At 37.5% G+C, this 72,089-nt stretch overlaps 3 pseudogenes; 2 read left to right on the top strand and 1 right to left on the bottom strand.

Moving 5' to 3' along the window:
- Positions 1-20,508: 20,508 nt before the first annotated feature.
- LOC119046985 (high mobility group protein HMG-I/HMG-Y-like) lies at positions 20,509-20,816 on the bottom strand (annotated as a pseudogene).
- A 16,428-nt stretch (positions 20,817-37,244) lies between these two features.
- LOC128627748 (mitochondrial nicotinamide adenine dinucleotide transporter SLC25A51-like) lies at positions 37,245-52,415 on the top strand (annotated as a pseudogene).
- A 14,566-nt stretch (positions 52,416-66,981) lies between these two features.
- On the top strand, positions 66,982-68,076 carry LOC128627747 (glyceraldehyde-3-phosphate dehydrogenase-like; annotated as a pseudogene).
- The last annotated feature ends 4,013 nt before the right edge of the window (positions 68,077-72,089 follow it).

Here is a 72,089-nt window from a genome sequence, read left to right as displayed (position 1 = left end):
AACATCAATGTGCGGTTGCCTCCCGTGAGTCCCCTGCTGGGAATTGGCCTGCAACCCAGGCATGTGCCCTGACTGGGAATTGAACCTTGATACTCTGGTTCGCAGGCCCACGCTCAATCCACTGAGCTACGCCAGCCAGGGCTCCTTTCACTTTTTTGTGTCCTCCCCAATTATTTACTAATGTCTTATAGTTTTCAGGGTATGGGTCTTTCACATCCTTTGTAAGATTATTTCTAGGTATTTTATTTTCATTTAATTGAAAAATACCTTTGTATTTCTTCTTATTTCTTTGTTTTCAGTAAATAGGCTTTTGAAAACAAATGGTTTTTTAAAAGCTTGGAGCAAGTTTTAATTTAAAATGAAGAACCATTTTCACAGTTCTGTATTTATTCTGCTTAACCTCAACTCCACTGACCAACCCTCAACCCTAGGTTATTTCAGCCAACATAAAAATTCAGCTACTTCCCCCTTGTGAGCTATTGTAGTGCAAATAAAAGAAAATCTTTCACTTTGATTAACTGTGTATATAGAGTTAAGAGCTTTGAAGATATATCCTTATTTTTGTAGTAAGTTAGAATATTGACATACTGAAAGTAATGTGTTAAAACTGGCAGGGTCAGGTAAGATGTACGCTTACTAATCTATTCTTTTGTTATAATTTTAGTAAGAATTTAGTGACTTGTTACTATATGCTTAAGGTCCTGTGGATAAAGCAGTGGAGAGCAAGCAAAATAAATAAATAAACAAACAAACAAGTGGACATAAGTTTTATAGAGAAAAAGGAAAGATAGTAAGGTATGATGTGGTATGATAGAGACTACTGGTGCTTCTAATTTCTAATTTATTCCAGAGGATCAGAGACAGTCTGGCTGATTAGGTGACATGTGAGTAAAGTTCACAGACATACAGGTGGGTGGAATGTGCCAATCTGGGAGATGAGCACTCAGAGTAAAGGGGGCATTAAACACAAGTACATCAGACACGTTCAGATTGTTTGAGAGCAGTAAGAAGGCTGGTGTCTGTGGTTGAGTATCCAAAAGGGAGACTGGTAGGATATTGGTCAGAGAGTCGAAACTGAACTAAGACATGTAAGGTCTCCGGACCTGTGGCTATTTCCTTGCCAATGTGAACTGCTACTAAGACTGTGCATAAAGACTACATTTTTTAGGATTTTTTGTCATTATATATAGCCATGTAACTGACACACTCAAAAGAATGTGAGGTGAGGTGATAAATTCCATTTCCTAGCCTATAAAATTCTGCTAGGTTTGTTCATCATGCTCTCTCCCTATTTGCCATCACAGATAAGACAAGCAAACACAGTGATCGTGGAGGCCACATTCTCAACAAGGCGAGGACCTCAGTTTGATTTTGTGGCCTTGAACTACTATGGAGAAGAGAAATACGTTTTAATCAGAGATATATGTTTGGGACTCATGAAACTGAAAAATAAACATCTGTCACATACTAACCATTCTACACTTCTAGCTCTGTTTCACGCAGCAGCTGGCATTACCTTCATATTGGGCCGTTGAAAGGAAGTTGCCTTTTACTGTGAGACAGACAGGAAAATTTTTGGAATAGGTAATGAGGAAGAGTGACATGATTAGATTTATAGTTTAAAATGATGACTCTGCTCATGGTACAGAGAACTGATTACAACTGAAAAAGGATAGAAGGGAGGAGGTTATCTAGAGGTCTATGGTGATGATTAACTAGATTGTTAGCAGTTAATGTGGTAAATGGTAGTTAGATTCTTGAAAAAAATTGTTCCTATAACTAACAATTCCACTGATAGCCTAGAAGTAAAGTGTATGAGAAAGAAATAAAAATGTGTAATCATTTTGTGCTGAAGCAACAAACAAAATGCTGGCTTTTATTGGGTTTACTTTAAATAAAAGTAGCAGAAATAAAGAATGATCAGGAATTCAACTAAAGAAGCCTTTTGACACTAACTATTGATATTAAATAGACATATTAAATATGAGCTGAACATTTCGGTTCAAGACAGCCCTGCAGGGAGATTCTGATCTCAGCTCCTTCTGTAGACGTAGTGAGCCTATAGCTACATTTTCCTCTTTTAAAAACCTACAGTCAGGTGAATGATACCTATACATTAGGCACATGAGGAGAAAACCACATTAAAGCCATAGGTCCCACCCTCAAAGTGATGACCCACAAACAGGAGCCAGCTCAGAAGCAAGAGTGTCTTCCTGAGGAGTTAAGAGTTCAAACTCCACATGGAATACCCTAACTTTTAAAACCTATAGCTGAAAGACAAGCCCCCATAACATCTAACTGAAAAAGAACAGGGCCCAAGCCCAAGACCCACAAGATCGGGCTTTGGGAACTGCTCTTAATAGACCCATGCACCTGTACTTACCTGTCCCAGGGCCCAGTTCAGAGGCAGCCAATAGTGCCAAGGCTTATCATGTGAACCTGCAAGCTTTTGTTAAAGTATTGGTTGAGGGGTGGGTAACTAATTCAACACACACATCTAGGATCTCGCTGTAATGCTCTCTGGGGACAGAGATTGGTGGGCACAACCTTTCTACAGTCCCTTTGCTGTGCTCCAACCAGTATCTTCCAGATGGGCATTTCATACTTATCTGGCATTCCAATCTTTGCAGCTTCTGTCCCAGTGATGCCTCTCAACTGCCGGAGTCAGGAAAGCTTGTGTTCCTGGACCCATGGAACTGTAATAATAGATGTAACCCAGGAAGGAGCTCATACCCATGTTTGGTGCCCCACTTTTTGAGTCTGTTGCTAGGAGACACCTCTACATTGCCTAGCTCTGGCAGCCAGGGAGACTTACATTTTTGGATCCGACAAAACTATAATCTATGAAGAAAAATTCTTTTTTTAAATTTACTGATTTTTACAGAGAGGAAGGAAGAGAGAGATATATACAAAGGAAGAGAAAGAGAAACATCAACTTCTTATTCCACTTACTTATACCTTCATTGGTTGATTTTTGTGCGTACCCTGACTGGAGATCAAACCTGCAACCTCGGCATACTGGGATGGCACTGTAACCAGTGGAGCTACCTAACGAGGACTGGAGAAAGCTTACTTAAGCAGCAAGCCTCCCCAGAGCATAACAGGAGATAACAGACCCAGAAGCTCAGTCTTAGCTAATGATCATGGATGTGGCATGAGCAGCAGGCTTTTAATCAAAAACTGTGTATGGGCCAACTGTACTCCCTTTAAGAGCATTTGTAGGGTGGACACTATTTTCATTCTCTTACTCTGTCATGCTACAGTGTCTGCTATCTCCATGATGAAAGCTTTATGTGCAGCTGGTGCTCAGGATTTTATCTCTGGTGCCCTGAATCTTGTAGTTTATGCCAGAGTATGTTCTTTGGTCACCTAGCTCTGGTGGCCAGGAGGTCTTGCATTGCTGGTTCCCATGGGACTGTGGCAATTGGAGAGGTGACTATGGGCAGACCACCACCACCAGGGCACTGCACACACAGCAGACTAAAGCAGGGTTTAGATTCAGCACATAGCTAGTGGACTACACAGCTGCTCTCTATCACACAGACAAGGGCAACAGTGTGGTGATATGATAGCCAGAGTAGGTAGGGTGTGCAAAGGGGGAGGGGGTAAATGGGTACTATCAGAGACTTTACCTGGGACATCGGTCACACGATGAAGTGTCAAGATGATGAATGAATGTTGCCCCAATAAATTCAATGAAACAAACAAATCACCTATATAGATATTGGATATATAAATAATTATGGCAGAGATTGTGTTAGAGAGATAGAAACTGAGGCCGATTGATCTTCAAAAAATGAGGAGGTAACCAAAGGGATCTGTTGATGACTGCAACAAATATAGGCTGTGTGAGCTCCAAAGTTGGGCCTGATAAAATAGAACCAGTGCAGTTACTTAAAAATATATATTTACTTTCATCATTATGCATTCTCATTTACATCAAGTTTGACCACTATAAGCTAAGTCCACAAAATGGTTTAAGTACCACTCCTGGAAAAAATATTTTTCAAAACCAGTTAAAATAAATGACTAGTGAATATTTTTAGAGAATAAGTGACCATTAATATCCCAAAATTGGCTCTGGTCTCAGAAATTAATCTTGAGAGCGTATATAAATCAGTATAATTATGTGCTTTTTATCCACCTAGCACTGTGTTGATAAAATCTGAACAAAAACTTTTCATTATCCATAAACTCAATTTACATTGCACGTCATCCTCTCTATCTGCATTCGTACTGCCTTACTTCAGACTCTGATCAATTCTCACATTCTGATGCAACAACTTTTCTTAACTCACCTCCTTCTCTCTCTCTTCTCCCAACTGCTATTTGTCTTTCACTGTAATTGTTTAGATTCAAAAGTGACTTTGATGATAAATACACTCATCTTCCTTCTGCTTAAAAAGAAGAAAAGAAAAATTAACTTTATAATGCTTAGTAAAGAAACCCAAGTGACTTTTGAGGCCATTTGCATTAAAAGATTGGCTGATTTTCAGAGGCCTGAGTTAACGTCAGCTGTAGAATCGTGACTACTCAGGTGAGACTGTTACTGACCAGTTGGTATAGCAGTCCATTCACTGGAAGGAATCCACATTTGATTGGCTGATTTAAATAAACAAACAGATAAATAAATACATAAAATGAGGTGTTGTGACTGACTGATTCATTCCCATAGGATTGCCCACTGAGAAAAAGTTTGTTATTGGTTAAATAGAAATTCACAGTGGATTTTAGTAGTTCTATAACTATGAAAATATAATGTATTAATGAAATGGGCATCTAATTAAGATCTACTTATTATATAAGCTAAAGAACAATTAGTTTTCCCCAGGATATAGGAATTACTTTTTAATCTCACTTCTTCCTTTTTTTTGTTTCTTCATCCAAAACTGCCAGAGAGAACATTAAAAATTAACTAGATTTTAATCATTTTGTCAATTCTCTGTGAACATGATGTTTTGTTTTATTGTTTTTGAAACAAGATTGATTTTATGCTTCAGTTTTGATTACTTTAATTTCATTCAGTTTTTGTCTTTTAATTATTTGTTAAACTCTTTGAACAGTAGATATATAGATATATTTAAGATTTCATATACAGACATTGAGGAACTTTGAAACAAGAAAACTGAAAGTACTATAAGAAGGTATTGAATTCCTCTATATAAACATGATGTAAGATTACCCAGGTATGACCAAGGAAACAAGACCCAATAACTTCTTCAGTCTATTTTAAACAACCAGGTTATTTTTCTTCTAACTTGGATATAGATTATATAATTTTACCTTTAGTGTTGAGGAAGATACAATGTAAAATGTCACCAATTGTGCAGATTTCCCATGGTTGACCAAAAGAAAAAGCAAAGGCTATTTTTGTGTTCATATAAGAAATTGAAATTTGATTTTGGGACCAGAAATTTTAACTTGAAATATTAACTATGTTAGACAAAATGATAGACAGATTGTTTTAAAGGAATGGAGAGAGAAAGAAACATCAATGTGAGAGAGAAACAAAGATGGGTTGCCTCCCATACACAGACCGGGGATTGAATCCGCAACCTAGTCATGTGCCCTGACCGAAATTGAACACACAATCTTTTGCACTCCAACCAACTGAGCCACACTGGCCAGGGCTAGACAACTCTTTGATGACCATCTCAGGCTTTCTAAATGCTATGGATAATAGCACTGTCCTCCAAGGTCTTCTCAGTATTACTTCATTCCCCAGGAAGAGTTTTATCTCTATGGTCTTTTTAAAAAAACACTTAGTAAATTGAGGGTGGTAAAAATTCATCTACTTGGAATAACCTGTTAGTCTCACAGAATATATTTAAAATCTTCAGTGTTGGGAAATTACACACACAAACATGCATGCACATTAAATAGAAATACACTTTATGTGGCCAAAATAATAAAGTTGAATGTAATTCAAGTAGTAATTTCAGGCGTCCCTTTGGCTCTACATGAAAACTGTCTACTTAGGGAAGGCATCAACTTGTTTCTGAGAATGTTCAGTCAATAGCCAACTTCCATCAGTTTTTCTTTTCTGGATGTTCTCTCTAAAATCACTGTTAAAATTAGCAAATTTTACCACTGGCTGGCGTAGCTCAGGGGATTGAGCACAGGCCTGCGAACCAGAGGATCTCGGTTCAATTCCTAGTCAGAGCACATGTCTGGGTTGCAGGTCGGTTCCCTGCAGGCCAGTTCCCAGCAGGGGACGCACTAGAGGCAACCATACATTGATGTTTCTCTCCCTCTCCCCTTCCCCTCTAAAAATAAATAAATAAAATCTTTTTAAAAAATTAGCAAATGTTGCCTTTTGTTTTTATAAGTTTATTTCCATTTTTCCAGAGTTTGAAAATAAGAAGTCAAGTTTGTGAGCAAGAGGACAAGCTTGCATAGTTCATAACAAGCATCCCAGGAATATATGTTCCCCTGTTGCTGGGTAGGTATGTGGAATGTCTTTGATAAGACACCTGGAATCTATCATTGTTTTATTCTACAGAAGTGCTGTGGTTTTGACATTAAAATGTTTCAAGTGATCCAAAATATATATACTATTAATAGACTATTTTAATAAACCATAAAGAAAAGCAATATTATAAACTCCATTTACAGAGGCTCAAAGTATCCTTTAGGATATGGTTCCATTCTATGCACCATCATTACAGTTTTTACATAATTAAAGTTGTAGCACACTATGACTATATTCTCCATTGCTTAAAAAATTCATTATTACTACTTAATATTATGATCAATTTGTGTCAGTTGTGACAGATAGTCTCATGGAGAATTTTTCATCAAATCTGGTGCTACTAGGCAGCCATTCTGGCTTTGCCAGATCTTATTTTATGAACCTGCCAACTCATTCATTTTTAAATGTTTATGCAATTGAGACTACATCTTTGTGTATATAATGAGATCCGTAGATTTCTATATGCATTTATGTTTTTACACTGACATAACTTTAGTTATAGATGCCTGTTTAGTATGATTATGTACTAAAGTAATTTTTCTAGATTCCATGGTATCTCTTTTACTATGATTATCTACCTTTATTGGAACAATTTCTTTGGTAGCCTTAATGCATCAAGCAATAATCATTCAATAATACACTGCATGTAGATCAGTGTATATAGGTACACTTTTATTTTTGTATTTTTAGTAATTTGGCATGCTCTTAAAAAGGCCATAATTGTTGCTGTTGGAGTTGATTAACTTCTGATGAAAAACAGAATTTGTAAAAGGTTAGTTATTGCATCTCCAGTCTGGCATTGTCACTTTTAATTTTTTAAATAAGACAACAAAACAAAAAATATGAATTCATAATTCGTATGCAGTGTCAAAAATATCAGGCTCTGTACATGGACATTTCTGAATCCTCAGAAAGAAAATTAATTATCAAGTACTTCTTTTGTTAAGGATAATAGATATAATGGATTGACAGTGTTGTACCTGTGGATGATATTAGAAATAAGAAAAAGCAACAATTTTTCATAATCAGTTAGTCAGTTGCCTTAAACATATTGACTGTTTTCAGTTAGCAATAGGAATTAAACAACATATGGTACCACAAGATTTAATGGCAACCTAGTAGGAGTGCTTATATTCTGTAGTTAATTTTACTAAGACTAAAATTTTTCTGAGGCAGGGAGATTAAGTCGTGGTTACCACATCAGGAGAGAGGCTACGATATGGAGCAGGTCACTTATATGTGACACACTAGCAATGATTTTAGATCACAGCCTGAATGTTTGTGTACATATGGAAAGATTTTAATTACCTTGGAAAAATCAATCTGCATTCTTATATATACTACTCCACATACTTTGTATCCACAAGTCTTTTTACCTTATAGATTCTAGAACCATAGATGTTTCTTCAGTTTTTCATTCGTTTGTTTTTGAACCACATATAGTGTATGTGTATTAATGTCAAGATCTGCAGTAATCTGATCATGTTTTATAAAACTTTTTAAAAAGTTTGTCATCTTTCTATTGGAAAAATTGATTTTAAAAGTAAATTCTACCTATTACATTTGGCTGTTACATCACAAGATGAAAGACGCCTCTTTTCAGTCATGTCCACTGAAGCAGTTGCAGGTCAGACCTGGGAAAGGATTTAAGAAAGTTGGAGGTGTGATCCACGTGAACATTCTGGCAAACCAAGACGACAATTCATTCATTACCTGTCAAGGCCTCTGCAACTTACTATCGGCATTCGAGTTTATCTTTTATTCTGTTACTTCATATTCTGGCACAACCAGACATGTTTTTTTTAAGAAAATTTCTTTTTCTTTCTTTGTAGTAGTAGTTAATTTGGCTTCCTACTCTCCATTAAAATCACTTCACGATTTATTCTGAAGATATGATGGTCTGTGGCAGTAGCGTCCTGTCAGTAAGAATGCTGAATTATTGTCTACCTGTATTTAAAAATAATATTTGTTGGAAATTTAGAGAAAATACAGAAACTTTGAGTGCTAATGTTGCCTTCAGAGTATACTTGGACAGACTCTGTAGAGAGGTCCTTTTTGTTTCTTATGCAGCAACGGTTGCTGCTTCTTCCAATGGCGTTTTGTTTGCAGTTTCCGCAGGGTCCACATTCATAGGCACACAACTTTTAAGAATGGAGTAGTTTTTGTGTTTACTGTGGAAACCAGTTGTTTTATCTAGCTTGTTTATTTCTAGGACTTTTTAAGAAATGTCTGGCTATGTTTCTGTGTTTTTTAATTGACAATTTTGTCTTTTTATTTTACTTTTTTATTTTCTCATTTCTGAGACAGTCAAGAGCTTTCTTTAATTCAGCTATTACATTCACAGCAGAATACCCCATAACACTATTTCCTGGAGTCAATTTTTATTTGAATTTCCTAACTTTGTGGAATATGCCCTTAAGTCAAGAGCTTTTGAAATGAAATTAGATAGTATGTTCCTTCTCAATCCGTTTTTTAAAAATAGCTGGCTATTTATCATCTTTATCCTACTCCAAAATTTTTAACTTTATTTTTATTTTTTTCAATTATAGTTAATGTTCAATATTATTTTGTATTAGTTTCAGGTGTACAGCATATGGGTTAGATAATCACACACTTCACTAAGTGATCCCCTCAATATTTTCAGTACCTACCTGGCACCATGCATAATTATTACAATATTATTGACTATATCCCCTATGCTGTATTTTACATCCCCATAACTGTTTTGTGACTAACAATCTGTACTTCTCCATTCTTTCACTTATTTCACCCAATCTCCCCTCAACCTCTTCACATTTCTCTCACTCTTTCTCTTTCCTCTCTCTATGACTCTCTTCCTTCCTCCCCACCTCTCTCCTTTCTTCTCTCTAAATTAAATGGCTATTTATTAAATGACCTAATGGGTTAAGATCTAGGACACTAGGCATCTAATAATCCTGAATTTTTCAATAACTTTTTGTGTCTGAATTTTAAGAATGTCCTTAATTAAAAAAGCACTTCACTCAGGTCTAGAGCTGGGTTTGAATTCAATTTATAGATTTACCTTAGAGTGTAATGATTTTACAGCAGATCATTATTTTCCTGGAGAGACTCTAAAGAAAAAAATCAATCTATTTTGAGGTCAGAAGAAGAAGCATAGACAAAAGAAGGAGCATGGGTGGAGCGCAGTGTTAAAATTGAGGGAGAAATCAATGCAGGAAGGGTAGGATTCAGAATATTAAAAAGAGAATGATTTGAGACTATTATGGAGTTATATTTCTCATGATTTGATTTAAAAAGCTGACTATTGTGCATTTTATTTCCTAATTTTCCTAGACTTCCTTCTTTAATGTATTAGTTTGTTGATTTTCACATGTCAAAAATTTTCTATAACATCCACTGTTATTTTTTTAAATGTACCTTTTACCAAGTTCAAAAGTTTCATTATACTATGAGTTCATGAAAATAACCAGAATTTCTTCCAGATATTTAGGATATTGACAAATTTATGATTAGAAAGTGACCACCACAGTTGGTAAAAATGTATGCTTATGATCGATTTTTAGCTTACTCAACTAGACAGAGGCTAGGAAAGCGTCCTATAATCAACAATTTGATCTTTGATCCCAATATAAGAACTAAATTACATGACTCTTCTTTCACAGGTCCCTAAAGTTTTAGGGGACCCAAGTCAAAGTTAGACCAATGGCCAATGTGTTCCTGTTGAAACCTTAATATTGGAGTTCTGAATTCCAGGACCGTGATGTAATAAATTCCTGTTGTTTCAAACAGCTACCTTTGTAATAATTTATCACAGAAGCTACAGGAAAATAATATAATGACTTTAATTCAAATACCTATTTGGTTACACAACCTAGGATTATAGAATGTATTAAAAAAAAAAAAACAAGTACTCAGTAAAAACAGTCAGAGGTTGTCCTGGCCAGTGTGGCTGAGTTGGTTAGAGCATCATCCCATAACCGAAATGTTTTGGGTTTGATCCTTGGTCTGGATGCTTATAGGAGGAAACTGGTGTTTTCTCACACTGATGTTTCTCTCTCACCCTGCCTCTCTCGCTAAAAGCAATTAAAAAAATGTCCTCAGGTGAGGATTAGTTCTATATGTTCCTCAGTTCTTTGTATTCTAATTGAAAATTTACTATTGTCAAAAATCCAGAAATTGCGAAAATAAAATCACCAAATTAATAAATAGCATTTAATAAGAGTTCATTGTGCATATAAAAACAGTTTGAGAACTGTGACCTTACATGGGGATGACAGACACGAAGCTCAGGTGCATGAAGTTACAGGATAGCTTATAACACAAAAATGAGGAAATTAGCCTTTACAATGGCTGATCATTAAGGAGGGCTTCCAGACAGCAGGGGATGGTTAAAAGTAATTATTTCATACCACATTTTGGAAGATGACGTAAGTTAATTTTATAATTGTCAAAAGCATTCACAAGAAATAACCTTAGTTAATTTTTGTTTGTGGTCATGAAACACAATAGATTTAGTTTTGTGTATGTGGCTTAAATGGTGTTGTCTGCTCGGGGGCTTCTCAAGTCTGGTCTCCATTTTGCATTAAGTTTTAACATCATGACTGTGAAGGCAGACTTAATAAAGTTATTCTTTAAAATTTGCATTTTCAAAAGGGGAGACTTAGATATTAATAGATACATGCTTCATTGGTCATATTTTTAGCCATAATATATTCAATAATTTAAAGATTACATTCCCTAGCCCTGGCTGGTGTAGCTCAGTGGATTGAGCACAGGCCTGCGAACCAGAGGATCGCAGTTCAATTCCTAGTCAGGGCACATGCCTGGGTTGCAAGCGAGTTCCCTGCAGGCCAGTCCCCAGCAGGGGATGCACGAAAGGCAACCATACATTGATGTTTCTCTCCCTCTCTCCTTCCCCTCTAAACATAAATAAATAAATGAATATTTTGAAAAAAAGATTACATTTCCAATTACTTTACTCTTATTTTTTTCTAAAGTAAAAGCTGTTCTCCCTGAAGAGTTACAACCCAAATTCAGAAATTAGAAATACTAACAAAACTTAATCAAATCTTGTCATGTATTTTAAAACATACTCTTTTTTTCCCCTGGTTAGCATACCCCTATAAATGCATTAAAAGTCTTTTTTTAATAAAAATAATTAGAAAATATATATATATGGTATAATATTAATATGTTAATTACTTGCACTTTTCTCTGGTTATATCTTTAGTTTCAGCTTAAGACTGAAGTAGCATTGATACTGCAAGATAATCAATTGTTGATTTCCACTCTCTTTTAAAATTTAGAGCACACTGGTTCCCTATTTAAAGATTTTTTTCTTATTTTAAGAGAGGGAAGGGAGGGAGAAATAGAGGGAAAGAAACAATGATGTGAGAGCATCAGTGGGTTTCCATTTGTATGTGCCCTAACCCAGCACTGAACCCGTAACCTAGATATGTGTCCCGACTGGGAATGATATTGGCAACCCTTTGCTTTGAGGGACCGCTCCCAGCCAATGGAGCCACACCAGCCAGGGCCCTATTTAAGGACTTTTATTGCCTATTGAGTTAACTCAAAACAGTTTAGCACCGGATCTGAGGACCTTCCAAACATGATTCCACATGCCATTTCAGTCTACTCGCCAACCACCCATGCATAGAGCCTGCATTTTACCCAAACAGAAATTCTTGCTCTGTTCTAAGTATGATCCCTCAACTCCAGAGTTTGTGCCTTTGCTTTTACTGCTTCTTTGCTCATGAAATTTCATACCTTTCCAGCTGGTTTAATTTAACCCATTCTTCGAAGTCTAGTCAGTGCGAAGACAGTCATTTCTGGGAAGACTCAGGATTCCTTAGAAGAATATAATCTTTTCCTTTTTAATGTTCCATAGAATTGTATTCTGCATTTTGTTATGGCAGCTGTTACTTGTGTTATTACTTTTGTGTATCTATCATTCCTTCACTACTGAACTGTAAATTCACTGCTTCTTCTCTTCATATTTTCTGAAAATTTTCCTTCAGTCATAGCTCCAAGAAACATTGTATATGTTTTGATTTGTAAGCTTTAAATTCATTTCAAACACTTTTGTCATGCATTATTTAAACTTATATTTGTGCCTACAGAAGTTATTCAGATTTTAGCCAATTATTTTGAAATATTGTTATTTTTTTCCAAAAGTCACTTGGCAGATTATCTTTGTTTCTCTTGTGCTGTTGTTATTGCTTTGCTGTGGGTAAATTTACAGAACCAAATATTACATTAAAGGACAGTACTTTCTAGGTTACCCTTAACCATTTTATCCCCCAATGATAGTTTTTTTATCTTTTGTTTAGAAAATCTATGGTGTGAATAATAATTATTGAATAAGTCAATGAGCCGTTGTAGTTCTAAATAGACGTGAATTTGCATGATGTCATATTTTTCACATTTTTATCATTTTGTATTTCTAATGCAAAGAATAACTGCAGTTAGAGTAAATTAGTGTTTACTGGTTTTATATTAGCTGCCATAAGGAATTTATATTTCTGTCTTTACATGTCAAGCAAATAAATGTACTACTTCCATACCTAAGTTGTGGAATAGCAGTTGAACTTTCCATTGGTGATCAGGATCAATCACTCTAGCCACTACACTGGTCCCCTTCTTCGTCTCCGAATTAAAGGCATGAAGAACCCAAGTTGGTCTGGTAGCAGTTTAACTTCTAACTCAATGGAATAATTGTGTCTCCTGATGGACGCATTCATTGCTTTGGAAATAATTTATAACTGAAATCACAAACTATGACCAGCTTAATATAAATGGATTTTATTCAATGCATATTATGTTATAAATTCATTATACATTAAATTACTACAATAATGCCTGTATAACTTATTGAAGTGGTGTTTATACATGACACAGTATATTTAGATGTCAAAAGGTATCTGAAAAAGAAAAATATATTTTAAAGTGTTCATCTTATTATCAGGAATTATATTTCAGTATAAGCAAAAATCATGTGAAGAAGTCTGCAATGCTGAAGGAATGTGACATTTACAAGCAAATGGATCTCCGCTTTGATAGAGAATATATTGAATGTGTTGGTTTAACAACCAAAGTGTCAAGAAACCAAATATTTCACTACAAAACATCTCCCAGTAACAAAGATGTCAGCAACAAGCATTAACACAACACACATGAGACAGTTTATTGTAGCTTCAAGCTAAACATGAGTAAAACAGTCTATTATATTTCACACTTCTCAAATTTTCATAATTTCCATAGTAATTCATAGTATAATTCACTGCAGCAGGGACCTGCAACCCACCTACATATCTTATTTTAATTCTCTACACTCAGTGTGTGATTGTCTTGTGAATTTCTGATATTCACCTCTATATACTCTTTTCAACTGTTGGGGACCTACCCAAGTGTTCATACCCCAAACCAGCCTAAATTCACAAGGAATTAGTGACATTAGTTTATAGCTGACACTTTTCTATACTCTTATAAATCATATATGCAATAGCAGCCATAACACTTATTGAACAATAATGAGTTTGTTATTCTAAAAGAATAAGGGAGGACAATTAAAATCTGTTTGGAATCCAAACTGATTGAACAGAGGTAAGGAAACCCATTCCCACACACACACACAAAAATGTGTATAATATAGAATTATTTTTGCAGCCTCCAAGGGCTACTTTCAAAGCTTTTACACACATCTTTGATATCTCTGGTCCTCACCAAAGTTACCAGAATTGCATCACCTCAACTTTGTATACACAATTCACTCTCTGCACCCCCAGGTAACCACACATATAAACCCTTCTTTTAAAAATAAATCTCTTCATTTTTCTAATTTATCCACTATCTCAGTAAAAAACAATAGTTTATAAAAAATATCATTTACATATGATAAAAGTTTAATATATTAGTCTCTTCATAGCAACAGAATAAGACTATATTTGTCCAAGAAATAATACAGTGCTAGGCTCCTTTCTAGAATGACAGTTGGGTCAAGGCAATATTTGTGTACATAGGGACTTCCATCATGTGAGACAGTAGCTCATGTTATATCATTGTGACAGGAGAAAGTATTTTTTCACCATTTTCTCCAACTTTCAATTAATTTTTATTAATGTAGTCATAACCTGGGTTAATTATAATCATAACCTAGTCTTCCAAGTTATGTGTGCAAGACTATCCATTGAAACATGAGGAAAATACATTAATTTATTGTTCCAGCTATCAAATACATTACATACCACCTCAAACTTAGTGCTGTGAAACAACTATTTAACTCATGAATGTGCAACTTGGACTGAGCTAAGTGGGGATAATTTGTCTCTACTTTACATGGCATAGTGAAGGATGCTCAAAGGATGACAGTTAATGCTGTGTGTCAGCTGGGACTTTGGCTGCTGCTGCCAGAAAGATGTCCACAGGGCCTTCCAGCACAAGGCATGGGATTAAAAGGAAGCATCTCTTGGAGAGTGAAAAGGAAGCTAGATTGGCTTGGGAGTCACTTTCTGAGTACTGTGAGTGAAGGCAGTCAAAAACCCTGTGCAACTGTGCAGAAGAAAATATGGACTACAGCTTTTGATGGGAGAATGGCAAGGTTCTGAGAGAGTATGTGAAATGGGAAATACTCTTATGGCCATTTTTCAAACATCAAATTGACCTTTTATAATCTTTTACCATAAAATTGTTTTTATATTTTATATGAAATAATATGGTGCCTCCTCTTAGTTCAAACCTTATGTTTGAGTGACATGTTTATTATCAGTGAATTATCATGAAGTGTGAAAGTTCCAGAACACAGAGATGTTGAGAGTGACACCCTTGCCTTTTCCTTATTTCTAGCTAACTATGATGGCCTAGCAGCCTATGCTCCTGATTAAGTAGGTTTTCGTATGTTATTATCTGGTTTTAAGTAAATTATTCCTTTAAAAAACTGTTTTTCAATGAAACTGCAGACCAAGATTAACACTAATGACATGAACACATGTGAGGAAAAATGTAGTTAGCACTTTCTCTTATTTCCAAATAGGTTGTAGGTTGACCATTAGACAATATAAATATAATAATGATCTACTCATACAAGAACAGAAGTTGCTTTAAACTTTTGCTTTAAACTATCAAGAGGACCATTTGACACATTGAGGAAGAACTTTAATTTATATTGCACATTGAGGTGTTAAGAAATTCATCACTACTTGCAGACATTTGAAAAATAAGCAACTAGACTTTGAAAACAAACCTTTAAGGTCATACAATATGTATACCACAATTTATTTACTGTCACTAAATTCAAGTGTAAATATTTAGAACCAATGCCACAGTTTTTAATAAAGTAGTGATACCAACAGCTTGGTGAAATTGCTGTAAGCAGGTGGAGGGACAGGAAAAAGAGAGGCTGCTGGAGGAGATGCTAACCACCAGAAGCAGTGAGCAGGTACAAGGTCTGGGTAACCAAGCCCAGGCCTTGCAAATGCTCAGCCCCACATGCAGAGTGTCCTGCTCCTCCTGGTGGCAGATCCCCCACTCCTGGGCAAGATGGAGGCAGGAGGAAGTATTGCATTGAGCATGCACAAGTTGACAAGATAATTGGATAGGGGAAAAAGCCCTCCTTCTCTCCTGCCAGTACCTGATTGGGAGTGGGGCCCTGGGAAGGCACAAGCACTGTAGAGGTCATAGTGGCCACAGTGGGAGGTGATGGATGGGAGAAGCCCAGAATGCTATCAGTCTAGTCTGTGGAAAAGAAGGTATTGGTCAAGGGGTGGACCCTCCTGGAGTGTGAAGAAGTTTGGGAGGTTAATTGGGGATTCTGAAAAAGTATCTGGTCAGTTAAATACCTAATTCTAATATAAACACGGGGAAACAAAGAAATCTCTCAAGCTCAAGGCTGCTGCTTGGGACCTGCACTCAGTGTACTTGCTTTCTTCTCCATGGATCACATGACTCTGGCCACCAGGAGGGATCCTCTCTCTCTTGTCAACCTAGTGGAACATTCCCCTGTGCCTTTGCCAGATCCGATACCCAGGAGTACAGGACCTTGCTGCTTGAAGCTGCATGGCCAATGGCAAGCACTAGTATCACACATAGCCTCCAGGATGGAGTCTGAAGCCAGACAGAAACCTTCTTAGCCATCTTGGCTCCAAAGGACAGTACTTCAAAATGGAGTGGGAATTCTGGGCACAGCCTTTGGTTTTGGTCTTGCTGGGGATGGTTGAGTTTTTCCTGTGTTTTGGGGAAGAGATGACCCTGATGAGCCTGGAGATAGAGAGTTCCCAGTCCTCCCATATCGTTAAGCATTTGAATAAAAACCCTTTTCATTTCTCACTACTCTCTGCCTCTAGAATTTACCTTTTAATGATGGTGAGCAGCCAAACCCCACTCCAGTTCAGTAACAGCAGTACAATATGGATGTGTGGAGAGAGATGTGCATAAGCTTAAATATAAGTTAATATGTACAGTTATATGTATAAATATGTACATGATGGGTATGTTAAGACATGTACACCTATATTACATCTGTGTAAATCTGTGTAAAACTCTAATATATATTAAAATATATGTGTTAAATAAATGTTTTTTCAACACTCTTTTTCAAACTTTGCCTGTATAAAAAAGCCCAGTTGCATGTAAGTTCAACAAGCATGAAAGACCTCTGCTGCATGCAGCTACAGAAGCCACATGAAGAGATTTGTGAAGGCACCAGTCATGTGCATGTACCCCCCTGGACCTTCCAGCATAGCCCAGCTACCAGCGGATCAGAGAAGAGTAAATGACCCTTGGCAAAGCCACAGAAAACAGAGGCTCTGCCCAGGACAGCACTATCTGTATTTCTGACTCATGAGTTTTGACCAATAAATAATTACTTAGATTTAATCTCTGGTCATGGATGTTAATAGTTTTCAATGACCTAGAAAGACAATCAAGACAACCAATGGTAGTATAATAAGTGTTGCAATTAAAATAGTTATATATATGATATCATTAGATGAGGGACAACCTATTCAATGTTTTATGGAAGGATTTTGGATTGGAAACTGTCAGCAGATGACATCATGAGGAAAAGTTTTACTTCAGCAGAGTCATAAAAGATGAGAAGTACTTGGCAAGGCAAAATATTGTAAAAGAGAAATTTTAAAAATTTAAGGTACAAATGAAATTTATATGGATATAAAATAAGGAAGACAAACAACTGATAAAATCAAGAAAGATACATGTCCAAGATTGAGACAAAATATTTTAATATGTAATATAAGAATTACCTTCATTTAAAAAGACATAGAAACACTGAAATTTTTCATTTCTCAAAAGACCTGATTAGATATTTGTGTTATAAAGATTTTTGTAGAGTCAATTTCACTATTATAATCAGTCTATCCAGATTCTATTATTCTTTCTGAGTCTTATTTTGAAGATTGTATGTTTCTAGCAATTTATCTATTTTTTCCAGATTGTCCAATTTTTTGGCATATAGTTGTTCATAATATTTTCTTACAATCTTTCATATTTTTTGTTGTCATTTGTTACTTCTCTTCTTTTATTTCTAACTGCATTTATTTGAATCCTCTCTCTTCTTTTCTTTAATGAGTCTGGTTAAAGATTTGTAAATTTTATTTATCTTTTCAAATAAAAACTATTTGCTTTCATTTTTATTTTGTGTCTTTTAGACTCTATTTCATGTATTTCTGCCCTGATCTTTATTATTTTCTTCCTTCTACTCACTTGTGGGTTTGTTGTTGTTCTTTTTTCTTTTACAGTTCCTTTGAGTATAAAGTTAGCTTCTTTATTTGATATTTTTGTTTCCTGATGTAAGCCTGTATTTCTATGAATTTCCCTCTAAAGACTGCTTTTGCTGGTCCCATATATTTTATGTTGTAGTGTCTTCATTTTCATTTGTTCTGAGGTATCTTTTGATTTCTTTCTTGATATCATTGTTAACCCATTCATTTTTTTATTATCATGTTATTTAGTCTCCTTGATTTTGTGTGTTTTTCAGTTTTCTACTTGTGATTAATTTCTAGTTTCTTAACATTGTGGTCAGAGAAGATGCTTGACATGATTTCAATCTTCTTAAAGTTATTGAGACTTGTTTTGTGTTCCAACATGTATTTTATCCTAGAAAATATTCCATGTGCACTTGGAAAGAATGTATATTCTTCTGCTTTGATGTGAAATGCTCTGAAGATATCAATTAAATCTATCTGATTAGTGTGTCATTTAAGGCTACCATTCCCTTATTGATTTTCTACCTGGAAGATTAATTCATTGAGGTCAACAGAGTGATAATATTTCCTACTATGACTACTACTTTCAATATCTCCCTTTGATGTTCATCAAAATTTTTTAATGTATTTAGTTGTTCTTATTTTGGTTGTATAAATGTCTACATGAGTTATATTATGTTGGGTTTTTCCCTTTTATCATTATGTAATGTCCTTCTTTGTCACTCACTTTAGCCTTTATTTTAAAGTGTATTTTATCAGACATAATTGTTAACCCAGCTTTTTCTTAATTTCCATTTGTACGGAAATTACAATTTCCATTTTACAACCTTTATGTTTAATCCATGTGTGCTTTTAATTATGATGTGGGTCTCTTATAGACATCATATATGTAGGTAATGTTTTCTTATTTATTTACCTACCCCATGTCTTTTGATTGCAGCGTTTAAATCACTTATGTTTAAAGTGATTATTGATAGGTACCTATTTATTGCCAATTTAATTGTTTCCTTCTTTTTCTACTAAAGTAGGCCCTTTAGCATTTCTTATAATATTGGTTTGGTGGCAACAAACTTTGCTTGTTTTTTTGTCTGGGAAGCTCTTTATTTCTTCTTCAATTTTAATGTTACTTTTCCTGGGTAAGATTCTTGGTTGTAAGTCATTGTTTTACACCACTTTGTATGTTCTTTTTAAAAATATTTTTGTTTATGTAACTGAAAATTGTAAATCAGAGGGATGAGATTCAGGCTGGGCCAAATAATGGCCACATCCTCCCCAAAAGAACAGAGAGAGAAGGTGGCCCTACACTCTTGGCCCCTGCTCACGCTGCTGCAGGATTCTAGGAGCAGAGCTCCACCTTCTTTGTGACTGGATGGTTATTTCACAGCCTGCTTTGCCCATGGCTTCTTCTCAAGAATATCTCATAGGTGAGTGTATACAGAATAGGAGGCAGTGAAGATGAGCATTTGGTGCTGGTAACAGTAGCAATGACAGATTTCCAAGAATGAAATGTTGAAAACACACACACACACAACTGATCAGAGGTAGTTTGTAAGAAAACAAAACAAAGAACCAGAAACTTGGGGTGTGTGGAGGAGCTGGGTGTGAGAGTGGGCAAGGCTAGCTCTTTGTCAGTACCCCATGTAGGCAAAGGAGAAATGCAAGGCCTAGAGTGGAAGCAGATGGGTGGGGGCTTGCACCACTCCTGCTCTACTTTCTGTTCCTTTGGGAGGACTTTCCAAACTAGTGCACCAACTAGGCAAGGCAGGGAACGAGGGAAATTGGATATGAGCTGCACCTGGAGACACACAGTTGATCAAGGCCTCTTGGGGTCAAAAAGCCCTATCCATGGCCACACATGCCAGTACTGTGGAGTGGGAGCCTCAGAGTGAGATAGGGCTTGGGCCGCTTTAAGGACAGCGTAGCCCTGCCCCAGGCCCATAATAGGAAGCCAAAGGTAAGAGTTGAAATGGGATCCTCAAACTAGGAGCCCAGTCAGCAATGTCCCCACCACCAAGGGAGCATGGACACAGCACATGCAGGGCAGGGCTAAGTGGGAAGTCAGCTTTGTCCAGGAGGGCAAGTGAAATGACATGGGTCAGTGAGGAGTTGCTGGGAACTGATACCAAATGAAAGTCGTTACCTTCTTGACCCACTGGGGCCCTGAAGTGGCTGTTGTGCTGTGTAGTGTGACAGTGTAAGTGGGTGCAGATAGATAGGCACAAATGGGTGGCAGTGACTGGGGCCTGGGTGGAGGGGTTGGGAGCAGTGGGAATGAGGTTGTCCTGTCTCAGAAGGAACCTGCTCCTTGGTAAGGAAGTGGATGTCACAGCATGGTCACTGCTTATCCCCTGTGGACTCCTATAAGATTCCTTCTTTTTTCTCCTTCTATAGCTTTTTTGGGGGGTCTGCCCCCTTGGTTTTCTCTGTAGAGTCATGATGGTGTTCTGGGTCTTGACAGCAACTTTGTTTTTACTTTTTTTTTGGTCCTCCCCAAGGTCTCAGGTGTTAGCACTTTGCTGGGCTTCTTCTGACTCCCTACTAGGGCTGTCCCAGGACTCACCCCAGGCTGCTCACTTCTCAGTGCCATCCGTTCCCTGCTTGGAAGCCAAGGGCTGGCTGGACTTTAAGTTTGACTCACTCATATTCCCTTCTCTATGAAGCAAGTGGGGGAGTGATGGCTGGGATATGCACGCTTTGCCACTAGCCTGTGGTGCAAGCTCCAGTCTGCTTGGAGTGATGGTTCTGGCCACTGGTAGAAAATATAGACACCTTCTTGAAGCTGTACCAGCACCAGAAATAGCCCAGGCTTAGAGTCCTGGTTAGAGGACCACTTTGTATATTTCATGCCAATCCCTTCTGGCCTAAAATGTTTTTGCTGAGAAATCATCTGACAGACTTATGGAAGCTCCTTTGTAGATAATTAACTGCTTTCCTCTTGTTGCTTTTAGGATTTTCTTTTTGGTGTTAACCTTTGCCATTTTAATTTTTGTGTGTCTTAGTGTGGGGTCTCTTTGGGTTTTTCTTGTTTGGGACTCTCTGTGCTTCATGGACTTATGTGTCTTTTTCCTTCACCAGGTTAGAAAAGTTTTGGTCATTTCTTCAAATAGGTTCTTGATTCCTTGTTCTCTTTCTCTTCTCTTTCTGGTACCCATGATGCAGATGTTATCACACATCATGTTGTCCAAAGATCCTTTAAATTATCTTCATATTTTTTTAATTCTTTTTTCTTTTTGCTGTTTTAATTGGGTGTTTTTTTTTTCTACCTTGTCTTTCAAATTTGATCCGTTGCTTCATCCAACCTACATTCTATTTCTTCTAGTGTCTTCTTTGATGTCAGGTATGGTATTCTTCATTTTCAGCTGGTTCTTTTTTGTGGTTTTCATGCTGTTGTAGTTCTCAGTAAGTTCCTTGAACATTCTTGTAACCATTATTTTGAATTCTACATCCGATAAATTGCATATCTCCATTTTATTTAGCTCTTTTTCTAAAGATTCTTTCTCTTCTTTCATTTGATACCTGTTTACTTGTCTTCCTATTTGGCTGCCTCCTTGAGTTAGTTTCTGTGTATCAGGTAGATCTACTGTGATACACAGTCATCATGGGGCAGTTTTATGTAGTTGGAGTCCTGTGGGACCCAGTGGTGCAGTGTACTTTTTCTTCTTAGCTGTATACTCTAGGAATGTCCCTTATGTGTGTTATGTGCACTCCCCTGTTGTAATTGAATCTTAATTGCTTTTGGACCATTCATGTATGGAATTGAACCTCAGGCTGGCTGGCTGGCTATGAGACTCGGCCCTGACCATAGTGTGCAAACTGCTGTGCAGCTGCAGACCAAATAATAATAATAATGATGATAATAGTAATAATAATGATGATGATAATAATAAATTAAAAGCAAATAAATAAAATAAAAAACAAAAATTAAAAAATAATAAAATATATAAAAATAAAGTAAAATAAAAATAAGAAAAACACAAAGAAACAAGAAAAAGACAAAAAGAAATAGAAATGAAAATAAACAGAATTCCTCAAAGCAGGCTTTAGGGGTTTAGTGCCTTCTACACTCTCCCTTTGGCTATGCTGTTTGTGAAGTTTATTCAGTCTTGCTTCAGTGTTTTCTGAAGCTGGCCACTTGGTGTTTTGATTCTGGCCTCTTGGGAGGGACTCTAGTGCAAACCAATATCAGATGCTGTCTATGCTTTGTCCTCAGCAACATGTTCAAAGCTAATAGAGATCCACAGATAGTGGCTGATTCTGCTGGGCTTGGCTGCACACAAGAAGGATCAAGTTGTCCTCTCAGGCTGGCTTTTTCCAACAGTGGTACTGAAGGCAGTCAGTCAATGTCCCAAGGGACCCCAGGATCTGCTTCTACCTGCCTCCTCCTGTTTATCTATCTACTACTTGTTAGGGTCAGTCACTGAAAGACCCTCTGGCAAAATCAGGAGATTGGAGCTAGAAATCCATCATAGATCTCCTATGATGGAGAGGTACCATTCAGGCTTCAAGGAAGGTAGAGGGTGTGGTCCCATCCCAGGGACAAATGACTGAGTCTGTCCTGGATTTTGCCCTGACCATGGCAGGGTAGAGTCCTGGTGGTCCGGGAGGTGAGGCCTCTGGAGTCCAAGAAGTTGGGTCTCTCAGAAGTTAGGAATGTGTTTCTATAGGATTTCCCATGAGGGGGAAACATTAGCCATGTTCTTGGGAAAGTTGTGGGAATGGCCCTGCCCCAAAGGCAGTCACTGACCTCACCTGAGTCTGCCCAAATTTCTATACCCTGGCCTATGCAAGTGACTTTCTGGCAGGACTTAAGATCCATAGGGTGGGGCAAGAAGATTTCAGAGAATGCAGTAATTGTTTTCCCCAAGGCTGATGCCACTGAGACAAGATTGTTCTGCCCTAGAAAGATGGTGACTACACCACTGGAGTACAAGTCAACACAGAAAAATCAGTGACGATCCCTGTATCCTCACCCACATAGTCCACCGACCCCAGAATCTACCCAGATGACTCCAGTGGATGAGAATGAATTTTGTGCATTTTTCTTTAAGAAGGCTCCTATGCCTCCATTGGATTTTATCTCCCTACGGTGAACAGAAACCCTTCTGCTTTTTACAGTCAGATGTTATGTGAGCACCTCTTTCCAGCTCCGGTGTTCCTGGCTGGGGAGCTCCACCAGGATTTTAGGCCCAACACTTTTCAGTGGGGAACCCCCCCCATAGCTGAGGTATCCCTCCAGAACTCTCAGCTCCACCTTTCCAAGTGGGTTCAACCTTTTTCATGTTTCCACCCTTCCTAACAATTTTGTTGTGGCTTCTCCTGTACATCTTTTATTATAAGACTCTTCTTTTGTTAGCCTTTAGTTGGTTATTCAGGGTTAGTGTTCTTTCATTTAGTTGTATTTCCATTTTGGTACAGGAAGGAGGTGAGTGTAAGATCCACGTACTCTGCTGCCATCTTGGAAGATCTCCAAGTTAATACATTTTTAATAAGAAGTTCATTGTGTTCAGATTGCTGCAAAGAATTGAAACTCCTTCTAATAACATTATGTCATAGTAGTGATAGAATCTTTTAAAAATATTTGCACACTAAGATAATGGAAAAGAAGATTGGAAAGATATCAGTGCAATTTTAGAATACAAGAAGAAGCTCTATTTGAAATGACTGGGAATTGAGTGCTTATAGATGCTGTGAAAATCTGGCCAATATATTCTGCACCATGCTGAAAGGGCTGAAGAGTTGAGGATCAGGACTCCATGGAAGGTGGCATGAAGCAGGGGTTGGAAACTGGATAGTTTAAAGGTCTGAATAAGAAGCAACAAGACCCTCAGTCCTCTCCCAGGTTCATCATGGCCTTGACCACTCTCGCCTCATCCAGCAGGAGACTATAGGTTTAATTTATAGAAAAATGGAAGCATAGAGGTCCCTGTTCAGGGACCCAAATTTTGTAAGAACAGCAAAGGCATTACTGGAAATGGTGTCAAACTCTGTTGAAAAATTCCAACCAGAAGGTAGAAAACAGCAGATCCCTGGAGATGAAATCTATATAAATCAGTCCACAATGATCAGCTAGGGACACGAAGCCAGGGAAGGACAGAGTGAATGCACAGAAATAAATGGAGAACACTCTTCACAGAAAATAATAAAAGATGAAAATGTGTGTGAAGAATAACAAGCATAGGCTCTCAAAACTCCATTCAATTGGATATATACAAATTAAAATGCATATTGTATATTTATGTATGTTTACATTATATGCACACAAATTTTTTAGAAAGTCTGGGTGTTTGAAAACATTTAGGAAATTTCAATGACATTAGAGTAAAGAAGATAAGTTCTACAAAGTAGTAGAGAATAGTTTTAAAATTAGAGAAATTGTCCCGGAAGTTCCATAGTCGGTATTAAGAGATACACAAAAAGAAAAGACAAAATTTACTGTGGGGAAAATATTTTTAAAATCTATCAGAAGTGAAAAAAGTTAATCTATAAATTGAGAGTGCCCATATGTGCTAAAAAGGATTAATATTAAAGACCATCCCTTACCTAAAAGATTAAAGACAAAATTTCTGAACCTCTGTGATAAGGAATAAATTATAAAAATTTCCAGTCACCAAAAACCAGTTGTGTACAATGGAATGTGATTCACAGTGGCCTTTGACTTCTCGGTGACCACACTGGTCACGAGAGGACCAAGGGAAAAATCTAGAATTGTGGGGGGAAATGAGATTCAGCCTACATTTCTAAAATCATTCTGTCTATAATTCAAATTTTGATGTGAAAAGATAGATAATTTTGAGAAGTTTTAAAAATCACAAATTTTAACTCAGGAAAGATATTTTTTAAATCAGTGTCCCAGAAACCACACTCATCTGTTTGTCTCCAGCTTTGGGTTATTCTTTCCTTCTCTTTCTTTCCAGATTAATCTGTCTTTATATGAAATTAATACATGCTATCTGTGCATGTTAATTTTTATTTTTTAAGATAACTAGTACTCAAAATATGCATATATTAATATAGGTATGCATGTGAATATGTATAAAAATGGACATATGCTCTTATTCATATCTAACAGAAAAATCTTAAGTTCAGGTTTTTAATTTGAACCCATTCAGAAATTAAGATGATAGACTTTTTAAAAAACAGGTTTATTTTCATATCAATTTTACCACATTAAGTAATGACATATCCTTTCCTCTCAAACTCATATATCACAAATTGGAAAGAGCAGACATCAATGGATTCTCATCACAAAACTATTCTTTTTCAAGCTATTAACTTTTAAAAAGGTTAGCAATACTCTTATAGAATCAGTTTAATATTTGATATTTGAATAATGGCAAATCCTCTTTAATATTTGAATATAATAACAATGAAACCTATTTCATGGGTTGGCTGGGAAGTCTAAATGCAATTAAACAAGGTAAAATGACTAGATACAATAGATGCTCTTAAAACATTTCATTGTTCTTTCCCTTCAGTTTGCCCTATTTCTTCCCTCAGTCTGAGCAGAAACAGAAAGGCAGGATTTGCCCTAAGAAATAATTCAAGTTTACCTGGGACTTGGGGTATAAGTGGAATCATTTTATTAGCTGCCATGTGTCTAGAACTCTGGGCCAGTTATACCTAAAAAGTAAATTTTAGAAGATTTGCTGTGTTTTGTGAGATATAATTTTTATCCTGAATTTTTAGAAGTTACTTAAAGTGTTTTCCAGGCTTCTGTAGATGAATGTATACATCTATTGAATATAATACAATACTAACACTATTTTGAGGCAAGAGAAAGAAAACCGAATCCTGCTCAGATGCAGAAGAAACCACTACGGTAAGCTAAGTTTCATTAGGCATCCCCTTCGCTGGCAGTCCATCCTAAATAGACAGTTTCCTAGTCACCCTTTGACTAGAAATGACTCCATTTGCCACTCTGTAATATGGCAAACTGTTGGAGCCCAGGAGGCCTGTAAGGGGTCGAGGATAGGGTCCTGCACCGCAGGCGTGGTGTCTGGGCCTGGTTTCCAGCCTCGGGGCTGTCCTGGGTTGTGACTGCTTTCTGACCCCTTGAGAAACTAGCCGCCTCTCCTTACCCATCAACTCATATCTTTGGCCTGTGCATCATGTACCCAGAAAGTATGTTAGCTTGGGAACGTCTGGACTCTAAGGGAAGAGATAAACTTTGTAGGTCAAGGAAGTGAGCTACGTGCCAGAAGGCTTCTCCTTTGTCCTCTATGTACTCAAAATTGTATTTAAGCCTGAAGACTGCACAATAAACTTGCCTTATGCCAGCAGAGCATTTGGTCCTCTCCTTTATTCAGTCCCTCGCTCAGCCTCACGACCACCCTTGCTGCAGCGGGCTGCAGCAGCAAACGGCTGGTGTTTAGAAATTTTTACCCTACTTTACTTAGGTGGTGTGAAGAAAAGGTATCTTTTAATATTAGGGAAATTTCCATGATTTCTCATAGAAAGCACACTAAGATAAATTAAATCAAATTCTTCATTTTACAGATGAAGGAATTCTAATTTAAATTAGTGAATTGAATTTTACAAATTCACACAGCTAGAAACTACCAAAGAGGCTTCAGTATTCTCATCTCCCAAATCTTTGTTCAGTTTGTATTAACACTAGAGTTACTTTACCTTGTATTTTTCTAAATAATCAGATACATTAAATAATTTATATATAGTCATACCTCTCTAGAATTGTCAATATAACACCCTAGTTTTCTCCAGTAACATCTTTTCAATGTAGACCTCTGAATGTTCAGCCTCATTCTCTGAGGAACTCTTCAAATGCTTGCTTGACCTGAAATCCAAGCTTACTGCTGGCTAAAACCTTTGCAGGATAGAGCATGGTTTTCGAGAAATATTTTCAAACAAAAACATTCATTGCAGCAGAGTCTTTCTTAACTTAAATATATTCCTAATACTCTTGATATTTCCCCACAATGATTTCAATTATCAATATACATCTACATTGTCAAAATCATAGTTGTACAATTCCAGGAGGGAACTTGTGAAAACCATTAATTTCCCCATTTGCAAGTCTGTTAGCTTCACCCCAGGATTCATTTGGAAAAGTACCTCGAACTGCTAGCTGTTAGAAGTCATTGTCATGTCTCCTACTCACTGGAGCAAAGCTGTCCTAAATGAAGACGAAGTAGAAACATTATGCCTGTCAAGTGAAGTTGCTGGCTTCTGACAGAAGCTGTTACTGCCTTAGCACCGAATTTCAGTCTTCTACGCATGATCTGTTTCATTATAGAAACCTACTGTCTTGTGATTTTTTTCTGTAACAGATAAAAAGTATTTTGTTTTATTCACCTGTGTATAATGATGGGATTACCAGCCTGGATCCAAAAGATACCATCAACAGTGGCATTGCCATTATGTGCATGGGGTCAGGACAATAGCACTAGCAGCTTAGTCACAAAGGTATCATAATAGTAATTTGTCTGAGGGATAAAAAGCAAGTGAGCATACAAAGAGAAATCTCTGCCTTATAAAAGAAAATTATAGGTGAGTTATATGAAAAATGGAACTTGTTTGAACTCATAAACAGGAGTTCAAACAATGAGTTGCCAAAAATTTAATCTGAAAAAAATTAATTAAATGTGATATTATATGACAGCAAAATAAAAGCATGCCCAAGACATTTTCTTTTCTTTTCAAAAATAATTAATATAGAGCCCTGACTGGTGTGGCTCAGTGGATTGAGTGCTGGCCGGCCCACAAACCAAAGGGTTGCCAGTTCAATTCCTGGTCAGGGCTCATGACTGGCTTGTGAGCCAGGACACTGACTTGTAGGAGGTGCACGAGAGGCAACCACACATTTATCTCTCTCTCCCTCTCTTTCTCCTTCCTTTCAGCTCTAAACATAAATAAATAAAAAGTTTTAAAATAATAATTAGCATAGAATATGCTTAAATATTTAATAAAATGTTTTGTGAGTCATTCTAAATGTAAGCAAACATTTGTTCATTTAATCCTCATATATCTTTTAATAGTGATTTACCATTTTACCAAAAAAGACTTTATATATTTTTTTAAAGATTTTATTTATTTTTAGAGACAGGGTAAGGAAGGAAGAAAGGGAGGGAGTAAAACAACGTGCGGTTGCCTCTCACAGACCCACTACTGGGGACCTGTCCTGCAACTCAGGCATGTGCCCACACTGAGAATCTGACAACGCTTTGGTTCACATGTCCACACTCAATCCACTGACCTATACCAGCCAAGGGTTTTATATTTTTATACAGTCAAAAATATGTATATTTTGTTTGTGATTTTTGCTTTTGATATCATTTGTACAAGACCAGATCTATGAGAATATATAAATATTCTTCAATATTTTGTGAAATTATTTTTAAAATGAAATTTTATTCTAATATCTATGCATTTATTTTATCCATAATTATTATTTATGTATTTTATGATTTGGGACATAGATTTATTCTTTTTCCCAAATAATGAACCTGGCTACTCTAGGATTTTATTGAATAATTCATTCTTTTTCCAATGTTCTAAAATGCTGTCTTTATGATGAGCTAAATTCATCATAGTTTTCCTGAACAAGATTTTGGGCTTTCTAGTTTCTGACAGGCTGATTTAATGTGACACTGTGCAAACACTGCAATAAGTTGTATGAATATTACAGTATATTTTAAAACGCATGATTATAACTTTTATGTCATTACTTTTTTAAGCTCATTTGTTCCTAGAGGCAAACTTTATAATTGGGTAAGGTTTTTTTATAAGTTCCTGTGTATTTATACCAGGTAATATTTATTATGTATTCCAGTACAGAAATTTGTTATGTCTCTCCTATCAATATCACCTCTTTTGTTCATAGCAGAATTTTGAACATTTTTGTATAATACAGCATATTTCTATTTGAAGTTCATTTCTTGGCATTTTATTCATTTATTCATTTATTGCTTATTATCTCATTCATTTAGTTGTTATATATATTTTTTCTTTCCCATTTTATTAAGAGATTAATTTTTATGTAATAGAAATATGTTGATTCTGTATATTTGTTTTAACTATCATGATAAACCCACTTCCACTTTTCAGTGTTTTAGTGATTTTCTTCAACATTCTGGCTAGACAATCATATCATCTGCTAGTAATGATATTTCACATTTTTTCCCAAACTGAGAAGTTTACTAAATTTCTTTTTGGTCTTACTGTTTCACCCCAAATTCTGAGAACAATATTATATAAGAATGGTCAGCATAGGCATAGACTTCTTTTTCCTATAAATTATTTGAATTTGATAGGTATATATAAATAGATACTATAAATTTTATGTAAATTAAATACTACTCTGTGATCCACTTCAACAAAAAGGAAGACCATATGATAGTCATCTATGATTCTAGAAAACAGTAGTGTGATTTTTACATAGAAAACATTTTTTAAATATTTGTTCAATGAACAAAGTAAAGCAAAGAAAAATTTATGAATAAATACATAGCAAGTGCACTTTATAACAAGTACTTTTTCTTCACAGGCTATATTTTTCTGAGAGGTTACATATTTTTCCAAGAGTGTTCTACCTGCTTCCCTTGTTGTTTATCAATTTATTTCTCAGAGTTCTGGTCTCTGCTCCTGAGACCGTTCTCAGAGCTGGAAGCCAGAAACTCTTCCACGTTCCCTCACGGTGAATGCCCACCTGGTGAATGTAACAGTGTTTTCTAGGGACCACATGTGGCAAACACATTTTGTGGTATCTCTCTAGGACAAAGTCCTTTTATCTCTGAGAACTGCCCCCAGCTATTGTCTGTATTCTATGACTCTGGTCAGCCTATTTCTGTCCATCAGCCCAGGAATGGACACCAGACCATCACCAAGCAATAAGATTCTGTCCGGGAGTTTGAAAGTAGGGCTGAGAGCTAGATCCTCACTGGAGGGAATGTAAACTTGAAAGCTACCTAGAGAACATATTCTACTTGACTTGTGTCATGCAGTAAACCAAAAAAAAAAAAAAAATGAGTCTGAGAGAAAATGTAGTAATAAGAAAGGTATTGAGAGGAGATCTAGAGAAATGTTTATCATGATATCTGGTTTACCTTTATTTTTTAGTATTCTATTCTTTCACATTCTGGTACTTTTATCTTTGCTATCAATTTTTGTTAAAATTTATTTTCACATAAAATCCCTCTTCTTTAACAGGGGCTTTTGCTAAATAACGATGCTAAATAATGATGATGATGATGATGAACCTTAACTAGGATATGATTAATGTGTATCACCCACATTTTGAGAAACTTAATTGTCTCTCCTAAGACACTTAGATCGTCCATTTATTGATTAACCAATTGGGATGGAATACATCTGGAGCCGGCTTCCTTGAGGCTGCATTCTTTCTATACCACTTGGAAGTCTTGAGTCTTTAGGCAAATTATGTAACTTTTCCATGACTTATTTTCATCATCTGTAAAATCACAATACTAACAATAATACTCATCATAGAGTTCTGAGAATTCAAGCAGGTAACATGACTAAGGCCCTTAGAACAGTGCCTCATGCAAAGTACATGTATTTGTGTGTAATCTCATAGAACAGTATCCACACAAACATACACACAAATTAATATTCTTGGATGATCCATGAGAATTAAGTTAATTCAAGAGGAAAAAAAAAAACACTGGATTCCCAGACAATCTGACAGCAGTGGTCCAAGCTGATTTTCTTTTGCCAAATAGAAATAAAAGTTGTGGCTGTGTGTAGAGTGGAAAAGTTCAAACTAGTTATATATGAATAAGAGGTTCCATTGCCCTCCTTTACCTTTAGCTACTTCCACATCTGAGCTATTTCAGGCAGTTGGAAACTCATCCACTGTTTAAATTCTAACAAAAAAGATTCCAGCGTAAATTTTATGACATTATTATATTTTGGATTTTTCTTTGAACAAAATCAATTTTTATTTAGCTTCATTACCTACGGCATGGGAAATGCTGCACATTTTATCTTCTCATGAATTAAAGTGACTAAAGTCATTATAAAAAATATTAGAAAAATGAATCTGTCAATGTTGTCTTAAATATTACATTTTAAGATGAATAAAAATTTATAAGACAGCATTTTTGACAGATCATATATTCATTTTTTGTCTTTAAACCATTGATATTTTATAAGTTCATAAATGTGTCTGAAGTTTACCAAGTTTTATGTGTACAAGAAATTCAATCAAAACCATACTTTACTACACAGTTTTATAGATTGACCTAGTTTTTAAGTATATTTAATGTCCCTTTTTAGATTTAGAAAATGAGCCAATTAATTACTTACAAAATATACCATTGACAAAATAAGTTGATTTGACATTTAAACATTTTATAATATGCTTTTGTTCCCTGATATTTATTAATGTAGACCAAGCATTTGCTAGGCTTTATCAATGAGCAATATGACTACACAAGTTAGTGGGACATTTCCCAACATGTTGTATTCATTGAAACCTAGTACTGCACCCTTTACCTACTTCTATATAGGGGACTGGTTTGTCTTGGCCTGGCAAATGTGACTCAGCTCTGCATGGAAAACCTACAGAAGTGAAGTGGTGGGCAGGAGCCAGACCTTCAAACCAAGTTTTCCCATGGGAATTGAGCCTAGAAAATGCATACAGATTGTTATGGTTTGTTCTTGCTAAAACTCTATCACCCTGGTCTAAAGCAACAAATGTGTATTGTCTATCTTCAAGGTTGTTTCCAAAGCCTGTATGAGCTCTCCCAAGGACAGAGCTAATGAGCTCATCGCCATTCCCCTCTGCATGTTATTTTCATTTCCTTGATTGTACCTAAAATGTAGACAATAATATTCCATGTAATAGATTATAAATCTTTCTCTGATGTAAGAGAAACATCCCCAGGAAAACAATAAAAGCCTGTCTAGGTAAGGGTCGTGGCACTCCCCTCTTGAGGGAGTGGCCGAGGCACCATAGGCACTCTCTCCTTGAGAGAGTTGTCATGCCTGTTCCCTTTTTCCACACAGGATTGTTGTTGCCTGTGCATTGATTCTCATCTTCAGCCACAATAGGCGAACTCAGCTGGACAGGGTCTGCAACACTTTTATGTTCTGAGAAAATGGTGGCCTTGCTAAAATCAATTTTGGAATGTTGCATACTTTTGGAGGTACAATATATGCAAATATTAATAATAACAATTATAACTTTAATATATATTTAATGCAGAATTCTAAAACTTATTTGGTCATGGAAATCAATCTGTGAAATGTATCTATTAATGGGATTCAATATTTTCAATTCGTAGAATATATTTTGGAAAATTCTGAGGACTATGCCTCTCTCAATTTAATTTAAAACTGAAGAACAGCAAACCAGAAAAATCTGACTTGTGTTGTTATATATATTTGCCTTTCAAAGCAGCACAGAGCTTAAGAAAGGGACTGCATTGTGAAATTGAAAAGCAATTAGTGTATTTTATTTAGCACTAGTCTTCCAGCATGGCCAAAATTAGCCTTGTTTTCTAATCACAATTTATTTAGCAGGGAAATGGCATCATATTCAATTTCATTTGCACCTTGATAATTACAATCATTAACCTCAAAATAAGATACAAGCTATTAAATAACCTCACAATAAGCCACCTGGTGGCTCAAATAGCTGTGTATGCAATTTTGGAGGTGAGATTAATTACAAAAAAGAAGTAACAATATGTAAAAGGAAATCTTAATCAGAAAACTTGTCTTCATATTCTTTTAATTTTCATTGGCTGAATCAAGCTTCAAATACCTGAATCCCAGGTCTATCTGATAAGGAATATACTGATATTGCTAGACATGCATATCTTGTACCCATTGAAAAATTGGAGCCTAAATAAAATATGGGAATAAGCAGTAAAATCTTTGAACAGTGGTATTGAACGGTCAATATTAACAGTAAGAGACATCTGAGAGATGTCTCCCCAAATGCCTTAATTATGGCTATCTAAGCAAAAACAGATTTTACTTAATATATTAATTATTGTCCCTGGTTAATATCCTAAAAAGATGTCATATAATATGATAAAATTAGATATATGATAAAAGCAGAGTGTATATACTATTAGTGAAATGTGATTTTCTCCTTCGTACTTATAAGTATTTTTATCTTTTTACTTACTTCATATGAAGTTTGCATAGGCTTTAGGGTACTATCAGTGATGGTTAGAGGGGAGTTATTTTATCAAGACTATAAAAAAGAAAGACTATATTTTATTATTTTAGACCAGCAAATGAAATATTTTAATTTAAAAGTGATTTTCAAAACCAAGTTTTATTAAGAAAAAAAAGATTTTCTAAATTCATTTAGAAAATCTATTCATTTTAGTTTCCATTTTATGTACAAAAGCCAAGCCCTAAATACTCATATCATAGAATTTATTTCATGGAGTAGAGAGTGTATCACCTCAACCCCTGGCAGTTAGGTCATAAAGCCACATGCTCTAAGGTAAAAAGTTAACATGACCTGAAGAAATAAAAGGTCCAATATATCCCTTTTTACTCTGGGTCATTTGGGGGAAAAAACAAATATAGTTTAGAAAAGCAAGGATTAGACACCTGAATCCAGTAATAACCTCCTTGAACTTACCTTTGACCAGCAAAAGGCTCAGAGAAAAGATGTGTTGGAGGAAGAATCAAATGGTTTTCCCATTTAGAACAATGGCAATATGAGTACATAACTCAGCAAGACTATCACAATCTAAAATAAGGTAACCTTAGCCATGTATCAAAATCAGACCAAGAAGAAATGCTCAGTTTTTACTCTCAAGCCTTCTTTAGACCTCGTGTGTTAAAGAGCTGCCCCAAATTTTCCACGTTCCTCAGGAAGGTGGTGGAGGACTGCATGAGAGAACATAATGGCAAGATATTGTGAGAGAGAAAGAAAATTTCTCAGCCCTCAAGGTCCTTCTGGCTGGTTTTATAAACAAATACATACGAGAAGGCCCTGGCTTGCAAGCCCAGTTCGCTAGAGCATCATCCTCTTTCACCAGGGTTGAGGGTCTGATCCCCTATCTGGGCACACAGGGAAGTCAGCCAATGAATGCATAAACTAGTAGCACAACAGGTCGATGTTTCTCTCTATATATATATCTCTCTCCCCTTCCTCTCTCTCAAATCAAAAAAAAATTAAATCCTTTAAAAATAGACATGAGACAGATTAGCAAGATAAAATAATCACATTTAATATACATACATATACGAGAGCCCCATTACACATGAGAGAGTCAGAGACCCACATGCAGGAGAGTTTGAGAAACAGAAATGGGGGCTGAGCTACATCCTCGGTCCATCCTGCACTGGAAGTAAACTAATGTAACTTGGGGGCTTAGAAGGGTCATTGAAGGATGATAAGAAGAACAGACATTTAGTAAATACAAATTTTCATTGCCTTATTAGGTAGGTCAAAAGAAGTTATCTCTGACAATCTTTTATGGACAAAGCCCCTAATTCAGGTTCTTCAAGGCAGTTAAGGGGAGGAGCAGAGCCTGTGGCTAAAATTGCCATCAGCACACCACAGGGGCACATCTAGGGAGACTCATTCTGAAAACCTACAGAATGAAGTGAATCACTGAAGGCAGGCATTTGGTTAAGGGGCAAAAGCAGAGACTCAGAAGTGTATGCTGAGCCAGCAGTACTTAAGAAATTATCCAGGACCAGAGATCTGAAATAAATGTTAGGTAACAATGGTAATTGTTAAAAGTTAATTTTTTCTCCAAAATGAATATGTTGAAGACCTAACCTCCAGTGCCTCCATCTAGGACTGTATTTGGAGAAAGGGCCATTAACAAAATGAGGTACTTAAATAAAATAAGGTCCTTAGAGTGAGCCATACTCTGGTATAACTGGCAGGGGATAAATGAGGGAATTGGGAAAAAGACATACAAGTGGAAGACCATGTGAAGACTCAGAGAGCAGATGGTCTCTGCAAGCTACAGGAAGAGGCCTTAGGAGAAGCCAACCCCAACTTGGTCTTGGAACTAACCTCCAGCACTGTGAGAAAATAAAAATCCGTTTTTTGAAAGCCACTCAGTGTCTAGTACTTTGTGATGACAGCGAACTTAAAATAGATCTTGAAACTAGGCAGTGGGAGGCTTCTCTAACAAATACATAAAATGTGGATGTGGCCTTGGAGGTGAGTAATGGGGAGGAGCTAAAGGAGTTTAGAGGAGTGTGTTAAAGTCTAAATTGCCATGAAGAGTTGGAAGAAATACAGACACCAAAGACAATGCTAATGAATTTTCAGAAAGAAATGAGAAACATATTACTGAAAACTGAGAAAAATGATAGAGTTTCAAAGTGCCAAAAAATTGGCAGAATTATGTTCTAGAGTTTTGTGGAAAGTAGAGTGTGTGAGTTATGAACTTGGATACTTCTTAGCAGAGGAGATTTCTAAACAAAATATTGAAGGTGCAGCCTGGATTCTCCTTGCTACTTAGAGTAAAAACATAACAGGAGAAAGAGAAATTAAAGAAGAAACGAGTCAAAAGGGAACCAGGACTTGAAGATTTAGACATTTTTTAGCATACCCTATCCAAACCATGATAAAGCATGTTCTGCAGTGAACAAGAGTATGGCTGGAAAATCTCCTGCTAAAGGGATTGCCATGTCACTCATGGGTCCAGTCAACCACCTCTGCAGCAGCCAGAAATGGAGATGCAGTAATTCAGGGAAGATCTGTGGACAGCCCTCTTATCTTATGACTGGGTGCCCATGAATGGCATGGGAAGCCAACACGGATTTTGAGAATTTTATTTGTGTAGAAATAAAGACTGAAGAAGACAGAGATGGGAAGAAGTAAAATAAGGCTGTCAGACTACAGGATGAACCAATAAAACTGTCCAGCTACAAACATGTTTTATTAATCAAGAATCTGTAAGAAAGACCCCAAAGGCATCTCAAATGTCAGCAGGGTTGCCACTCTCCCCAGCGGTCCAGAGTGCATGGGTCCAGAGGGTTGGGGAGGCTACTGCTTCCTCGGTTCCAGAGACTGGGGCAAACTTCTTGATTTCAGAGAGCCAGGCCCGGGGCAGAAGGGCCCAACACACCGATGGGCCCGAAGACAAGGCCACCTCCCTGGTGGGCAAAAAGAACTGAGCATCAAGCAAAAGAGTAAAAGTTAATTCTCAAGCCTTAAAATCTGATGAAATTGTCCATGCTAGGTTTCACACTAGTGTGGGAGATATAATGCCTTCCCTCCTTTTGATTTATCCCTTTTGAAATAGAAATGTCAATTATATGCCTCTGCCATTATTTTATTTTGGAAGTAGTACTTTGGTATGAAGACCTAGCAAACTAATACAGTAATACTAGCTATAATATTTAGCAGCAGACCAAGGGGGAGAAAATCCCAGAAATCAGATAAAGCCAACATTTCTCAGTAGATGCTGGCCAGGTGCACCCCCAGAACAACACATTGACACATTCTCAACCTACACGTATACTGGTGACATCTTTGTGAAAGAAGTAGGGATGGTAGAAAAGAAAGGAAACGACATAGCAGAGTAAATGCATTGCATATTCTTTGTTTTTTTGAAGATTGTGTGAGCAAATTTAAAACTTTGCTTTAAAAAAACTAATAGACATGTGGAAATTGATATACATAAAATACATATACTTAATGTAGGATAAAGAAAGATAGAGAAATAGGCAAATTTTAAAAGGAGACTTAAGTACAGATAGCTTACCTGAGCACAAAATTCAATCCTAAATCCACAAAGGAAGAAAACGTATTGCACACTAATGAAGTCTGTTTTACTGGGTTCTAAACCAGACTTTTAATGGCTCAGCGCTTTTCCACATCGCTGAAGAGCCCTCCAGTCAGTAATGGCTCCGTGCTTCTGCTCACCTCATTTCTTTTTATTTGAAAGGAGAAGTTGGACTGGATTTCAGGTTGTTTATATTATATTCATATTTTCTCTGACAAATATTAACAATTAGCTGAATCTCTGTGATTTATTAGGAAAATTGCAGTACATATAGATGCTGTGTATAAATCAGATACTAAAGAATAAAAAGTATGATTTTTATGAAATCACACACAAATATTATAATCAACTATTAAGAACAACGACAGTATGGGTAAGGTGGCAACATTAGTATTAAGTTCTTTTGGTAGAAATCATAGAATTATATGTAATTTGTAATGAATTCTATATTAAAACTTTAAAATTATTTTTAGGACTTGTATTGAACTCTGACTTTGTCTTCCAATATGCAGAACCAAAACTTAAATGCAATCACATGTACAATGTCATTAGATAATGACCTACCCATTAGATGTGAAAATACCTTTGTGTAAAATGGGCTACAATGACTGGTAAATAGAGGAATGGATGTCAATCCTACTCAGACCACACACAAAAGTTCTCTGAAGGTCACTCATAGGAACATAAAACCTAAAACTGCAAAACCTCTAGCACGGTGGGTTGCAAACTTTCTAAAGGGCCAATCCTCAGTATCTGAAGCTTCAGGACCATCCTGTCTCTGTCAGAAATAGTCAGCTGTGCCACCGTAACACAGAGACAGCCACAGACAACAAACAAGTGGAAGGCCCAGTCATGTTCCTGTAAAACCTGATTTATGAAAACAGGCAGCTGACCTAAAGGCTGTAGTCATCAACCCCAAAAAAGTAGTTTTATGAACTTTGGCAAACATTTATACAAATAAGTATATATGAATTTTATTTATATAAATACATAAAACATTTATATAAAACAATTTTATTATATTTATATAAATATAAAATATAAATATAAATCTTATTTATAAAAATGAGAGAGCATTTTATGAATGTGGGGTAGGCAAAGATTCCACAGAAAAGCCACAACATTAATCATATCACTGACTGAAATCACTGGTCTACCCAAACATTTCTGACTCTCTTTTCATAGATGTCAGTCATACCTGCCTCCCTGACCTGCCCCCTCACACCCTTTGGAGGCATTTCCCTCAGTGAATTTCTTGAACATCTAATCTCCCTGGAACCTGTTTCTCAGAAGATGCATTGAGACTTGGGTTCCACGATCATGCATTTGTCAAAACTTGCATTTCACTGCACTGAGGGCTATTCATTTCACAGTGTGTGAATTTTACATATAAAAATCAAATTCTACAGAACCATTCCACATTCTAAGCTGCAAGTATTCTTATATATGTCACTACTAGGAAAAAAACGATACTTGACATACTTTCCAGGATAACACATCAATCGCAGACACCCACATGGAGTCACAAATGCACTCACCACATGGTTTCCTAGGTGTCCGACTTGAAGAGAGAAGTGCGCTCACCTTGATAACTTGAGACCAAAACTCTGTGTGGTGAGCTAGGTTCCCTCATTAATAGCTAAGCCTTCTGGACAGAAGCCAACTCTCACACAATGTACACCTTAGTGTGCCATGGTAAGCTATACATTATTACAAATCCTGGAACCCCAGAATTGTAAATGAATTGTCAAAGTACAAATGGCACTCAGTGAACTCGAGTGAATATTCCACAGTATAAGCTGACCCAATTCTTCATTTTTAAATCTTTCTTACTTTCTTCATGGATATAAAAACCAGCAAATCATCACTTTGTTTTTTAACTCTAAACAGTTTGCGACTTTCTAAGGTTTCTAAGGTCTATTTGTCTCAGTATGATGTACCTTTCCTGAAGTTTAAATCCCCACTATTTTGTATAATTCTCCAGAAATTAGATTTCCAAAAACATCTTTCTTTCACACTTCCTCAAATCTATTATCCATTCAGTGCCTTTTAAATGTATCATTAGCCTTTCTCATTTATATCCCAACACAATATGACTCATGTATAATGACTGATATGTATGACAGTTATGTTCCTATGTAATAATTATCTATAAACCACAAGAGATTTTAATAAATAGCTGTAATTGCCATTTTTGTATACAGTGGAAGTGAAGCTTACTGTAATCATTCAGGAGATGGCATGAACAGAAATTCCAGGCCTGATTAGGCATTCTAAAATGACACCAACAAGAAAAAGTGGCAGCTTTCTTCCTCTAGTAAAAAAATGGACATACAGCAAATTCTCACTTAGTAACCATCAAAGGTCCATTTGTCACCTGCTATGTGTCCCCCAGTACTGCACTGCGTACACATGATACTATGCAAACAAGACAGTTTCCCACCTTCAAGGAATGTTAAATCTAACTAGAATAACAGACAAGCAAGTCAAAAGTTACAGTAAAACATGACAAGTACTCTGATGAACTTGCTAACAAGGCCCAAGTTGCCCCGTGTGAAAGATAAAATGCCTAGGACAACTAAGATGACTGTATTCAGGCTATTGCAATAGAGACAACATTCATTAATGAAAAAATATTTCAAAAAAAGATGGAGAAAACATATGGGTTTTATGAACTAAGGGAGTCAAGAAGGAGGATGGAGAGGGTTTCATCTGCGTCATTGAGGAGGGTTGCAGATAGGTCTCATGTAAACCTGTGAGGGCAGGATGGTCCTCTACAAACAGCAAAGGGTGGGAGGTTTCTCCACCACCACTACCTTCTGGGAACACCGGTCTCAGACAAAGTTCACCATGGAAACACTTTATTGAACCTCTTATACCTTCATCCTCATGATGCCTGTCCCCACCAGGGAGCCTGGGGAAGAGGGATGTGGCAGCGTGGCTATGTTTGACAGGTTAGGGATTAAAGTTTTCCCAGGAGACATCTAGGACCTGAACCTCAAGGGGAAAGCAGGATTCACTCACATGATTAAGTAAGAAAAGACATTCTGGGAGAAGAGAACAAAACAAGTCGGATGCATCAGAGCGTCAAGTAATTTGGAGTGACTGAATTACATACAGGGTATGAGTCACTGGATGGCGGGACCTGAGTCCTGACATGTACATGGGCAGGAGACAAAAAACGTTTAAAGGATGTGGATTTGGAGATGAAGGCACTAGGTTGGGGAACCACTGGGTTTTTTTAAAGAGGGACATTGTGTGATCAGATTTTTGCATGGAAAAAATGCACATAGTATACAGAATAGATAAAATGCTTAGGTAAATGTACAAAGCATGTAGAAGAGATCATGGAAAGTCAGACCTGAAAATAGGACAAAGCAGAAAGAAGACTGCCTTGATAGTATGTAGGATGAATATTAAAAGTCCTAACTAAGAGTCCATCTCTATTTTGCTTGTAGATAGAGTGGCCCCAGAACAGCTCTGGGGCGGGGGTTGGGAAGGTAGTTGGGAGTGCAGAGGGATAGAGCAAATAAGAAAAAAAGAGAAAGAACTTATGGGCATGGAGAGCAGTGTAATGTTTGTGGGGGGCCAGGAGGGTGCAGGTGGAAGAGGGTACAGGGAATAAATGATAATAAAAAAATACCATAAAATAAAATAAAATTTGCTTTAAACAAAGTCTGAACTAAGGTGATACAAAGTAGCACTCATGACAGACTATTAACACATGTCACAGAATACCTTATGTTTTGTCACTGACAGCTGAGATGTACAAATGAATTCTTATTCTTTATTTACCTATTGCCTGGAAGAACATGACAGTCTACTTGAAGACTCCTCTAAGTTCAGGTGTTAAAAAGTCACCATTGATTCCCTTGAAAATGTGAGTTTATTTGATGTAATATTTAGTGCATATTTGCATTTTCCCTTTTGCCCTTAGCTTTCCTATTTTCTTATTTTTGTTCTATATCTGCCTATATCATCCCTCACCCCTTTACTTCAGTCACCACAAGCCCCAATTACCAGCTCCTGTAACAGGAGAGCCATCCTGCAAATTACAGTATGTGTTGTCATCTTTCCTGTCCTCGGGAAATGGTTAACTAACAAGCACATGCATACATCTTTCCGCTTGGTAGCAGTGGGTCAGGAAGTCAGTGGATTTTAAAGACTGATATTCAGAATCTAATATGTAAATCACCTCAATTTGCATTCAAATGTAAATATGTGTTGCACATTTGAATATATTTACATAATGCATATTTACATTGAAATTCAGCTGAGAGTGAGGTCTGAATGCATAAGTTGCTGACAGTTCTATTTCCTTGGCTTCCCTGTCTTTTGAAAAAGCTCCATGCCAGTGAAAGAGGTTGAGGTGTAGGAAAAAAAGGGCCATTTCTGCAAATGCTACTGACATGCTTACCTGGAAGTGTTCTTACTAGGACCATAGCAATAACTTCCCATTATTAAAAATTCATGTATAATATAGTAAGAATAAAAATACTTACAATATCAATCATGTTGTATGTAATTCAGTCTGGAGGCAAGAGGTTCAGAAAATGTACCTGTAACTTACAGGGACACACCCCATCACTAGATTAATAATCACTGAGGTCACCACTTCATTAAAACGGTCAAATGCTGCATCAGAGATGCAGGAAGAACAAGCAGAACAACATTTGGTATCACTTCAAAGAGGAAAGTGGTAGACTTTCTGAGATGGGAGAAGCATGTTTGCTCTGCACAAAGTATAATCACCACCTGTAGAGAGAAGATAAAATAAAAGATGAGTGAACCTCAGCTATATCCAAGGGATATATCTTCATTTATCTAGTGTGTCTGTACTGAGAGCACAGAATAGAAAATGGATGTATCAGAGTTAGTGACTAGATTCTGCATAGTCAGTGGGACAAAACTGATCTTTCACTTATTTAATCTAATCATTACACTGTAATCAACCTCACGAATATCTTGTTTATGAATTTAATTTCCTTTGCAGAAAGAAATAGGGTGAGTTAAATCATTCAGATTTTGTGCAAAACCTATTTTTTCTTTTTCCCTATCACATATTTCCATTTCTAAATAAAAACTGCCAACATGGACACTTTTTCTCTCTGCTGTACACTTAGTAAGTTAATAGTACAATTATCTCAGAAAAGGACATTCTAGAAGTATAAAACAAAACAAAAAATGTTAGATACATTTGGGAAGCCTCAGGTAATTTGGAATTACCTATAGGCTGTGCAGTGAGAAATGGCAGGAGCTGAGACCTGACAACAGCAACACTCATTTATCTCTAAAGTACTGGGGGATGTGGCCAGGCATTGGATCTGCACTGTAGATCATTATTATGTACATAGTTATGGTGCCTGAATCAGAGCAACTCTGATGGAATCACCACTTTAAAGTTTCCAAACAACTGCCCAATTTACATAGCCATTCAGAACATGGCTAAATTCTATTAGCACCACATTTTAAACCATCACATTCTAGACCAGGTTATGTTTCACAAAGGACAACTTTTTACTTTCGATGGTCTACTGTAGTAAAGAGAGACATCAGAATAGCTAATAGATAGTTGATGGTTGACAATGTCTTCGTATTTAAAATAATAATAATATGAGATAAGAAAAAATAGACAAGCATTTTAATATTGATCAAATTAATTCAGGATTTCTGTTCAAGTGAAATATGAAAGACTACATAAACTTGTTAAGTGTAATTTACATGAAGAAGAGTAATGTTCAATCTATCTTCAAATTTCCTATACAAAATTAAGTTTTTGTTTCCTGATTCTAGTAACTATGACCTAGCTCTGCCAAATAATGACCATAATTACATTTTATATTTCAATGGAGAATTGCAAGGGCTAATTGGCCATGTCCACGCATTCATTAAATGTAGTTAGAAACACATTTTTGATCCGTCACATTCAGTTTTATAGAAAGAAAATATCTCAGGCATAACAGTTAAACATATTGATCATAATTCTAACTTGATAAATTAAATTAAACCAAAACTGCATATTCAAAGAATATGAGAAAAGTATGTTTTTAAAAACCACATAATATTCAAATTTTAATTACTTTATTGAAATACAATATGTAAATTATCATCTAATTTTCCTAAGTATAATTTATCAACTAAAATTTCTACATGCATTTACCTTACCATTGTTGAGAGTTGGTAATTGCTATTAATTTTAGCATAATTGAATGGTTTTAATTTTCAACCATAGAACTGAAAGATCAGAGGAGTGGAGACTTCACTTAAAATCAAAAGTAAAGTACTTACACTAAATCTACCATTTAACTTACATGGAAAATTCTGTAACAGTTTTAATTCAATAGACTGTCCATTAGGCTTGTTATCCCATTCACTGTATTATTCACAGGAGGTTGGCAGTTAGACATACAAGAGCAGAGCAAGGACAATGGGCCAAGCACAGAAGGCCACCAGAGTAGAAATCCCCAGGTGCCTACCAACCAGCAAAACAACAAGGAAAACAAGAATCTTGCCCCCAGATCACTGGTCTTGCACTTTACGCCCCTCTACCTTTCATAATGCTGGCCATGAGGTTCAGACCCTCTTCAGACCTTTCAGCCCCTGGCATATTGCTAGTTATCTGGTGTTAGATGCCTTCAGGGAAGGACCAAGGGGCAGGAGAATAGCTTCATATAACTCCTGTACAAGCCTAACTTGTATGAGAGTCATACTACCCCTTTAAGAATTGAGCAATAGATAGAATATCTAGGCCTCAGTCGTGTTTCAGCTCCAGTCCCAAAATCAGACAAAGCAATGCCATGGCTGACATCAGGAGCAGCTGCAATGACCAATGACTCCCTGCCCTGGCATGGACCAATCAATGGAATCCACAGCCCTGAAAGAACTCACCTGGAAAGGTTATGATTGTCTATTGAGATGCTTCCCTGAAACCTCCCCTAAAATCCTTACCCTTCAAAGCCCCTTTGAATGGAGAACCCAGCACATCTCTCTACTTCTCTCTCTCTTCCCCCCTCCATCTTTCTCTCTGGAGTACACCTATGCCCCACTCCCTTCCCCTAGCTATGTATTCCTCACCTCTCTCTTTCTCCTTATCTCCAAGGACCCTCTTTTGCCTTTGTAACTTTTTTGAGCCCATTTTTCTCTATGGCTCACTTCTTCTACCTGTGACTTTCTAAACGAACTTCTCACAGTGTGTGTCTTGGCTCTGAATTCTTTCTTAGCCAGAACCGAAGTACTGATATTGCTGAATCAAGGTCTGGTCTGATTCCACCAATTTAACACCTGGTACCATTTCGCTGCCAACACATGTACCAAGAAAAATTAATAAGATTTTACTTAGCAAGTATGTCCATATGTGGAACTAACTATCCTTATTACACAGAACAAGATGGCATATTCTGGGTAAAGGTATTCAGGACATGCAACTCAAAATATGCCTTTTAGGTATATTGATTATTTTGGTTGGAAGGCATTTGATAAACCACAAATGGAAGGAGAATCTCTGAACTCTCCTTATCTATCTAATCTAAAGATGACTCTTCAAAAGGAACTTAATTGTCACACATCCTCTCCCAATGAGTGCCATGAACCCAGGAAGGTGATTTTTATCACAGGAGACTGTTGGGGACCCCATCCCACAGTGTCTCCCTGAGTCACAGATGAAATGAGGCTACCAATGCAACATCTGCTTGGGGAGAAAAGGCTGGCTAGTCTCACAGAGGAGAAGAGCCCTGAGGTCCTTCTCCTCAGGCTTTTATTGCGGATGATATGTGCAGGGCTATACAGCATGCATGCAAAGCTCATTAATCAGTGTTAGAGGGCTGCAGTTAATGCAAAGCACACATTGTTTACAGGTAACAATAGACGGAACACAGAGATCAGCCTCAGGCTAGGGTCTGTTAGACATACTGACTCCAGATGGTCATTAAGGCAGGGCTCAGGCATCTTCTTCCCTGCCTTGAAGTTAAAAATCTGGTTATTCATGATCAGAGCTGCAGCAGAGCAGGCTTCAGTGGATACAACGCATTCTTTAGGCCAGATTTTCTACAGGAACCCTCAGTGCTAGCATGAGGTCATGCCTGACTCCTAGCATTCCCAGCATTCTGGTCAAGACTTACAGACCCTTATTCAAGGACTGGCTTCTGCAGGGCTACAGTTTCTGATACCACACAAAGTGGTCCCCTGTAGGAGAAAAGATGAGAAGTTCACAACATAGCCAGATAAACTTTATAACAAAAGTATCATGTGTCCCATTCATTCTTCTACAGTGTCATTCATCTTTACCAAAAATTATTCACTCTCCCCTGAAAGGCCAGTATGTCCCTTCTTCCTCCCTTTCCCCGGTTAAGATGGTAAATAAACTGTGGGGGCAACTTTGCCTTCAAAGTCCCCCCATCAGCCAGGGATGAAAGTGAAACTACCAAGTCATGATCTGCTTGGGGAGGAAAGGTGACTGATCCCTCAAAGAAGGGCCAAGAGCCCCTTCCTCAAGGGGCTTTTATTGGGTTTATTTTGCACAAGAATACAGGTAAGGATCAAACAATAGATAGCATTCAAAGAACAATGAGGGCTTATTCTCAGTCAGGGTCAGATAGCTAAAGAGCCATAAAACTTTGAGAAACAAACTTCTTGCTTGGACCATTATCACTTAAATGAGAGCATTCTAAACAAAGCAGGTTTCACAGGATTTTAGGAATTCTTTCTTATGCACAATCACCCCAATCCCATTCTAGCAGGCAAAGGGCTGCACCACCTTCCCCATCATAGGTTTTTAGGCTTAAAGTGGATTAGAGCCAAGAAGCACTTCTCCCAGATGGAAATGAGGACTTGGGCTATGTCAGAAAAGTTGGGCAGTGAGGGTCCATCACTCCCTTTTTGTTGCAGCCCCCGCCTGCCCCCAAGTTTTTCCATGATGACCTCCCAAGTGATCGTGTCTGGCTTAGGTTGCCCCCCGCCGAGGGGTCATACCTGTCACTGACTAACCAACCAAACATTGGCAACTGGGGAGAAACAGAAGCAGCACTTGCTGCCAGAGACAAGCTTTGTCTCCTTAGTGGCTCACAGCCCAGAGGTCACTCACTCAGCCTTAGCAATGCGGGGCAGTTATAACTCCTGAAACCAGGCAGAGTAGTTCCCAACAATAAACTTTTCAATTTTACCAGTTTTTATGAGTATTCAGTTTTTTCCTGTGATATTTCTGTGCATGTAAATACTAAAAATTACTAAATTTGTATAAATTTCCTTCTGTTAATCTGCTTGTTGTTAATTAATTTCAGAGACCCAGCTATGAAACCTAGAAGGACAGAGGTCACAATAAACTTTTTTAATAAAACAAGTACATCCACGAATTAATTAATGACAAGCACATGTGTTCTTATATATTTTTTTATATTCATTGAATAGGTAGTTGGCTCTCATAATAAATCAGTTATAGTTTTTGTACATATGCTTTTCCATTGTCGTAACTTTAATCCTGAGGGATATAATAGGTGTTCAATAAATATTGGTAAGTAGGAAATATATAAGGAGAAGAGTAGAAAGAAAAAAATGAAGAAAAAAAAAAACCCCAAAGTAGTAAAGAGGGAAAGAGAAAGGAAGAAAATGTACCAGATAAAATAATTAAATTACATGTTTTATATTGGTATTCAGACCCTTGCTTTATAATATTAAGTACCACTTATATTTTGAAATCAAATAAGGTTACAAATAGAAAAAGAAAATGTTTATAATATGTAAATAAGAAAGCAATAAAAAAAGAGAGGAAGAACTCATGGACACAAACAATGCAGTGATTGTAGGGAATGAGTTGGGTGGAGGTGGAAAAAACTATAGGGGGTAAATAATAATTAAAAATAAAGTAAATGTAAAATTTAAAAAGAAAATGTTTATAGTATATAATATTTAAACAATAAAATTTAAGAAGTTATGAAACTTTAAAATAAATATTTTGGATATTAGATAAATGTAGTTAAAATTTAAAATATCCATTACATGTATTTATTTTTTAAACAAAAAATAAAGATAAATGAAACTGGGTCCCAGTTTCCCAGTACCTAATAAAAGTTATTTTAAATACCAAAATAAGCCAGTCAAAATATAATAATAGCATTTAAACAAGGAAAAGTGACAGCTAAGAGATGTTGAAAAGAATCTAGAATGTTGTAGCTTTTCAGCATTTCTCCAACAAATACACACAAGGGAAATGGAGGAAAGAACATAAGTAGCAAGCATCTTGAGCATTACTTGTGACCACAAAGTTTAGAGAGAAGCACATGGAAGGAGCAACAGGCAACACCGAGGAAAAATGTGGTGGGTTGGAGAGTGCGGTTGTGGAGAAAGGGAGGGTGGCTTTGCATAAGAAGAAACCCTATCTTTCAACTCAATTCTCAGAGAAGTTGGGACCTACAACCAATACTCAAAATGTTACTTATCTTTATTATGTGGAAAACCAAAAGGAAGATAGAATAGTCACAACCTTAGAGCTATTGCTTCCCACAAAAATAATATATTTAGCAAACATGAAAACAAAACAAAAATATATAGGTTCATAAGATCATTTAAGGAGCAGAAATCTTGGGAAAAAGTCACAAAGTAAGCCCTATTTCAAGTCTCCTCTCTATTATTATGCTACCCATGAAACCAACTATAATCCATGCATAATTTATGTAGGAAGAGAGAAACTAGGCTTTCTTCACATTGATCTGATGCTCCAGGACATTACCTGAGAAGGGAAGATACAGTCTTCAAAGTAGGTGGAATAAGTCCTGGTATTGGACATTTCACAGAAGCAGCAGCAGCAACCAGGCCTTCCTACAAAACTAGATCTTCTCCCTTGCATTCACCATCAGGTTACATAATATAGAATAGAGGGAAATGGTTCTCACACTCTAGCTATGAAATAAGGTGTGGGAAGAAATAATTCATGTATCAGATACTGAAACAAATTAGGAGTTTGGCTGTATCACAATATTTCTATAATATCCTTTGCAAGTAGTTCAGTTCTCTTCCTACATGTTCTGTTCTGAAAATGTCACTAATAATTACAAGAAATATATGAGTCACAACTGCTTCTTTTTTAAAAAAATTCTGACACTGAAAAACCTTATACTGTATTTATCTTTAGTTCATTATAATTTCCCCACCAAGTTGATGTTATCTTTTTATACTTTTTGTAATCATCTTTAAACCCAGACAAAATGTGAATATTGTTCAAACCATAAAAATATCCAAACATCTCACTGTCCTAGACAATATGAGTGACTATGCCATTTTTTATTACCAACTTGGCCCTAGTTTTGATTCATTCTTCCTGCCTTATAGATAAGGCCTATTAGCATTCCAAGTCTCGGGCTCACTCGCCAGTCTGCTGACCAGCATGTAATGGGCATGGAGCTGGGATCCTGGAGGGAAGGAAAATCCAGTTATCAAAACTGATTCCAAAAGAGAGAACCAAATAGACCATTAACAGTAGAATTAATTGTTAATGTTTTCCAAAAGCTATCATTCCTCAAAATGCCAGGCCCAGATGGTATGACAATTGGAACCTGCAATTGTATTGTCATAATTCCTCACAACTAAAGGTTAAAAAAATCCTTCATGAAGAAAACTCTTTAGCCACATAATGGATTCAGAAGTTCATGAGAGAGGTTGTTCATTATAACATCTTCAAAATGAAATATATCACTATAACAGTGATTGGGGGGAAAAACATAATATACTAATCAAGTCATGATTATAAAATAGGTGGTACAAACAGACTCATAAAAAAATCGCATATTAATAGCTTCCTTATGAGTACTTTGTAGACGTCAGCAGTTGTATTTCCCTCCTCACCAAAGAATGAGCCTGAGCACAAGAACAGGACAAGAGTCAGCAACTCGTGTCAGAACTGCAGGAACACTGCCTGCACATCCTGCTCCTGAGCATCCCCAGTAAAACTGGAGATGGAGCAATGAAACTACATGATGACAAACACAGGAGACAACAGTGAAGCCACCTGAGAGCAGAGCTGAGAAACTGCACATCACCAGAAATCCCTTAATCCCTCCTCTTCACAGTTGCCCTCTGGGACCTAGGCAGGACACTGAGATGCTGAGATGGTTTTGGAGGCATGAACCTGCAGTGTGGAATCCTGAATAAATCCCTTTTCTTCTCAACCAGAACCTGCCTCATGAGTTTGACTTTTGTGGCAGTGGGCAGACAGACCTGTGGGTCATCTTCTCAGTTTCATCACCAAAAATTACAAATGTTAGTGAAATAAAAAATTTGTTTGTGTGGCTACTGTGTAGCTTTTAACAATGTAGCAATTACATTTTCCCATTCAGAAGGTCTTCTTTCCCTAGCAACTGTATAGAACCAAAACCAGGGCTGCTGTGCTTCACTGAGGGATGCATTTTGAAACATATTGTAGAGTTTCCCTCCATTAATACAGAAGGCGACTACGCTGGTATTTATGCATCACCAAACTGAAGGAGTCTATTTGCCTGCTTGCACTGAAGCCCAGTAACACATGGCCAAGTATTTGCTGTGGGGGCCACTTTGCCCACAAGTCCCCGCCCCCATCCTCCATGGATGAAAGTAACACTACCAAGACATAATCTGCTTCGGGAGGAGAGGCGGCCAGTCTCTCAGAGGAGAAAGGCTAGGAGCCCCTTCCTCAAGGGGCTTTTATTGGGTTGTAATACACAGGATACAGGTGGCAAGGATCAAACAGTAGATAACATTTCAAAGAAATCTGAGGGCTTAGTCTGAGTCAGTGTCTGTCAGGAAAGGGGGTTGCAGAAACTTTGGGAGACATACTCATTTCCTGCTCGGACCCTTAATATATGAATGAAAGTACTTTTACCAAAGCAGATGTCACAGGACTTTTAGAAACTCTTTCTTATTATGCCTGATCACCCCGGATCCCACTCTAGCCATCAAGAGGATGCACCGCCTCCCCCATCACAGGTTTTGAGGCTTAAGTGGATTAGGGCCAGGAAGCAGCACTTCTCCCAGAGGACGTGGGGACTCAGGCTATGTCAGAATAGCCAGGGGGTGATGGTCCATCACTCTCTCTTTGTTGCAGCCCCCCCAAGTCCTTCCATGATGGCCTCCCAAGTGATTGTGTCTGGCTTAGGTTGCCCCTCCTCTGAGGAGTTGTACCTGTCTCTGACTAACCGACCATGCATTGGGGGCAGGAGGGTGAAGCAGAGGCAGCACTTGCTACAAGAGACAAGCTTTGTCTCCTCATGGATGGCATTCCGGAGGTTGCTAACTCATCCTTAGCCATGGGAGGCAATTACAATTCCTGAAACCAGGCAGAGCAGTTCCCAACAATTTGCAATAAAGAAAGTAAGGATTTACTAATTGAGGAAACAGTGCCGTTCCCAGAGTCACAGGAGAACTGATGCTCAAAGACCTGGCTCCCCAGTGGCTTTCATGGGAGGGATTGTGTAGCAGAAACATTATTAATCATGGTGACTAAAGGAGTTAGGGTTGTGGTCTCTACTTATGGGTTGGCACTAGAGTAGGGGGAGAGTGATCATTGCATCGGTGCTGTGTCAGCCCTAGAGTCCTCCTGCATGTTTTCAAAAGGATTTGTTCTGTGGGATAGTTCTGCTCTCCTGGGTCTGAAGATACAACACAACTGAGGCCAAGATATTATATTTAATTTGATTGAAAACTCTGTCTCTGTAGTCAACAGACTCAGGACTTAGTTCCTAAGACTACTGGATACTGACCAGAATTTCATTGTCCTGAGAGCTTAATGATTAAGCAAGGAAGAAGGAGGTACATCAGTGCACTGGGTGAGGTCAGTTTGAATCAAAGGAAAGAAATCAAAATAAAAAGGCAGATTAAAGAAAAATAAGGTTTTTATGAAGTGGTGTTACTGAAACAAAGTGCAGTTCAGCTGCCTGCCATAGCCAATAGGCAAATTCTATAGACAGAGTCTGGTGAGAAAGGAAATACATTTTGATTCAAATGCTGCAGGATTTGGGAGAATGGACAACTCTTATCTCAAAGGCCATCCCCTCAGGGAAACCCAGAGGAAAACCCAGCCATCCTCAGCCAGACCAAAACCAAAGGTAGCATCCAGAGTTGCTTCTCCTATATAAAGCACCATCCTTTGGGAACTGCAGGCAGCCACTGAGTGGCCATACAGGCAGCTCTTCTTTTTTCTTAGCCCCTGTCCAGCTTCAGGCTTCCTCTGGAGCTTGCAAGTGGGGCTGGCACTGACATTGGTCATGTGGCTCCACTGCCAGAAGATCCAGTGAATGTACCACCCAGTACATTCGTGAGGTGGGTAAGAGAGGTCCCTTGTGATTGTAGTAGTTTGGGGTGTGGGAGGGTCCAGGTGCTTTCTCAAAATGCCCATATAACTTCTCAAACTTTAGCTCACTCCTGTAGGGTCTGTCCCCTGACCAATCCCTTCTTTGCTCCAAACTAGACTGACAGGTTTATTTCTTCAGTTCTGCACCTCCCCCACCCACCATTCTGACTTCTATGGTGCATGTATGTGCCTTCCCCTGGCCCTGCCTCCAACCAGGTACCAGCAAGAGAGAAGGAGGGTTTTCCCCACATCCAATTGTCTCACTAGCCTTCCACGTGCTAAGTGCAATACTTCCTCCTGTTGCCATCTTGTCCAGGGGCAGGGGATCTGTCACCAGGCTATTGGTATCAATCTCTGTATGAAGATTCATCTTGCTTTCTTTGTAAGCATATCAGTACCCCAAATTTTGCAACACAGACATGACAGCAACACTTGTGGGTACAACAAAAGTAATTTCTACTCTATTGGAAAGAGTTTAAACATTTCTTCAAGATCATAAGCATCATGACAAATTTGCAAACAAACTCTTTTCAGACTTTTACAAGGCACTTAAGTGCCATGAAATTGGAGATTATTATTGAAGTTTGATACCTTCTCTTGTCTGTAACAGATTCAGCAATGTTGTTCTTTTTTTTCAATCCTCACCCAAGGTTATGCTTATTGATTCTTCAGAGAGAGAAAGGGAGAGAGAGAGAGAGAGAAAGAAACATTTATTATTTCTCTCTCATACTCACCCTGACTCCCTGACCAGGGGTCACACCCACAACCTAAGTATGTCTAGGTATGTGCCCTAACCAGGGATTGAATCTGTGACTTTTTGGTGTACAGGGCAAACTCCAGCAAACTGAGCCACCTGGCCAGGACAGTGTCTTTTTGATTTTTTACCTTCAAGCTCTCATGAGGCGGCATCTGTCTACTACAACAATTCACAGTGCTCATCTGGTTGATAATTTTATCTGTGGAGACCTATTGAGTGCCATATTGGGAATTTTTGTTTCATCCAAATAATGTTGAAAGAACTCACATTCAGTCTTTGTTGGATTGGTGGGAAATTTCCATCTTTTCTCAAGGTTTTCCAAGAACTCTGGTTAGAATAGGACAGGAAACTAACAAATCTGTTGAGAGGAACCCATCTGAACTACCATTGGTCCCTCATCTCTTGGGGCATAATAAGTGTGACCTACAAGCTCTTGATAATGATTACGTGGAAGAAATCATCAGTTACATAACATTTATTAACTGACTGGACCTTCTAAAAAGAATGCAGTCTGGGCTTATTCCTGATTGACCAAGTACGAGTTGGTGTCATAAGTTTAGGGCACAATAAATTATGGGCAAAGCTGTTTTTCTTAAGCATCAGTAAATTCAAAATAAAAGGTTTCAACAGGAAAATTTAAGGGTTTGGGGTTTCTCGGTTTTATTTATCATTACCTGAGAACTTCAGGCTCATTGCTTGTTTCATAGCTGTCTGATGGATGGCTTTTAACGAGGAGACTCATAGTCATGACAGTCTTTTTTCCCAGTTTTTAACCTTTTGTATTAAAACTTAAGTGACAATGATCAGCCAGTGAAAAGTCTCTTAGGACCTTTTGAATTCTCAGGCTTACATTTATTACTCCATTTATTGCATTCTCTTATAAGGAATTTCAAATGGTGGTAGTCTTTGCTAAACTCAAGCACACACAAGAGGACAATGGAGTAGAACAGTGAAGAAGAGAGCTTAAAGGTGATAAAGGCTTGTATTAGTTCTGAAATGAAGCACCCATTAGCCAAAGAATTGATTTCTAGACATGGTAGACTCAACAAGCTTATAAAAGTTACAATTTTGCCATCAAATTGGAAAGTTTTATATTTAGTTCTTAATGTGACCACAAACCTATCCAAAACATTCTTATGTTAATTTTACTAATTTCATTTCCAAAAGATGAGGGGACTTAAATTTTGTTATGGGCATTTCATCCTGTTAGGTTCCACATTAACTGCATACAGGTCAGACTATTCAGCCTAATTCCTTTGAATTATTGTTGCCAACCTAACAAATAATTTTGGCTGTTTTTTCCCTTTGTGTAGGAGTTTGTTTTATTCATGTGTACTATTCTCTTGAAAATCCTTTAAGAAAACACTTCCACAAAATTTTATTTTAGAATTCTGATAGGATCTCTGGGGTTTTTTTATGCTTTCAAAATTTGGGAGAAGGGGACTCAAGTCAGCTTTCACCTGACAGTGTTTGCTTTTTTTTAAATTTTTTTATTCTTGGAAATAGAGATTTCTATTATGATCTTTATATTTATGAGAACCCAATTTTATCAAAATTAAAGATCTAAATAAAAAAGATAAGATCTAAATAAAAATATTAAATATGTTAATTTTAAATTTCTAGAATTTGGTAATAGTTGAACATCTTACTCATTTCTTACCTAACAAAAATTTACTTGTCAGAAGAATCAGATTTTTAAATATTTTCCAAATAAATAAGACAAAATAATTTATATACCAATTGAAAAACTAATAAAACATATAAAACATCATAGAAAAGATGCTTCTCTTTTAAAAACCTATATCTGTAAATATCACATAGTTAAAATTCTTTCTAGCATCTGACATCACTGAGTAGTTAGTTTCCTTATTATCAGTTTTTCATTATTCTACATAATTGCATATGAATATGTGTACACACTGACCAACATAAAATCAGGGTCTCAGTTGGTAGTTTACATAGTTTCTGGGCAAATAAAAAAAGATGTTAGCTCTTCATGCAGTATTGCCGGCCAAATTAAGTGAACATCCTTCTTCCAAGCAAAAGAATTAGGAAGTATTAGCAAGCATTTGTCAGGTAGTAATTAAACTTAGGATCTTTATCACCACTGTCTTGGACAATGTTATGCTAGTAATGGCAGTTTACTTTAGCGACAGAGGTGCAGATGTAAGGATTTAAGGAAACAATATCAGTAAATAATAGCATCCTTTGGCCTACCAAATAGAGTTAAGATTTGAAGTGGCTCTTTCAGAAATAAACAATAATGGTACTGTGGTGCCTGGTCCCCTCATTTGTATGTGCGTGTCCCTGTGTACCCCTGGGCGTGTCTAATTTCTCAGTGTGTGGCTTGCATGTTAGCCTGAGGTCATGCCCTGGCCCTGGCCCTGGCCCTGGCCCTGGCCCCGGCCCTGGCAATGGACTCCAGGAGCTTTGGTCCCACAGGGTTTCCTTCTGTTTCTGCCCTCAATGCAGCTGCTAGAAATCTAAGTTCCACAGCACTTTCGTGAAGTACAAGTGAAGTAAGAAATTTGAAGGAGGATGCTTTGGTTTTAGCTGTTTCAAACATGGGGCATTTAAAAACAATAAATATTTTGATGGTTTTAACTCATAATATTTGGGGGTTTCTTCATCACTTTTTGCAATTTTTGAAGACAAAACTGCCAATATATTGCCAGAGATGATTTTGTGTTGTCCTATAGACTGGTTAAACTTGACAAAACATGTAACAGAACTCATCGTGGCCAGCAGCTTTGTCTGAAGTTTAAAATGAGTCAAAATATGTCGTTAATAAATAAGAAAGTCTAACTATTGTGTTTACCTTCAGTGTGAACTAATACAGTAATAATTTTGAAAACACAAATACAGCAGAATAACTATTTTAAAAGCTTTAAAAGTGGCCCTTCTATTACATGACACACTGCTCGTGAGCAAAGGGTGTTGTGGTTTTGCTGCCTGTACTTCATGTCTGAGGTTATGGATGCCGTATGTTCTGTATTTAACACACTCCCAGTGGTACGAGCCCTCAGGACTGAACAGAGTAAACACAGCCTCTATATGGTGGCAAATTTGTATGTCTATTTTATTTGTGTTAGAGACAAAGTTGATATTTTTATCTCAATAGTCAGTAATCACCTTTATCTAATTGTTATATAATCCCCTGCTGTATATTGTGGACTGTGTAGTAAAACAGAATTGTGTATATATAATCATCTTTGGAAACCTAAAATTTCCCAGCTTTCTTCAGGGAAAAAAACAGGTAATTTCTCTGAAATTACCAATTACAGTGGCAATACTCAGAAAGCTGTACCACCATTTAAGGGAACAATGGATGGGGGTAGACAGGATGTGTGAATTGGGATCTAGAGAAATTCACGGTAAGCCGATCACGTTGACCAAGCTGGTCCACTGTAGATGAAGTCCTGTAGTGTGAGGGGTACGCAGTCAGAACAAAAATGAAGCAGAAGATCACACTTGAGGAAAGACTTGATCTCTTCCTAATTACAATAATTCTCTTTGTTGTCTTGTGTGCATGTAAGTGTCTATCGAAGACGTGAATAGGCATTTTCCTTAAATTTGAGGATTTTAGTTTTGAATGCTATTTTTTTTGGCTTAATATTAAATGTTTGCTTGCCTAAGTGGCTCCAAAATCCTGATGAAGTTTCTACATGTTTCCTTCTTTAAAGTTTTATTATTAAAAGTCCTTAAGCACATAAAGCCGTTTTAGTTTGATATTTTGAGTTTTGTGACTGAGTTTAAATGTAATCTGTTAAATGTTTGAGTTAACATGCTCCTTTTGGTAATTCTTTTTAGAATAAGGCTTTTTTTTAAGTCCAAAAAAATAACAAATCTTATAATATATAAATCATATATATTTTTTTAAGAGATATATACAATCATAAGGAGATAAGAATTTCTATGATAGACAAAGCTGCAGAAGAGAGGCATAAGATTTTAAAATGTCACAGAACAGCCCTGGCTAGTGTGGCTCAGGTGGGTGGAGTGTCGTCATGTAACTGAAATGCTACAGGTTCAATTCTTGGGGCACTCGCTTAGGTTGTGGGTTTCGGTCCCTGGTCTGGGCACCTACAGGATGCAGCCAATCAATGCTTCTCTCTCGCACTGATGGTTCTTACTCTCCCTTCCCCTCTCTCTTACTTCCTCACTAATAAAGCAATGAAAAAATGTCTTCTGTGAGGATAAAATGTCACAAAAGATTGGATATCTCTCAGGTGCTGAGAGATAATAGGCTACATATTAATATTATTTAGTTACTGAAACACTTTTTTTAAAATATGAATCTGATTTTGTAGGGAAGAAAACAAACTCTTGGGTCAAATTATTTGGTTTAAAAATAGCTTATGATAAATGTATTGATCATCTCCAAACTGAAATATAAAGGATTTGGTACTTAATTATTCTAGTCTTTCAAGTCTGCATCATATTGTTATGATCTACCTTATCATCTCTGAGGCTACAAAATATAAAAAACCTGGGTTTAATTCAACCCTGTTACATGTATCTACCATAAGGCAGTGAACAATATAGTTAACATGAACCAGCTTACTCAGCTTAAAGTGGGTAAAATACACTAACTCTTAGAAGCAGTGTGAGTGTTAAATGGATTTAAAAAGCAGTGCTTGTCATGCAGTAGATTTTCAAAAAATATTTGTGTATATGCCCATCACTTGAATCTCTTTTTACCTATGGTTAATATGTATTGCATTGTAGCACTTACAGAATATCATGTATGTCAAATACAGAATACATTAAAAATTGGAAATAAAAATCTCATTGGATAGAGAAGATTTTGCCTCAGCTTTTTTTCCAATTAGACAGGGATATTTGACCCACAGAGACACGGGGAAAGCTTTGTGAAAAGGAACACCAAGTTTTACAGCACCAGACACCAGGGGAGAGGCGTGGGGAAAGTTCTCTTTCCGAACCTCCGAAAGGAACCAACTCTGCTGACACCTTAATTTTGACCTTGTTTAAACAGAAAATTATAATGAATTTCTGTTGCTTTAAGTCACCAAGCGTGTAGCAGTTTGCTGTGGTAGGCCTAGGGAACTAATAGATAAAGATTGACTACAAGTTTTAGAAATAGTTCATTTTTTCAATAGCTCTTCCTCTCTTATCCCCTGTTGCTAAAATTCATTTGACAAAACCTATTTGCTATACCTTCACACTGTTTCCAGAACCCGCTGTTTGCTTCTGTTCCCACCGTCTTCCCCCAACTCACCGATGTCTCTTGTTCAGTTTACTGTAATAGATTCTTGTGCTCAGTAATTTCTGTTTGTTCTCTCAGATCTACTCTCCAGCACCTTCCATACCCCTGGGGCCTGGGGACACTCACCTACATGGATCCCAACAGAGTCCTGCCCCTGGCCTAGCAGGAATACCAGCAGGATGTGCTGCACTGGGAAAACAATGAAGCCACAGTATTATTTTTCTCATCTTTCCTTTGGGTACATCACTATATACACGTTATATCTTTCCACCACAAACCACAGGCTGTCTCTTCTTTTTACAGAAAGAAATCAATAGTGTGTACGCTATTGATGAAACTTTTTTTGTATAATTCTTTTTCCAAAACTACCCTGTCCATTTACCCCCAGGGTGCAGAGATAATTCTTTCCTGACTTGAATAAAATTTTCTGCAGGGCCCATTACCTGGTCACTCTCAGATACTAAAAAGCAGTCAAGTCACTTGCAGTCAAAACAAAGAAAAATGGCATTATTTCTATAATTAAAAGTTTCAATCTTCTATATGTAATTTCCAAAATAGTCTAGTAATAAATTTCTAATTTCCAAAATAGAAATCTCCTATACTAATCCCTAGGGCATTTGAATATAATGAAACATCAGTTCTGCGATGGTGTCATGAGATTGGCACAGCTGACTTTCAGAGAGGGAAGTTGTTTGGCTAGGCCCCATCTTATCTCACGAGTCCTTAAAAGAGAGTGTTTCTCTGGCTGAGGAAGAAGAGGAATTCAGAGAGATTGGAAGTGTGAGAAGACTGCATATGCTGTTGCTGGCTTTAAACATAGAGTAGGTCACGTGAGAAGGAGTTGAGTGTTTTTAAGGGAATAAGAGAGGTCTTTGGTTGATAGACAGCAAGAAACTAGGTGTCAACCCTATAAACAACAGGAAGAGGACTCCAAGGTCCTGATGAATGTACTTCTGGTCACACCTTGATTTTGGCGTTATGAGACCTGAGCAGAGAACCCAGTTAAACTAAACCATTTTGAACTTCTTCCTACAGAACTGGAAGCTAACAAATTTGTGCTGTTTAAAGCCACTGAATTGGGGTGATTTGTTATGAAGCAATAAGAAACCAATATAAATTCAATGTCATTGAAATTCCAGGCTGAAAGATACTCTTCTTCATAGTGTCTTCTGGGAGACTACCAAGGAAAAGGACAAATAAGGTGTGTTGTTGGCTTCTTCTCTATTTGCTGTGTTGCGCTATTTCTCCTTATCTCATGGTAGTCATGGTGTCTGACCTCCACTAGAGCAAGACTAGTGAGGGAAAAAAATAGGAAATGTCTCAATTCACTAATAGCTCCATGATCTGCTGGTGGATCTCTCTGAGCTTTGGTTTAGGTTGTTTAAGACTATCTATTGGGCTTTGCAGATACTCAGTGCCGAATCAACCTCAATCATGAATACGTGGAGTTTGAATTCTGCGGCCCCTGCAGAGGCGTGACTGTGCTTGGTTCCACAGCAGGCAGCAGTACTAGATTGTGGCGCCCGCACAGCGCCGTCCCCCCAGTCTGCCCGTCCCTCCTCCTTGCCTGTTCTCATTTTGTCAGATGTTAAAGATGTCTACGACAAGTTTGGTAAATGTCTGTAATAATAGTCTGTGTGTTGATAGAGAATGCTTACATCTAGAACTACTTTCTAACAAGCCCCAAACACCTTTTCTTCACAAACACTATCTCTCTCCTCTCCCCCACCCCCATTCTGTTTCTTGGTTTCTCTTTCACTAACTCAGGGTATATTCCTGAATTCTTCACTTCAAATAAGGGATCTGAGTGCACAAATGCAGACAGGAAACAAATAAACAAGCAAAAGAAAAAACAACTATTTCCTCTAAATAGTTTTGTCACTGACTACACAAACTGTCTCAGAAGCAAAAGCTCTTTTAAAAGATAATCCTATCTTGTATAAATGCGTTTGGCTTTTTTTCTTTCCTTCTCAAAGCCTCAGTTTGAAATCTACTCTGAATAAAGGTTAAAGGCCTTAGCCAAGATCTCAGAAAGCCACAGTTTAAATTGTAACTACCTTACTTATGAGCCGTGTGGTTTAGGAAAAATTACTTAACCTCTCCATCAATTTCCTCTACAATAATAGAGAATTTAAATTTAAAAATTTATTAAATATTTTATAATTATAAAGATACTGCAACAAATACTATAGGATAAGAAATTATTACAATTAGGATCCTGGGAAGAGTTACTGTCCCTAAAAGTTAGAACAAAAAAAAAAAAAAGAGAGAGAGAGAGAGAGAGATCACCTCTCACAGCTGTACAAATTTTAATTTAAAGGCAAATTTCTCTTTTTCCCATTAAGGGTGAATCTTCAAATAATTTTCAGGTCTCAAAAATCTGTGCATTCTATCTGCATAAAACAAGTGTTCCCAAACACAGTGACTGCCCCAAGCGAAACCTTTTGTTCTTCCCTGTTCCGCAATGTGGGCGGGTTCAGGAAGGCAGCTCCTCTTTGCTCCTCAGCAGTACTTGCCGGGACCCAGAGGGGAGCTGCGGAGCCACTTAGAAGCTGGCTCTCTCATGGCTACGGAGTAGATGCTGTTTGTCAAGGGCACTCAGAGGGGGCCAGAGACCACAGTTCTCTCCCCCACAGGCCTCTCCCTGGGTTCCTTGGTTTTCCCAGTTGTATGGAAGTTACATCCCAAGAGCCAGTGTCACTAGAACAATCAGGCAGAAGTAGGATCACACTTCAGGACTTAGCCTCAGAAGTCAAACCACAGAAAACATGTGAATCCCAAAATAAGAAACATAGACCCAAGATGTCAACTGAAGAAGTATCAGCTTCCAGTTGTGAAAAGAATATATGGAGTGGAAGATGTTTGGGAAGTCATTCTGGAAAACACAATGTCCCAGTTTATCCTCTGACCACAAAAATTTAGATCTCTCCACAGGCAAAATATATTCTCCCCTCCCCAAGACCGGTCCTGTTTCAGCTTCAGACTGAAGCCCAGACTGAGTCATCTCATCAGGTCCAGTTGTGGATGAAGCTTTTGGTTACAGTTATTCAGGTAATTCCTAAGTGCTATTTCTCTTAATCTGAAACAATGAGGACTAAAAATATTACATATGTACATGATTATATATGTATATAAATGTATGGACATACATATGTATATATTTTACCCACCATCCACACACTGTGGAGATTAGCAACAGGGATAGGACAACTTCTATAACTTTTCTTATTTGAAGGTAGGGGAGTGAATTCTGAAATACACAGAGACATATATCACCAGTTTCCTGATTAGGGCTCAGCTTTACGACCTAGGACTTGTTTCTGCAGCTTTTGCCTCCATTCTCTGGACCATTGATTTGTCTCTGGGAGGCCCCTTCTTTCCCCATAAGAAATGATCTGTGTTTGCAGTCATTTTCTCTGCCCACTTTTGTCACTTGGAATTCCAAGGCAGTGTTTTATTTTTATTCTGGATTTATTCTGATATGTCCAGTCCATGATGGCACAATTTCTTCAAACTGTTTAGGGTTTTTGCCTACTGATTTATAATTCATTGGACTAGACAAAAGCCATACCCCTAATTTAAGGTAGGCCCTTCTCTAACTTCTGCTCCACACACAGTGTCTGGGGGACGATAGCCTTTGGGATGCCCAGAAGGCCTATTGTTTGCTTGTTAGAGTTTGTGAGACATACCCTTAAGTCTCTCTGAAGGACTATTAAAAGTATATACACAGTAATTCTCTAATTTGTATGAGGTTTTTCAGGATCTCACAGATGAACCTCAATGAGATATTAACCTGAGAGTCATTTCTTAATTTCAGAACAGTATGCCATCTTGATCACCTGGGAATTTTTTTAAGTTTCTGATTTAATTTAAAACCCATTTAGTCCTAATTTATTTCTATTTTCTTGAATTTCTACCTAAAAAATTAAGTTTCTTTTTTAGAGCTTATCTTGCCAAAGCCTGACCCATGCCCACAACATTTCAGTTAGTAACTTTGGCTAGCCCTGCATGTAAGAATGTTAATAATTCGAAAGTTAGCCTGTAGTTTGGAAATCACTGGAACAACCTCCAATCTCGAAACTACCTCCCCCAAGCAAATAAGAAAGTATTTACGAAAATAACAGATTGTCAAAGATTTATAAAAACACTGTGACAGAAACCACAGCAACTCGAATGTGTTACTGATAAACTTTCACAGTCTTCCTCAGGTCCTTGCTGGCACCAAGATCCTTCTGGTTGTCAGTCACCTTTCGACTTCAAGCCACTCCCACTTCCCCCTTCTCTTCATGTAAAAGCCTGAATTCTGTACTTTCTCAAATGGTTCATTAGGACACTGGTTTATCTTCTTCTTGCTTTGCTGGTTTTCTTAATAAAGATGCTTTCCTTTTCCTAACACTTAATCACTTGATATATTGGCTGACCCAAACGGAGTGATATGAGCTTAGACTCGCATTTTCCTATGGATAGCTCAAAGACACAAGAGAGAATGCTAATACTCTGTGTCACAACTTTCTCGCCTACATCATCAAGCTCACTAAGTACAGGCCCCACAGTGTTGCCAACTTTCTGCCACAACATAACAATGGTTCTTCTTTTTTATTAAGCCTCTAATAACATTTTTTTTTTACTTTGCTCAAAGCCCTGACTGGAAACACTGTCCCAGAGTCTTCTTAGATTTGTTAGTAATTTTCTTTAATTTGGCCAGGGTGGGGAGGGCGGTGAGGGAGGGGCATGACCTATAATAGTTACAAAGTCAGTGATACATCTTAAATTTTGTCATGGCAATATTTCACTTCCAATACCAAAATCTATTCTAGCTATTTATTTCTGAGAAACAGACCACATCCAAATCTTAATGGCTCCAAACAATAATAACCATTAGTTTTTCTTACAAATAGAAAATTTGCTCACAGGTTGGTGGGCATGCGGCTAGTGTGTGCTGGCTACCAGCTGGGAATTCTGAGCTTTGGGACTTGGAATCCACATAGATATCTCTTCAGACTGCTTGTCAAATTCCCTGTTGAGAACTCACCCTTCCCGAAGCCACCACATTTCTGCAGAAAGCAGATTTATGTGGTTTTTGTCCACCTTTTTCCACAGATTTTAAACACTTTTTAATGTATTGTTTTTTTTAAATAACAGTAATCATTTTTGTAGAGCAAACTAGAATGCTTTTTCTTTTATCTTCAAGAATTTTTGACACCAGCATATATCTGTGGAGAGAGCCATTCAGTAGGAAAATGTCAGAATTTTATTTTTGTTACAAGAGAAGCAAAACCTTTCATAAAGCCAACTGTTCGTTAATGAGACACCACTAGTGTATCTGCCAACACAGTTCCTCCAAGACAAGCTTTTTGTTTCCAGATACAAAAACAAAACACTAGGCCTTTACTTGTTCCAAATGCTGATTTGAGGAAGTAAAATTTTTCTTCAATTTTGCAATCACTTACTAATCTTACTAACACTACAGCAGAACATTTACTGGGAAAATCTGATAACTCATCAACCTGGACAGAAAAGGTGTGCGTGAGGTGTCATCAATATGTCAACTTCTGGAACTGCTCAAGATCTGAATGGTATCATTTCTGGCACAGAAATTGAGTATTTCACTCCCTGTAATGAAACACACCAGCATTATTGGGTCCTTGGTGTCTGCATAAGTTTTCCTTTCCTGGGCACGCAGTTGTGCTACTAAATAATTTACATATTCAATCTTTTCAGTGAATGTGAGCTGTAAAACAAGGGTTCAGCTCCATTTTGAGATTTCAATTGGTATTTAACATTGGCATAGATACTTGTCAAATGATGATGATTTTTAGTAAATGGCTTTTCAATGGTGTTGGAGCCCTTGATTCATCTGTAGCTTGTTTTCCGCAGATGACGCACAATGAAATGGCACGACTGGGCTCATCGGTCCCATTAGTTAAGTACTCTCGGGTGTGAAGGCAGACTTCTGTTGTGCCCCTTGTGGGTTTTTTGTCTGTTTGTTTTTCATATTTTAGGCATTTTTATTTAATACATAAATTTAGTAAAAAGAATTGTAAAAAATGAACTGTTAAAAATTAAGAATTACTTAAATAAGAATGGAACTAGTATGAAACAAAATGGGCAATTTTACTTGAAAAACAATAAAAAATGTGGAAGAAGCAAAGTTATTTAAAACATTTTAAATTAGACATATTGTACATTTTCAAAACCTGCACATAAGTAAAACCCATGGTGATATTGCCCTAAAGCTCCCTTACTCTGTGACTATCACTGAATATCACTACTTTACTTTCAGTGTTGTATAATTTGTACAGGTGATGCTCATCTTCCCTCATAGTTCAAATTGTAAACAGTTAAAATGGCATTTGTAAAAGTTGATTTTCACTTCTGTCCCATTTAGCATTCATTCTTTCCTGTTCAAATTTGGCAAATTTGACATGAAGTAGCATTAAAAGCTTCCAAATCAGCAGCAATGTGAGGCCAAAGAACAATCCCCGCAACCACGCCAGCTTGCAGCTGGAGTGATGTGTGGATGAGTGGGGCACTCTGGAGTCTCCGCTAGGTGTACCATGTTCCCATTGTTCCCATTCAATGAACATGTGAAACAGAGCCAGCAGTCCTCAGCATCCTTCTCTTTACAGTGAAACAGGGAATCCATCGACCTGGCCTGGAGAGGGTAATTTGCCCCAGCTTTCAACCCTGGTAATGTTAAGATCGGAACATTTCTGTGCCCAAATGTCCTTCTCTACTCTATTGAAGGCTCCACACAGAACACATTCTTTATGCTCAGCACAGATGCCAAGGTAGGTCGGCCACATTTCACAAGTGGGCTCTTGAAACTTAGGATCTGTGCATTTGCAGGTGCCACACCTCCCTAGATTACAGTCTAACTGGAGAAAAGATGAATATACTTTGAAAAATTGAAAACCTAAATATAGCAATGAGAAAAGGCCATGTAAAAGAAATATCTCACTAAGCTAAGGGAAACAGCATAGCAATCAAAATAAACAAACAAACACAGAAACATTATTAGAGTTTAATATCCTGACCCCAACAGTTGGAGGAAGTTGAATCTTTCTAGAGTTTTGTGCTCCTGCAAATGCTGAAGGTTAAAAAGCCTCACACATGTTTGTGTTCTGGAATGACTTACTGCCAGCCATCACTCTCCTTGCCACATGCTGTGAGATAAGGCCACCGGAAGGCATTTGTTCACCTATGACAAGGCCAAACACAGAGCCTTCAAATTCCCTTTTTTTTCTCTTAAGTGATTAGCTAAACTGTTTATACCATTGATCATAAATCTGGACAAAATATCTACTAACATGCTTTGACCAAACTTTCGTTAGACTCCTTCTTCGCTACAGGGCTTGGGTATTGCATCAACTTTGAATTTACACAAGGACTGAAATGTAGAATGACACCTGTTAGTGGCCCCTCCTAATAATCCAGTGGCGTCAGGGAAAGACCTGCCCCAGTCCACTTTCTCTTCACTCCACCTGCTCATTCCACTGCACTACAACCAATTCTTTCTAACCCCTTCCACTCATCATCAAAGAGAAGCTCCTTCTGCCTGCACTTTCAGATGCAGGCTCCCTACCCAGTTGCAATCATTCCTTTCTCTCTCTACAACAGTTTTTCCAAGTAAGTTTCTTCATACCTACGTACAGATTTTTCTTATTTCTTGACAGTTTTAGTAATTCATTATAAAAATATCATCAATGATATTTAGAAAGATTTATGTGCTAAATATTTATGTCAATATTTTAGGTAATAAACAATGAAACCAAACTAAAAAGTTATAATTGGGATAAAGAAATGAGAAAGTCCTACATGTATTGATAAGAAAAATATCTCAAATATATTGTTAAATTAAAAACATAATGTGAATAAGAATGAGTGTGTATACTTTTATTTGTTTAAATATCTATATACATATTCTTGTATACTGATGCTTTATATTATAGAGCACAGGAAGAATATCTTTACCTTACCCATCTTAGGTTCTCCAGCTGGTATCCGGGAAATAAGACTGAAAATTAACCAAAAAATTAACAATAAATAAACAAACAGAAGTTTATTAACATGTGCATTTTTTGCGTATACATGGGGCACCCAGTGATGAATCACCTGAAGGCATGGTTAGACCTTCAGCATCTATATCATTTTAGGTTAGACAAAGGAAAGGGGGTTTGGGGCTTCTGGGAAGAGACAAGTGGTGGGAACATGACCAGGATAAGTATTATAAACAAGAGTTGTTTGCAAGGTTTGTTATGCAGATTTAAGTCAATGTTATCTCCATTAATAACAGTTACCAAGAGTCCTCCACTTCCTGCTATGGAATGGGATAAGGAGAATTTTTTTACAAATTGAAGTTTCACTTGAAAAGGAAATTTTGTGCCCTGTGTTTGGAACTTTTCCTGCATCTGCTGTTTCTCAATGACCTTTAGCTCAAAATGACCCATATGTCAAAGAAGCATATTTTGGAGAATCATATTCTCATATATAGATATATATATTTGTCCACATAAAGACCAGTTCTAAAACAATAGCCAAGTGATCACATTATAATGTCAAGTAAAGATATTATAATAATTGTTACCTCTGGGAATAGGAATAGGGTCCTGGTGCTAGTGAAATTTATGTTTAATTCTATAACTTTTCACTGTTAGAATTTTACTATAAGCATGTATTATTCTATTTGTGTTTTTAATTAAGTGCCAGCTGAAAATGAATGCGCTAAAATAGAACGATCTTTAATACTAAAAATAATAGTACTACCTAGCTCCAAATCCCTCATTATTTTCGTTACTCCTCAGTGTGAAATGGAATCTGCAGGCCTTAACCCTTCTTGACCTGTCAGACTCTCCACTATTAGGAACAGCTACAGGCACTGGGGAAAACTACAGGCCCAGTGAATGGATCAAACCTCAGACTTCTCTTAGGTCCACCTCAGAGTGGTCTGTATAAGAGTAATTTAGTAATAAAATGAAATAATAATAGCAAGTAAAGTATATATTGGACTATAGATAGAATGTTTCCATTTGTATGGTTGAAATATTGTTATTTAAAGAAATTATTATTTTTTGCTTCCAGAACGAAGACTTCTTGAAAATCAATCACTTTGATGATGGTAATAATATAAATACTTTTTCTAATGGCCACAGTTACCTTAGCCTTTAGTTTTGGACTAAATATAGTTTTGATCTTTTTTTGACATTTTATGAGCAAGCTAACCTCCCTGGAGGGACATTGTCTCTTCCCAGAGATTTATGTGGTTTGAATGGCAGGGGCAATAAGCACTTGCTGATCGGCAGTGTGGTTAATGCTCAGCCCCAGGATAAGAGAGCACCGAAGCATTTCCCACTCTGGGGCACAGTGGTTCTGCAGCAATCAGCAGCACTGTGTCTTTCCTGTGGAAATGTGCATCAAAATGTTTAGTCCACAGGGAGCCCAACATTCACTCACTGCTCACTGCCATGGAAAACAGCTATTATGGTCATTCTCCAGTCTTTCAAAGCAGAACAATAAGAAAACCAGAGGAAAATAAAAGGAAAACACTCATGTAATAAGAATGGTAAGAGAAACAGATGTCTTATAAGAACATAATTCAGCCTTAAGGTGTACATTATTTGAAACCTATTAATAATTATTATGAATTATTATTCTCTTCACAGTTACCACATTTTTTATCATGTTGAATTGGGTGGGAAAGACAAATTTATAGTTTTTATTTCTATTTAATGAAGTATCTTAACTCTCTGCTCCTCCTGTTTGACAGACAGCTGTGTCTCCCTCCTCAGTGCTAGTCACAACCCTGGACATGATGGCAAAGGTCAGAGTGAATAGAGCTGTCCATATCAGGTGTCTGGTCACCAGGGCTGATTTTAACTCTGACAAAGTGGGTGTTGTCTACATCAATAATCCTTTAACTGACCTCAACTACATGGTCTACATGTCTTGCATGATTCTACTCATGGCAAGTTCATAGACACAGTCAAGGCTGAAAACTGGAATCTTGTTGGAAAGTCCAGCTCTATCCTCCAGGAACAAGATCCCACCAACATCAAATGGGGTGAGGCTGGCACTGAATATGTTTAGAGTCCACTGGGGTCTTCACTACTGTGGAGAAGGCTGGGGATCACTGAAAGGTTATAACCCAGAGGGTTATCATCTCTGCCCCTTCTGCAGATGTCCCCATGTTTGTGCTGATATGAACCATGACAAGTATGACAATGCTCTGAAGATTGTCAGCAGTGCCTCCTGCACCACCAAGTCCTTTTCTTCCTGATCAAGGTCATCCGTGACAACTTTGGCATGGTGGAGGGACTCATGACCACAGTCCATGCCACCACTGTCACCCAGAAGAACTTGGATGGTCCCTCTAGGAAACTGTGATGTGATGGCCAAGAGGCTTCCCAGAACATCATCCCTGCTTCTACTGGCACTGCCAGGGCTGTGGGCAAGGTCATCCTTGAATTGAACAGGAAGCTCACTGGCATGGCCTGCCCTATCCCCACCCCTAGTATATCAGTTGTGGATCTGACCTGCCACCTGGAAAAAGCTGCCAAATACAATGACATCAAGAAGGTAGTGAAGCAGGCATCAGAAGGACCCCACAAGGGCATCCTGGGCTACACTGAGAACCAGGTTGTCTCCTGTGACCTTAACAGTAACACAACACTCCTCCACCTGAGATGCTAGGGCTGGCATTGCCTTCAATGACCACTTTGTCAAACTCACTTCCTGGTATGACTATGAATTTGGTTACAGCAACAGGGTGGTGGATCTTATGGTCCACATAGCCTCCAAGGAGCAAGAGGCCTGTGAACCACTCATCCCAGCTACAGGAAGAGATGCCCTGAGCTGCTGGGGATTCCTTGCCCCAAATCAATCCCCCAAAGCACTGAGAATCTTCTGACCTCCACAGTTTCTATGCCAGACCCCCCGAAGCAGGGGAGGGGCATAGGGAGCCCTAACTTTTCATGCACCATTAATCAAGTTCACTGTACCCAGCCTTTCCAAATTAAGTATCTTATCTTATTTTCTTTATCTTATTTGTCTTGATAATAATGGGAATTTGAGGAGTTACAGGATTTGTTAGAAGAAAATAAATGAATGAATAAATAAAGGGGAGAGAATGAGGGATTGGTGATAATGATGATTCTGACTTTGCTTGTGAACACATATAAGTTAATGCTGAAAGTTGTATTCTTCTATTTATGTTTAGAAATCACAGAGGTAACATTTTCTTGGCTGCAATGAAATTTCCCCTTCAAACAAACACATCGACAAGAATTAAAACAAGAAGACAAAATAACATCTTTGGACTAGAAACAGTTCTAATATAATGCCATAACCAATGTAAAAGACTTACTAAAAACAGTGAATATAGAATCAGGTGAAATAAGTCTGCCGGAAGGAGTGCTGCAGACATTAAGTAGCCACCTGCCTCCCAGGTAGGTTGGTGCCCAGAAAACCCAAACCACCATGTTGCTTCATACTGCTGAGTGTAAGTGAATGATGCTGAACAAGGGAACTTCCAGACATTAAGTTGTAAAAGAATAAGACTTCCTTTTTGCAGGATAGAAAAGAAAACATGGGCAGAAAGGAATAGGGTGATTTAGGACAGCTGAAGAGTCTCACTGGTTTGTAAACATGGAACTTTCTCATTAGTTGGGAATCATTTCATATCAGTCTGAAGGGGAGAAATGAAAAAGCAGAGGATGAGTAAGAATGGTTTTGCTGAGAGACCAGAAACCAAAGCCCCTGGAACTGTCATAAAGAGAGTTCAGTGTCCAGGAACTTCATAGTCATGGCCCCCGGCCAATGCTCTGAGTTTGAGCATGGTACTATAGAGAGTTTGACAAGCTGTATTGTTCATCCCTCGTCCAGCACAAGGGTCTTGGCTTTCAAAACCTACTGTTCCCTTGTGGTCTAACCACCATGGACACACTGAGCAACATATACAACACATACATGTGCAGAGAAATCCAAGTCTCTAGCCCTCATTGACACTTTATGACACAAACCTTCAACCATACCCAGAAACTTTTTCAAGGGGAGAAGTGAAGGACAACCCTAAAAACCAAAATGATAAGCATTTAATTTTAAAAGGTCAACTGAGACTGAGATACATTTAAGTTTAAAGATGTTAAACTCTGAAATTCATCAGGTTTCAAGAATAAGATTATGGATAATTATATACAAGGTCTTTCCCTAAATGTTCAGCCCTTGTTAATATAACATGAATAGTTTGCATGACATCAGTGTATCCTGGCAGCCAAAGAGAGGGGACTAGAATGCATAAGCGTGAGTAGTGATGACTTCACCGTACTGGTCATTGGGGGTAGTAGATGCCACTGAGTGAGCATTTGTACTGTATGGCCGTTGCATTCAAAATGACTCAGTGAGTAGAGCAATGAATCTGCATCAAATTTTGCATTAGGCGTGAATATTCCTCCGTGGAAACTACTCAGATGATTCAGAAGGCCACAGCTATGGGCAACTGGTGACTGGCAGCTTCATCATGACAATGTGCCCGCTCATGCATCATGTCTGACACAGAGTATTTTGATGAAACATCAAATCTCCCAGGATTCAGACTCCTTACAGCCAAGATTTGGTGCTCTGAGACTTCTAGCTTTTCCCCAAACTAAAATCACCTTTGACAGACAAGAGATTTCAGATCAATGATGAGATTCAGCAAACTATGATGGGATGGCAATTGGGAGAACTGTGTGAGGTCCCAAGGTGCCTACTTTGAAGGGGACTGAAGCATCAATGTCCTATGTACAACGTTTCTTGTATATTGTATCTTGTTGAGAGTAGGAGTATTGTGGACACTTTGAGATTCTCCCCAATTACTCTCCTTCTTCCTTGTCACTATGTTTTTTCTCTCCTTTAGAATTTTCATTGGTGAATGTTGAATAAATGCAGTTGAGTATTAAGTGTCCCTTCTGCTAAGAAACACTCTTAAAAGTAGGAAAGTAAGAGCATTTAGAGAGATAAGGGAAGCCAAATGATAACTGCTTCAAAAGAAACATGTCTGAGCCCTGGCTAGTATAGCTCAGTGGATTGAGTGCAGGCCTACAAACTAGAGGATCACAGTTTGATTCCCAGTCAAGGTACATGCCTGGGTTGCAGGCTAGTTCCCAGCAGGGGACACATGAGAGGCAACCATACATTGATATTTCTCTCCCTCTCTCCTTTCCTTCCCCTCTAAAGATAAATAAATAAAAATTTAAAAGGAAAAAAAGAAACATATCTTGCTAAGAAGCCTTACCCATTAAAGAAGTTGAATGCATTTGCTTAAGAGTTTCATAGGTTTGTTTCTCTTAAACTCTATATCCAGATTCTTCTTTCTACCTGGTCTTGCCTCAAGTCCCTAAAAAATGGAGAAGCATTTGCTGTACTAAAAATTTCAACTTACCTAGAAATTCTTCTTGAATCTCCACTTCTTGCCCTTCATCTTCAAAATCCAACTTCACTCTGAAAACTTGTTTTACTAGATCACTGAATCATGTTATCAAGCCTCCTTGCATTCAATGTTACTTCAATTTATTTATCATAGTGAAGGGTTTTTTAAGCAATTCCAACCATGTGACCATGTTCTTTCTCTGATTCTCATTGTCTTAAAAATTCTAAGATCTTAACATGGCGTATGCAGCCCCTACATACCTCATTATCCTTGCCTTAAACCATCATCCCATTCACTTTCTACCTTTTAGTTTTTTCAAAAAAACTATGATGCTTCCTAGCTCAAACTCTTGACAAATGCCTGTCTCTTTATCCAGATTTTCCTCTCCTTCCCCTACACATGGTCAACTTCTGAACTTTACTAGGAGGTCAGCTCACTTGTCTTTTTTCTTCTCTGATAATCATTAACCAGGGCTTGCCCTTCTATGTATTCTTGTGGATTGGTCCCTTTTTCTTTGATAGTACTTATCACAACTTCTATTAAAAATCAACTTCACAATTTATTATTAAAACATTTCTCAAAAGAATACACCTCCACCAAACCAGCTCTGCAAGAGATGCTAAAAGGACTACTTTAAGGAAAGGAAGGAAAAGAGACAGACAGAGAGAAACACGGGTACAAAAATGGCAATGAGTAAGTACCTATCAATAATAACTTTAAATGTAAATGTATTAAATGCTTCAATCAAAAGACATAGAATAGCTGAATAGAAAAGAAAGCATGACCCGCATATATGTTTCATACAAGAGACCCACCTCAGGAAAAAACACCTACACAGACTAAAAGTGAAGGGCCGGAAACAAATTTTCCAAGAAAACAAACAGGGAAAAAAAGCCTGGGTAGCAATACTCATATCAGACAAAATAGACTTCAAAAAAGGGGCCATAAACAGAGACTCAGAAGGTCACTTCATAATACTCAAGGGAAGAATCCAACAAGAAGACATAAACATTGTAAATATATATGCACCCAACAGGTAACAGGAAGCTAAACAACAAAACAAATGAGCAAGCAAAAATATAACCAAAGACACTGAAATAGAGAACAGGCTGACAGGGACCAGAGGGGGGAGGGGAGGGAATTTCAGAGGAAAAGTGGAAGAAGGGTTTACAGGAACAAGTATAAAGGACATATCGAAAAAACTAAGGGGGGTGGAAATGGGAGGGAGATGGGGAGCACTGGGGGGATGAGCTGGAATGGGAGTAAAAGACAGAAAACTGTACTTGAACAACAATTAAAATACACAAATTTTTAAAAATTTCCCCACACTACAATGGGATTTAGAAACTTTGAGTTGTTTACCACAATATTCCTAGTGCTGCTATATATCTTATAATTAGCCAACCCTGAAGGAATACTTTAAATAAGTGAATATATATTAATACTTGTTATATCCCTTCTATTCTTTATCCTTTATCATCAGTATGCAACATAAGTCAATGTTCTGTCTCTTT

This window comes from Artibeus jamaicensis, unplaced genomic scaffold (genome assembly GCF_021234435.1).
Source record: "Artibeus jamaicensis isolate MK-2021 breed Jamaican fruit bat unplaced genomic scaffold, CSHL_Jam_final contig_466, whole genome shotgun sequence".
NCBI classification, from domain to species: Eukaryota; Metazoa; Chordata; class Mammalia; order Chiroptera; family Phyllostomidae; genus Artibeus; species Artibeus jamaicensis.
The sequence above is the reverse complement of the archived record's forward strand: the minus strand, read 5'-3'. Positions and strand labels throughout refer to the sequence as shown.